Raw genomic sequence first — 72089 nt, 5'->3', positions numbered from 1 at the left:
CCTGGTCGAGAGGGTGGACCTCCTGCACGCCAACCCCCAGTACGACTATGTGGCATACACAGAAGGGCGGGAGGACACAGTCTCCTTACGAGACCTTGCACCCTCGGGCACCCCTGAGACACCACCATTACCCCCCACCACTCCCCCAGATCCAGCCCAGGTAGACGGCATGCCGGAACCCCACGAGCCTTCGCCGACCACGCAGACACCAGCATTAACGTCGGATACTGCATCACCGCCGCCGCTGCTGCGACGATCAGAAAGGCTTACGAGGCCTCCGGACAGACTGACATACCCGAACTGGTAGTACACTTCACCCCGCCGGACTCAAATCTAAACAAGGGGTGAATGTGGTAAACCACTTTTATCGTTCACTATCGTTACACTATGGTTATCACTGTTATATCGTTACACTATGGTTATCACTGTTTACACTGTTGTATCACTACACGAGGTCGCCTCTTGTCACGCTGTTATACCTGGGCTGACCACTGCTGACTCCGCCCATGGCTCCACCTACCTGCCCAGGTATAAAGGTGGTCGACTGGCTGGTATTCCTCCTTGTTGGATCCGATCACCCACGAGGGTGGGCTCTGTTATTTAGCCAATAAAAACCTATAGTTACTTTCTTAACTCGTCGCTTTTCATTGGATGAATTGATAGGTATATCAGTGGTCCAACTAAGTTTGCATAACTTCTCTACTTTTCAATTCAATCCCTCTAGAAATAAACCCTAGTGCTTTGTTTGCTTTTGTTATGGCCTCATTAGCCTGCGTCACAACTTTTAGTGATTTGTGTATTTGTACTGCCAGATTTCTTTGCTCCTCTATTTAGACTCATATTTTCCAATATGTGACCTCCTTATTTTTCTTACCAAAATGTAATAGCTCACACTTATCTATGTTTAAATTAATTTGCCAATTATACGCCTATTCTACAAGTTTATTAATGTCTTCTTGCAATTTATTGCAGTCCTCTTCAGTGTTGACTATCCCTCCCAATTTGGTGTCGTCCACAAATTTAGAAATTGTGTTTTTGATTCCAAAGTCTAAATCGTTAATATAAATTGTGAACAGCAGTGGTTCCAGCACTAATCCTGTGGAACCCCAATTCCCACCTTCTGCCACTCTGAATAGCTACCCTTTACCCCTAATCTCTGCTGTCTTGCAGCCAGCTAGCTATGCATTCTGCTACTTGTCCCCTGACTCCGCATGCTCTGACCTTATTCATTAGTCTATTATCTGGATGAGGGGACCAAATATAATATATCCAAGTTTGCTGATGATACAAAGCTAGGTGGGAATGTAAGTTGTGCGGAGGATGCAAAAAGACTTCAAGGGGATATAGACAGGCTAAGTGAGTGGGCAAGAACATGGCAAATGGAATATAATGTGGAGAAATGTGAAGTTATCCACTTTGGTAGGAAAAATAGAAAAGCAGAGTACTTTTTAAATGGTGAGAGATTGGGAAATGTTGGTGTTCAGAGGGACCTGGGTGTCCTTGTATATGAATCACTGAAAGGTAACAGGCAGGTACAGCAAGCAATTAAGAAAGCAAATGGTATGTTGGCCTTTATTACAAGAGGATTTGAGTATAAGAGTAAAGATGTCTTACTGAAATTATATAGGACCCTGGTGAGACCACACCTGGAGTATAGTGTAGTTTTAGTCTCCTTACCTAAGGAAGGATATAATTGCCATAGAGGGAGTGCAACAAAGGTTCACCAGACTGATTCCTGGGATGGGGGGATTGTCCTATGAGGAAAGATTGAGTAGGCAAGGCCTATATTCTCTAGAGTTTAGAAGAATGATAGGTGATCCCATCTCAATATAAACATACAAAATTCTTGTAGGACTTGACAGGGTAGATGCAGGGAGCATGTTTCCCCTGGTTGGGGAGTCTAGAACCAGGGGTCATAGTCTCAGAAAAAGGGGTCGGCCATTTAGGACTGAGATGAGAAATTTCTTCACTCAGAGGGTGTTGAATCTTTGGAATTCTCTACCCCAGAGGACTGTGGAAGCTCAGTCGTTGAGTATATTCAAGACAAAGATCGATAGATTTTTGGATATTAAGGGAATCAAGGGATCTGGGGATCGGGCAGGAAGGTGGAGTTGAGGTAGAAGATCAGCCATAATCTTATTGAATGGCGGAACAGGCTCGAGGGACCAAATGGCCTACTCCTGCTCCTATTTCTTATGTTCTTATGTACCTTATCAAAGGCCTTTAGGAAACCTAGATATATTCCATCTATTTCATTACCATTTTCTACTCTCTGCGTTACTTCTTCAAAGAATTCAATGAGGTTGGTCATACGAGACTTTGCCTTTTGAAATCCATGTTGACTACTCATTATTATTATTTTTGGTTTCTAGATTTTTTAAATGTTATCCTTTGGTAGAGATTCTATTATTTTTCCTACTACTGATGTTAAGCTGACTGGTCTATAGTTCCCTGGACATGTTCTATCTCCCTTCTTAAATATAGGTATAATGTTAACTATCTGCCAGTCCTCTGGCACTACACCTTTTTCTAACGAATTATGACGTCTATGTAATCATGCCTCTGCTATCTCTTCCCTAGATTCTTTTAAAATGCATGGATGCAATCTGTCCAGACCAGGGGTTTTATCCACTTTGAATTTGATTAGTTTATTTAATATTTCTCCTCTTTTTATTTTGCATGCAGTTATATAATTTCTAACCTCATCTTCCGATGTCATGTCCACCTGATCCATCTCCCTGGCAAATACTGAAGCAAAATAATTATTTAATATTTCTGCTATTTTGCTATTGCTGCCTGTGATTTTATCCTGACTGTCTCTTCGTGGCCCTTATTGAATGGCGGGGCAGGCTCAAGAGGCCGAATGGCCTACTTCTGCTCCTATTTCTTATGTTCTTATATTATCCTCTAACAAAAAGCTTGAAGTTCATGTTCTGCTTCCCGACTTTCCTTTTTTGATTTATGCGCCTGTAGAAGATTTTACTATTTTGTTTTATGTTCCTTGATTAACTAAGGCTTTTTGATCTAAAGTGTAATGGTTACCTATAGAATTTTGCAACAGTAGGTTCAATGTTTTAATCTATGATTAAAAAAATAAATAAAAACACCCCTTTGGGAGGAGCAGCATACATTTCACAACTTTACTTGCTGTATAGCCAGGCTGCTTAAACTTCACCTCTCCAGAAAAATACCAGTGATCCTGATTCTGAAAGATGGGAAATGCAGGGCCTGAAAGTGACTTCTGTTCGGGTTACACGTATAAAATTGTGCTTTGCACAGCAAGAACAGCCTAAAAAGTGCATGTAAGCAAGGAGAAGAAATAATTTCTCACAGCAGAGAAGCCGCAGATCTTTGTTCTTTAAGCTGAATGGGAGCTTTGAGTTGTTGATTTAATATGTATTGAACTTGATACACCAGAACTGTGTACAATTTTAGCAGCAGTCGGGAAATACAGTATCCCCTTTCAGGCGCTGCATTTCTTTCCATTCAGGAAGCAGAACATGAACTTCAAGCTTTTTGTTAGAGGATAATATAAGAACATAAGAAATAGGAGCAGAAGTAGGCCATTCAGCCCCTTGAGCCTGCCCCGCCATTCAATAAGATCATGGCTGATTTGATCTTGGCCTTAACTCCACTCCCCATAACCCTTGACTCCCCTGTAGCTCAAATATATGTCTATCTCCACCTTGAATACATTCAATGACTCCGCCTCCACAGCTCTCTGGGGTAGAGAATTCCAAAGATTCACGACCCTCAGAGAAGAAATTCCTCCTCATCTATATTTTAAATAGGCGACCACTTATCCTGAAGCTGTGCCCCCTTGTTCTAGATTCCCCCACGAGGGGAAACATCCTCCCTGCATCTACCCGGTCAAGCCCTCTCAGAATCTTATGTTTCAATAAGATCACCTCTCATTCTTCTAAACTCCAATGAGTATAGGCTCAACCTTTCTTCATAAGACAACCCCTTCATCTCAGGAATTAACCTAGTGAACCTTCTCTGATCTGCCTCCAATGCAAGTATATCCCTCCTTAAATAAGGAGACCAAAACTGCACGCAGTACTCCAGAGGTGTGGTCTCACCAGCACCCTGTACAGTTGTAGCAAGACTTCCCTACTTTTATACTCCATCCCCCTTGCAATAAAGGCCAACATTCCATTTGCCTTCCTAGTTACTTGCTGCACCTGCATGCTAACTTTTTGTGTTTCATGTACGAGGACCCCCGATCCCTTTGTACCGCAGCATTATGCAGTCTCTCTCCATTTAATAATAAATTTGCTTCTTTATTTTTCCTGCCAAAGTGGATAACCTTACATTTTCCCACATTATACTCCATCTGCCAAATTTTTGCCCATTCACTTAACCTACCTATATCCTTTTGCAGACTCTTTGGGCTGGATTTTAACTCGGGTGCGGGCTGGTGTCGTGTTATCCGAATTTCATGTTTCCCACACGAATCTAAATGGATGTGGGAGATTGATGCAATTTTAATTTAATTGGCCAATTGATTTCCAACGTGTGGGAAGCCTTTGCAAATGGGTTTTTCATGACTGAAAGTCCCCTCCGATGATGTCATCATTGCTGCTGCATTTAAGGTCCACAGCAAGCCTTGCTTCTTCTGCAGATTGCCAAGCTTCTTGACTGTGCAGTGTGAGGGGGCTGCAGCAAAAATGACAAGCGGGAGGGCAAGATCAGCTCCTCGCTTTGATGAGGTGGCACTGCAGGCATTAGTTGATGGGGCTAGGGCCAACAGGGAGGTGCTCTTCCCTTCATCAGGGAGGAAGAGGCCTCCCACTCAGACCAAGGCAGTGTGGATGCAGGCGGCTGAGGAGGTCAACTCCTTGGGAGTCACCCGCAGAACCTGGGTACAGTGCAGGAAAAGATTTCATGACCTTCAGCGCACTGGAAAAGGTGAGTATGAATTTCCCATCACCCTCAATCTGATCACCATTGCCTTTCCTCACCAGCACTCAGCTTTAGCAATCTCTTCCTCCACATCCCACTTGACACTGACATCCATGCACCCTTACCCATTCCCTCTCTCTCTATGCTCACATTCACATAACTATTCCACCATGCAGCCCTCACACTCCCTATCACTCTGTTGCTTTGAGCACAACTGACAACACACAGGGAGGGCCCTTGGTCTTGCCACCTCACTCCACCTTTGTCTCCTTCTAAGTATCTATGCTATACAATCTCTACACTCACTCCTTCATTCTCACTCAACCTCCACTTGTCTCCCTCATTGCAGGAAAAGAGAGCTCACAACAAAAGAGAGCGAGCCAGGACAGGAGGAGGGACAGCCTCAATAGCCCACCTGACCCCCTGGGAGGAGGCCGTCCTGGAAATTATGGGCATCGAGGATGATTCGCACGTGGGGGATGGACAGACGGGTGCAACACAGCAAGCTGGTGACAGAAAAGTTTCCCATCTCTCTCTTTGACATTGCATGAGTCGCTGATAATGACTGTGAAGCTGTAACAGATGCACTTATGAGCATCTGCAAAAAGCTATGTGCATGTAGCCTTTGCATCACATCTCTGACTCTTTCCTTTACTCCCCCACAGGACCATCGCAAGCACCCGTTCCCACTAGCCAGGAGGAACAGCATGAGCCTCAAGACTCCTCAGAGGAAGCTGCAACCTCTGAGGGCGCAGCGTCAGCAGAATTCAGCACACCCAGCACCAGCGCAGACACTCACACCTCAGTGGGACTTTCGGGACATAGAGTAGTGTTGTGACCTGGTGTATCACAGCTCACAAGTGAGCATCAGCAGATTGTGGAGACAGGGACAGCTGTGGAGAGTCCTAGTCGGAGGGCGCAGGACTCTGCCAGCTCGGCTCAGCAGCATGTCAACCGTCTGCCTCTGGGTCCATCCATAAGATCAGAGGTGATGGAACTCCCGGCACAGATGCAGGAGTCTCTGGCAGGTTTTGTCTCTAGGGTCGCTGCGAGTATGGAGCGAATGGAGGAGTCCATAGCGAACATGAGCAGAGCCTTTGTGGAGTCATTGGCGCATGAACGCATCACCACGAAAAGGATGGCAACCTCCGTGGTAAGGCTGGCTACCGTAGAGGAGAGGATTGCTACGGTAGAGGAGAGGAGGGCTACGGCCATGGAGGAGCTTAATCGCCAGGGTATGGAAAACATGGTCATTGTTCAGAATAGAATGACATCTCGAGGAGCGATGGGCATCTATTGAACAGAGAAACCTGACCTTCATGAAGTCCTTCTGAGTAGGACTGCCATTGCAGATACGGTCCCCATGGCCCCCCTGATGTGCAGCAAGGTGCTCTCCAGCCACTTGCAGGCGCTGAGGGGGACCTGACCCATGAGAGGGAGTTTGGTGGCAGACCTCAAGGAAGTGGGGACTCCTCTCCAAGCACTCACACTTCCATGCCACTGCAGAGCCCTCAGTCAGAGCCCCACCAGAGTCCACACCCAAGTGAGATATGCGTCTCAACCCCTGCATAGCCGCAGGAGCAGTAGACTGTTGACGAGCCCTCACAGGTTCACAACCCCAGCCCACCAAAGGTGTCGCGAGAGGAGCAGCAGGAAAGTGAGCAAGGGGCCTCCACATCTGCTGAAGCCACAGGGGAAGCACTACGTAGGAGCATGCGTAAGAGGAAGATAAAGCACAAGCAGTCACAAGGGTAGTCACTTGGGTGGAATTTTGTGTTTAGTGTAAAAATGCCATCACGTCGTAACTTTACATAAAAATTCTGATGGCAAATGTTGCAGTTGTGGCACCTGTCATTTCGTTATTGGGACTTCCACATTGAGGCCTTAGGAAAAGTTGCAACTGTCAGTATGGTGGTCAGAGTGCTAGGAATCCTCTGGTTCTTGGCCATTGTCAATGCTCTGGTAAGAAGATGCGAGGCAAAAGTGTTTGATTGACTAGGCTAAGCAAATCTGGCCAGGATGAGTGCGTGCCTTGCATCCCGGGCAGCAGCAGCAGCCGTCCTCCTCGTCCTCATCCTCGTTATCATCATCTGAGGAGGATATGTGAGGAGCCACTTGGTCCTCAGGAATCTGCAAGCCACAAACGCTGTGCCATGTTGTGAAGTGCACAGCAAACCACGACAATTCTGGAGACCCTAGCTGCTAAGTACTGCAGGGCTCCACCTGATCTATCCAGGCATCTGAAGCACATCTTCAGCAAACCGATGGTTTGCTCGATTATGGCTCTGGTGGACATGTGGCTGGAGTTGTAGCTCTCCTCAGCTTTGTTGGCTGGTCTCCTCAACGGCGTCATTAGCCACGTCCTTGGGGGATAGCCCTTGTCTCCAAGTAGCCATCCGTTAAGTTGGTCTGACGGACTGAATAGCGGAGGCACACTAGACTGGCGCAGTATGAAGGAGTCATGGCAACTGCCAGGGCACATGGCACAAAATGCAAAATTTCCTTCTTGTGGTCACACACCAGCTGAATGTTAAGGGAGTGGAAGCCCTTGCGGTTGACAAAAATACCTGGATTGCGATGGGGTGCCTTAAGGGCCACATGTGTGCAATCAACGACGCCCTGCACCCTTGGAAAGCCTGCCAGGTGAGCTAATCCAACCGCTCGTGCCGTGACACTTGCTCGATCCTTGATGAAATGGATGTGATTGTGCACGATGGCAAAGAGGGCATCGGTTACCTGCATGATGCAAGTGTGTGCGGCCGCCTGGGAGATACCGCTGATGTCTGCTGCTGATCCCTGGAATGAGCCTGAGGCAAAAAAGTTGAGTGCGGTGGTGACTTTGACGGCCACTGGTAATGCTTGTCCACCTGGTCCTCTGGGCAGCAGGTCTTGCTGTAGCATTGCGCAGATGTCAGTCACTACCTCTCGCGAAAGTCGGAGCCGCCTTTGGCACTGCTGCTCAGACATGTTGAGATAGTTGACCCTGCGTCTGTAGACCCTGTTTGGGGGGTATTTCCTGCGCCGACGGGCTTCCAGGCGCTGGCCCCTTCTGGCCTGTGCAGCCTCAGGTAGGTGAGCAGCAGCCTGGCGCTCCTGCTGCTGCTGTTGTTCCTGGTTCTGCTGGTGCCATGGCTGGTGCTCGAGCTCCTCTAATGCCCAGATGGGAAGGAAATAAATAGCTGCCATGCTTCTGGTATATGCCTCCATTGAGGAAGCACTGAGTGAAGGTGGCGAGAGGGCTTTCCCAGCAGGGCACACTGGAGATGGTTGTGAGGCTCCAACCTTCCACAGGTGTGGTTAAGCCTTCTAAAAGTTGCCCCAGACCTGAGACCACTAAGTCCTGCCTCCTGCAAATGATGGCTGATCAAATCTCCTCTTTAATGGTTGACCTGCAGTTGACAGTCAGCAATCCAAAAGTGCTCCCGCCAGGTTTCACATTCGTGTTTCCCACCAGGCATGTTTCATGTGGGAAAAGGGTTAAATTAGCAAAGGCCTTTTAAAATATGATTATAGAGGCCATTTAGTGGTTATTAAGGGCCTTAAAGACCAGTCCCGCCTGTTGGATGCGGGACGGAGTCGGGACCATCAGACACGCCTGAGTTAAAATTGCTCGGATTCGGGAATCAGGCAGGGGGGGTCCTGCCTGCCATGTTTTGCGATTTTAACCCCCCGCACGCCTCCAAGCCCGCCTCCACGGCTCAATGACAATCCTGCCCTTTGTGTCCTCCTCACAATTTGCTTTCCTACCTATATTTGTATCATCAGCAAATTTGGCTACATTACACATGTTCCCTTCATCCAAGTCATTAATACAGATTGTAAATAGTTGAGGCCCCAGCACTGATCCCTTTTGCACCCCACTAGTTACTGATTGCCAACCGGAAAATTACCCATTTATCCTGACTCTCTGTTTTCTGTTAGTTAGCCAATCATTAAGATGATACCAACCTGATTCCTCCCTGTAAGCTCAAATTGAAAAAGGCAAAGCAGCCAACTTTTTCAATGGTCTCTCCATGTTATTTAATTATTTTTACACTATGATTCAGATGAATAGATTTTGAACACAAATCTATGATTTCCGCAGGCGTTCCCCCAGATTCCAAAAAGAGATCAGAAAAACCCTCTAAGGATTTTATTGCCGATGGTTTAAAACAGCATTGCAAATTGTAAACTTAACCTTTTCACAAATTACAGCATATAGCTTTTGTTATACATTTTTTAGAAAGGTACAAAAATAACTTCTTATTTAATTTATTAGTAGATCTTCTATGGTATTACTCAGGCAGAGTTAGAGGATAAGTTGTTTTATCAAAGCCAGTGATTGAATAAGTCAAATTACATTACTATTGTAAGAGTGTTAATGATATTTTTGGTCCTGAATTTTATGATTATGTGCATATTGCATGAAAACTAAATGAGTGGCCTTGATTATTAACAAATGGGGACTAAATTAAGTCAGCATTCCCTGGGCCAATTTTCCCCACCTTCTAACCCCGAATAACCTGAAGACTATACTTGGTCTTCACTTCACATGTGATACTCCACAGAAGATCGATTAGTATCCATTAAAAGCCTTGCGCATAGCATGCATGTATTGTATTATGCCTCTCAAAGACATTGGTCTAGAAATTGGTTTGTGCCGGCCTGCTGGTATTAACTGGGCACAGGGAACTATCCCTGCGCCACAATGGGTAGGTTCAAGGCACACCCAATATTGGGCCTCGGGCCTCAGTTACAGCTCAGAGACAGGCGAGTTGCGGACACCTGCTGGACATCTCCAGGCAGCTCGCCAGTGAATTGGATTTATATTTCGGGCCTGGACCTCAGGTAGGTCCTGGGATGAGGGGAGGCGATCAGGAGGGGGCCGAGCCGGAGCCGGCAACAGTCTTCGGCACTGCTGTGGAGCTGAAAGGAACACTCCTGTTCAGGTAAGTATTTTGTTTAAAATTTACCTTTATGGCAGCAGCCTCCAGTAGTCTCTTTAAGGACGGTTGGTTAGGCCACATGGTTTTCCTGAACACAACCAGTCCAGAGTCTGTTTTCAGCTACTGGTGCTTTTTTCCCTTCTGATTGGCTAAAAGTGAACCAGAAGTTAACTTTTCTGATGAAAACATATTCATGGCCATCTCTTCAAGCACTCTTCAGACAATAAAAATACTCTGCTGCTCTGCTTTTCATGCAGCTAAAGTATTACCATGCATTGTAATCTATTGTAAGATATTTTAACATTGCCACATCTACTGCATTTGCACCATCCCATTTTCTGTGATAGCTCTATTACACCCTGCTCTTGAAATTTATTCCCTGACACTTGTCATTTTAAATTGATATACAGGATTTTTCATACAAAACTAAATGCAAGATAATTCAGTGTTTCAACCCTTTCTCCAGCTATCTTAGATTTCTCAGGAATTGTCAGAGCCAGCTCTAAAAAATAATAAAACAGGCTCGGATTTATGAAATATAAAAATTCACTAGAGTGCAGAATACATTGATCCTGTATGAAGGCACAGAAGGCACATTGTCAAATTCCACCACTGCTCATAAGCCTAATAGCCACATAAATCTCAAATAAGATTAAATAGCATGGACTTCAGTTGAGGTTATCCTTTTTTAAAAATCATCAGTAAAAATATTATGGTACATTTCCATACCCATTCAGGAAGGAACAGGTGCATAAATAAGAAATTTACATCATGTCATTTGCAGTCTCATTCTGTATTGGCCACTGCCTAAAGGCTGCATTCAAACTATTTACACACATACTTCGGTTTCGGATTTCTTACTGGCTACCCAGAGATATCTAAGTTCGAAGAGTGCAGACTAATAGGAAAGTGAACAACTTACAGGGGGAATTATGGCTCAATAATCTGCATTAGTTATGTAATAACCACTGGAAATGTTATGTACGCTAAGTATGGTTATCAATCTTGAACTTAGACACTGTATTATCATTGTTATAAATCCCTGGGTTAAAGTTGCCCATGTGAAGGTACGGCAAGAACTTTTAAGGACACAATGTGACTAAGAGCATACTTTCCATAATTCTGCACCAGTATCAACTGTTGCAGACAGTGAGGCTGCGCAGTCTCCAGGCAGAAACCCCAGGAGGAAGGGGTGGAGTCGGGTTTTTCGAGCGGGAAAAGCTGCAGAGAGCGACTGGAAGAGAAGAGGGCAGGAGCTCTGAAAAGAGGGCTCAGGAGGCAAATGGCTGCCGCATCCCGTCCCGGGCTTCCAAAATCAGCCGCCGCCCTTCACATTAGTAGCACTGCATCCTGAACTGGCTGGCTGCAAGTCACCAGTACCGGGGGATCGTCGTCTGAACCCAGATCTGCAAGGCAGAGGTCTGGGGAGAGCTGCTTGCCTCGTGCTGATGGGGATCTACTTGGAAAAGCTGCAGAGAGAGAGAGAGAGAGAGAGTCACCAACTCCAGCTGCTGCTGTGTGCTCTGCATCCAAAACTCAAAGTGGGATTCAGTGATCGTGAAGAGAATTCAACGAAGGGGTTCGGAGTCGTAAGTCTTGCAGACATTATACATACCATGAGCTCCAACTTAAGCGCGCCAACGAAAGAGTGCACTCGAATTTGGACACAGGGACAGATTCTCCTTTGAATCCATGTAAATGGAGAATGTATGTTTATTATGTCTAGATTCATTCTAAATGCATGCAAATGTCTAATTTAGTTCATTGACCTGTAATCTTCTTATACTGTCTGATGTTAAAACTATAAAGTAAGATAATTAGAATTAAGCCATTGTAGTAGTGATCTCCTTACTGGACTATAGAATACTGTCTACAACAGAGACCACATCTCACATATATCTAGGGAACCGTGAAAGGGGTAACATTTTGGGGGCTCGTCCGGGATCGTGGTCTATTTATGTCAGTAAACTAACAGTATTGAATGCTCATTGCTAAGAGAGTGGTTTGTGGTTTCTTCTGGGCTGTTTGAGCATAAAAGATGGATGTTATTGAGGTTGAAGCTTGGTGCAAACGGAAGCAGATAGCTGCTACCCATGCCATTGTGCTGAATGGTGTTGCTAACGATGACCCTGATGATATCTTGCTAAGGGCTCTGAATTGTGTCAAAGCCTTTGGAAAGGTTAGGATAGTTGAGCGCTGCTTGGATACAGCTACCAAGAAGCAGTTTGTGTTGATCCAGACATCAGAGAACCTGAGAGGTCATGGTTTACCTGAGGCAGTTGGGCTTTCTGAAGAGGCTGGTCCCTGGCCAGTTCAGTTTGTCCCTATTACTACTAAGGAAGAAGAAGGGTTTCAGACCAAGTTGTTGTCATTCTTGAGACAAGAAGGAAAGACTGTTGCTGATGTCAAAGGTCTGATAGGTCCTTCGGCCCTGGATATGAACACTCAGTTGGTCAGTGCCATTAGTTCTCTGGTGGATAAATGCACCAATCTGCCCTTCGAGGCTCAGGGATACCGTAAGCTCCGTATGTTCTCAGGAGTGAGACCAACTCCCAGTGGGGAAGAGGAGTACGACGCCTGGGCTGAGCAGACCCTGCCTCTGCTAGAGGAATGGCAGTGCAGTGACAATGTGAAGAGGCAGAGAATAGTAGAAAGCCTTAAGGGTCCTGCTGCTGACATTGTAAGATTTTTAAAGGCGCAGAACACCTCTGCTATTTCCTTTGACTACATGCAGGCTCTAGAAACTGCCTTTGGAACTACTGAAACCATTTCAGATTTGATGGTCAGATTCAGAAGCACATTCTAGTATGAGGGAGAGAAGCTGTCCAGTTATCTGCTGAGAATAGACAAACTGCTGCATTGTATGTTACGGAAAAGAGGGATTGAGTTGCCTGAAATGAATTGGTTCCGCATTGAACAGGTTGTGCGAGGTGCATTGCTCGAAGACGTGACTGCTCTTCACATACGCATGACCCATAAGTTGCGAGATCCACCTACCTTCACTGAGCTGCTAAGGGAAGTCAGAGAGGAGGAGGATATGCTTCAGGCCCGGAATGTAGCAAAGAGTGCTGTGATGTCCAAGCTTGTGACTCCTGTTACAGTTCCTACTCCTAAGGGTGATGTCAACCCTGAGATGGAACAGCTGAAGAAGGAAATAAATGTCATGAGAGCCGAGATGGCATATTTTCGGTCTAAGCCCAACACAGAAAGGGATGACGCACGGGTGCAAAAGGTTGAACACCCTGCGAAGTCTAACAGCAAAATGAATGATTCCTCTAAAGGATATCCCCATGAAGGAGATAGACCTGGAGTCTTTTGTTATAACTGTGGAAAGGATGGACATTTCAAGCGAGAATGTAGAGGTGAGGAAAATTAAAAAAAAGTAAATGACCGTCTCATAAAACTTACCAAGAAGTCGGGAAACTACAAAGGGGCACAGTAATGGAACGGCCTGCTGTCGAGGGGATATGTAAGACATCATACCTGAAGGTTTAGTAGGGCCGAGTTCTGCTGTATCAATACAGATTGAAGGCATTTACACTAAAGCTATCCTCGACACGGGTTCTCAGGTTACCATACTGTACAGATCCTTCTATGACCGATACCTGACGCATTTGCCGTTAACCCCAATCAGTCTTCTGCAGATCTGGGGCCTTAGTCCTGCTGATTACCCATATGATGGCTATTTGTCGCTGAGGTTGGAGTTCTTGGAAGCTGATGTAGGGACCACTGAGACCATTGATGCACTTGTGTTGGTTTGCCCTGACCCCATGGTGAAAGTTGAGGTTTCCATACTGGTTGGCAGTAATACGCCCATAGTGAGACGACTCCTGACAAGCTGCAAAGAGCAGGGAGGTGAAAACTTCTTGAGCACCAGACACATTCACCCGGTTTTCAAAAAGGCTTTTGAGAAACCGCCTGAACTTTCTTCCGACGTAGATGATAGCAAAAGAGGAACTGTGTGGTACGTTCGAGCCAAACCTATCACCCTGCGTCCTGGAGGAGTGGCTAGAATCCCTGGGATACCAAAATTCCCTGGAACGCCAGGTACTGAAGCCATTCTGATAGAGTCACCTGATGATCCTGCAGAAGAGTCACGGTTTCCAAATGAGCTTCTGGTGAGACCAGAGTTGCAGACCCCGACAGCTGTGATGTCAAGGAGAGTTACAGTGACCGTGAGGAATATGTCAGGCAAAGGAATCATATTGAGGAAAGGAATGCCGATTGCGCATCTGTTTCCTGTAAATGTACTGTCGTCACATGTGAAGGAAGAGTCCAAAGTTAACTCAACCGGAGATCTGACACCCTCCTCCTTCAACTTTGGAGATTCATTCGTTCCTAAAGAATGGAAGGACCGATTAGTCAGGAAGATGATGGAGCGGAGAGGAGTTTTCTCTACTCATGAGTTTGATGTTGGTTGTAGTAAGAGTACTCGCCATTCTATCAGAATTACCGAGGATAAACCCTTTCGGGAGAGGTCTCGATGGCCGGCACCAGCTGACATCGAAGCAGTGAGACAGCACCTGTCGCAGTTAAAAGAAGCTGAGATCATTACCGAGTCCAGGAGTCCTTATGCATCTCCTATAGTGGTGGTGAGGAAAAAGAACGGAAAGATCCGGATGTGTGTGGACTTTAGGACGCTTAACAGACGTACTATTCCTGACCAATACACCGTTTCAAGAATTGAGGATGCACTGGCTGAATGGAAGCAAGTGGTTCAGTGTGTTGGATCTCAGAAGTGGATACTACCAAATACCGATGAGTGAATCGGACAAAGAAAAGACAGCCTTTATATGTCCAGTTGGGTTCTACCAATTTGAAAGGATGCCACAGGGAGTTTCAGGCGCTCCAGCAACTTTTCAAAGAATAATGGAACAAACAGTTGGGGACATGAACTTGCTCGAAGTATTGGTGTACTTGGATGATATCATTGTGTTTGGGGCAACCCTTGAAGAACACGAAGCTCGGTTGCTGAAAGTGCTTGGTCGCCTGGAGGATGAAGGTCTCAAGCGATCATTGGACAAGTGTCAGTTTTGCCAAACATCCGTGTCCTATGTGGGGCATATTGTATCACAGGATGGAGTAGCCACAGATCCATCCAAGATCAAAGCTGTTACCACATGGCCCAAACCGAACACGGTGACTGCCTTGCGGTCATTTCTTGGGTTCTGCGGATATTACAGGCGCTTTGTGCAGGATTACTCCAAAGTGGCCCATCCTCTGAATCAGCTGCTGGCTGGTTACCTCCCACCAGCCGAGAGGAAGAAAAAGGCTAAAGGTAAAGAGAACAAGGACTACTTCAAACCCTCTGAGCCTTTTGATGTTAGATGGGATGAGAAATGCGAAGAGGCCTTCCACACCTTAAAGCAAAGTCTTACTCAAGCCCCCGTGTTGGCTTTTGCAAACCCACAGCTGCCATATGTGCTACACGTGGATGCCAGTCAAGAAGGGTTGGGTGGTGTGTTGTATCAGGACCAAGGAGCAGGGCTGAGACCTGTAGCGTTCATCAGTCGCAGTCTTACACCATCAGAGCGTAACTACCCAGCTCATAAGCTAGAATTCTTGGCGTTGAAGTGGGGGGTGGTGGATAAGCTGCAGGATTATCTGTATGGAGCGAAGTTTGAAGTGAGGACAGACAATAATCCATTAACCTATGTGTTGACTTCGGCAAAACTTGATGCCACCGGCCACCGCTGGCTTGCTGCACTATCTGCTTACGACTTTAGTCTCAGGTACAGACCTGGGAACCAGAACATTGACGCAGATGCTCTGTCTCGTCGCCCACACTACCAGAAACCAGAGTGGAAAGATGTTGCTTCAGCAGATGTGAAAGTAATGTGTCAGATGTCCGTGGTATCTGGACCAAAGAATTCATTTCATGCCCGAGAGATTGACCACTTGGGAGCGTCAATGCATGCTGTTCCCCAGGCATTTTGCAACCTTTCCAGTTTGGATGTACAAAACTTACCCATGTTGTGTTCATCTGAAATATCCAAAGCACAACAGGAGGATCCCTGTATTCATGAGGTGTTTTCAGCTCTCCGTCTGGGTGATATTACACAGATCGACAAATCAAAACATCCTGACTGTCGTCTGCTCCTAAGAGAATGGGACCACTTGGAAATTAAAGAGGGAGTGTTGTGTAGAATCACTCACCCACCCACTAAACCATGTCATTCACAGTTGGTCCTGCCTGAAAAGTACAGGGAAAGTGTGATGAAGTCTTTGCATGATGACGCAGGTCATCTGGGAGTAGATAAGACCTATGGGTTGGTCAAGGACAGATTCTATTGGCCGCGTATGAAGTCTGCGGTTGAGGAGTTCTGCAAGTCCTGTGCACGCTGTGTCCAGAGAAAGACTTTACCTAAAAGAGTTGCTCCTCTGTTTCACATGCAAAGTGATGGACCTCTAGACCTTGTCTGTATGGATTTTCTGTCCATCGAACCCGATTCCAGCAATACCACAAATGTCTTGGTCATTACAGATCATTATACTCGCTACGCCCAAGCTTTTCCCACAAAGGATCAGAAAGCATCCACCGTTGCCAAAGTGTTGTGGGAGAAATACTTCATCCACTATGGACTGCCAAAGCGAATACAGTGATCAAGGTAGAGACTTTGAAAGTAGACTTATACATGAGTTGTTGTCCATGCTCGGGATTGAGAAGTCAAGAACAACTCCATACCATCCTCAGGGAGATCCTCAACCTGAGCGGTTTAACCGTACTTTGTTAGACATGCTTGGAACGCTGGATTCAAAGCGAAAGAACAAGTGGAGTCGGCACATTGGACATCTTGTTCATTCTTATAATTGTACCCGAAATGACGCTACTGGTTTTTCACCGTACTACCTCATGTTTGGACGTGAAGCAAGGATGCCGGTGGATTTGTGTTTCGGAGTATCCAGTGATGGCACATCACAGAGAACTTACCTCAAGTATGTATCTGACATGAGAAAGGAATTGCAAGCTGCTTATGAACTTGCCGAGTCTGTTTCTGCCAAACAGAATAAAGGAAATAAGCAGAGGTATGACCAGAAGATCCGTTTTTCCCAACTCATGCCTGGTGACCGAGTTCTCATACGGAACCTAGGACTTCAAGGGAAACAAGTTAGCAGACCGCTGGGCTTCTACACCTTACATTGTTGAAAGTCAAATGTCACAACTACCTGTGTTTCGGCTAAAACCTGCAGGTGGGAATGGACCCATAAAAATACTGCACTGGAATCATATCCTGCCATTGGGACAGCAAGTGTGTCTGGATCCGCCAGCGGATAATGAGCCGACACCTGGTAGGAGAACCCTGCAGAGAAGGAGGAGGAAAAAAATGAGAAACCAGGAAAACTTTGTCCCAGAAGACAGAAAACCCATGACACAGTGTGTGGATCATGAGGAACCTGATGAGTCGGAAGATGAAGAATGGGGTCTATGGTACGACCTCCCAGAGGGACGCATAAGACAGAATCTGGATGAATTGTCTGAACCATTTGGCTCAGACTTGGACATGGTCTGGGAAGAACCAGATGCTTCCGAGAAGGAGATAAAAGAGACTGAAAGGCATGATAACAAAGGAACCAACGCCTCCAACGTAGTTGAAGGAACTGAAGACCAGGTATCCGAAATAAGGAGCTCACAGCGAGTTAAGAAGATTCCTGAAAGATTGACATACAGTGCACTAGGAGTGCCAAGTGTAATGATAGCCCCTATGGTTCGATATGTTACCTCCCTTTATACATGTGCAACCACTTATGTGTAAAGTTCATTAGTCATGGGGACATGCCTATATTTGGTAGGGGGGGGGAGTGTAATACCCACTGGAAATGTTATGTACGCTAAGTATGGTTATCAATCTTGAACTTAGACACTGTATTATCATTGTTATAAATCCCTGGGTTAAAGTTGCCCATGTGAAGGTACGGCAAGAACTTTTAAGGACACAATGTGACTAAGAGCATACTTTCCATAATTCTGCACCAGTATCAACTGTTGCAGACAGTGAGGCTGCGCAGTCTCCAGGCAGAAACCCCAGGAGGAAGGGGTGGAGTTGGGTTTTTCGAGCGGGCAAAGCTGCAGAGAGCAACTGGAAAAGAGGGCAGGAGCTCTGAAAAGAGGGCTCAGGAGGCAAATGGCTGCCGCATCCCGTCCCGGGCTTCCAAAATCGTCCGCCGCCCTTCGTATTAGTAGCACTGCATCCTGAACTGGCTGGCTGCAAGTCACCAGTACCAGGGGATCGTCGTCTGAACCCAGATCTGCAAGGCAGAGGTCTGGGCAGAGCTGCTTGCCTCGTGCTGATGGGGATCTGCTTGGAAAAGCTGCAGAGAGAGAGAGAGAGAGAGAGAGTCACCAACTCCAGCTGCTGCTGTGTGCTCTGCATCCAGAACTCAAAGTGGGATTCAGTGATCGTGAAGAGAATTCAACGAAGGGGTTCGGAGTCGTAAGTCTTGCAGACATTATACATACCATGAGCTCCAACTTAAGCGTGCCAACGAAAGAGTGCACTCGAATTTGGACATGGACAGATTCTCCTTTGAATCCATGTAAATGGAGAATGTATGTTTATTTTGTCTAGATTCATTCTAATGCATGCAAATGTCTAATTTAGTTCATTGACCTGTAATCTTCTTATACTGTCTGATGTTAAAACTATAAAGTAAGATAATTAGAATTAAACCATTGTAGTAGTGATCTCCTTACTGGACTATAGAATACTGTCTACAACAGAGACCACATCTCACATATATCTAGAGAACTGTGAAAGGGGTTACAGTTACAAATAAACTGTAGATAACCTTGGAGTAGTCATACAAGTTTTTTTTAATGAAATTGTGCATTGTGGACCAGTAGCTACAGTACCAGATCCAAAGATTCTCACTAGTGTAACAGATCAAAGTTCAAATCCCAGTATCAATTGACATTTATATTTGTTCCTTCTGCAGTGCACATTTCCCAGTGACAACTTAATCACCTCGAAAGGGGTGGGGTGGGCTAGGGCAGAAAGGAGTTTGTTTTTCTTCTTTTTCCCCACACTGAGAAATCTCTCCTACGTTCCGCACTTATCTCCCATTGGAATGGCTTTGACTAATTCCATGAGTGGTTTTGAGGAAATGGGGAATATTATTCGAGGCTTTAGACTTTGGAATCAGAAACTGTTCAGTTGAAATATTGCAGAATAAGCATATCTAGTCCGCTTGTTACATACAAATCCATTATCATAAAGGGGAGGGATGGCGGAGGCAGGGGTTCACTTGCCGCAGAGAAGGGCATGGAGGAGAGTGATTCAGCTGCAGGAAGATAAGAGGTTGTGAGCACTGAGTTTGTGTAATCTGAAAGAAGTTGATGGATGTAGGGAAAATAGTGGACAGACTGAATGATATGAGGAGGAGAATAAACAATGAAAAAATCCTGGGGAACTTGAGTTAATGGTAAAATAATCCACAGGGTCATTTACTTTGTAGTTGCACTTATGAGGCAGGACTTCCACCTACTTGATGTTGCAGGGTGGAGGCTACCATTAAACACAGGGCATGCCAGGAGCTGAACTTCCTTTTAGCACAGGAGAACTGTGCTGTGAGGTGGGGGGGGGGGGGGGGGGGAAGGTTTATCAGCCTTTAAAATGTTCGAGCTACTGAGGAGAGCAGAAAGTAAATACAAATTACTGTAGCAGAGACTAAGGCCTAGAAATTCAGTATAGCCACGTTTGGGGCGCTACAGCCGGGCGGCTGCTAAAGTTTGCGCCCGGCGCAACTTAGCGCCACCTTCGCCGATATTCAGTGGCATCGCCCCAAGAGGTTGCTGCTGCGCTAAAACAGGCGATGCATGACTATCATTAGGCGCTAAGCCGGCGGCCCGGGGCGATACCCCCGAGGGCGGGCGCAGCGCAGGTGCAGCGAGTTGCTGATTGAAGGCAGACACTCTGGCGCCGCTGAGCTCTTAAAAGGGGGAGGGTGGATTTGTTTGGCTGCCACGCCCTGCACACTGCAGCCCTGAAGCAAGGCCTGACCACTGCTGCTTGATCTGTACAACGCCCAGGACAATGGAGAAGGCCAGGGAGAGAGCGCAGCGCTTCAGCGAGGGTGACCTGAGGGTGCTGGTTGGCGCAGTGGAGCGCAGGCGCCATGTTCTGTTCCCTGAAGGTGGCAGGAGGCCGCTGCCCAGCGCCTATTGGAAAGCCTGGAGGGAGGTGTCAAACAGGGTGACCTCCAACAGCGTGGTTGCCAGGACTCCTGTACAATGCTGAAAAAAGTTCAACGACCTCACTCGGGTTGTCAGGGTGAGTACCCTTTCCAGTGTCCTCCTCATCACTGCATGTGCACCTCAGTTTATGGGCAAAGGGACCTGAAAGCCCTAATGCCCAGCCCTCATCCAGCAGCTATGGGACTGTCATGAAAATCACTTGCACATTCAGGAGTTTATACACTGTCAGGGCTAGTCCACCATGGGAGGCAGTGCAGACAAGATCAGGGCTTCACACTGTACTTAGAGGCCGTCCTTTCTCTTGCAGGGAAAGGTGGCGCACAACCGAAGGCAGCAGCGTGAGACCGGGGGAGGCCATCCTGACCTCAAACAGCTCTCCGACCTGGAGCAGCGTGTGGAGCGCATTATGTCAGGCCGGCTGATTGGCCCCGTCGCCAGTGGAGATGCCGACCCTGTTGTGGGCCCCAATGGTAAGGGCATCACCTTTTTGACCTCTCTCTTTCCACTTGCGCCTCAGAACAGCATCCTTTGCCACTGTCGGACCAATGCAGTGCATAGCAGCACTCATGCCTCCCTCGCTGCCGCCCTGTCCTCACTCTAAAGCAACTCTTGTGCCTCCCTGCTTTCAGATGCTGAATCGACAGGTGAGGAGGCGGGCCCTCAAGCTGGCACTGTGAGTGAATTGGAGGGCGAGGAGGAGGAAGAGGAAGCCGGACCATCAGTGCCACCCTCAGCCGAGGCAGCCCATGGCGATGATGGGGACACGTCTTCCCTGGAGGGGAGCAGGGGGGAAGGGTCGGAGGAGAGTGAAGCTCCGGGGCCCAGCGGGCTGCAGCAACGCGGGAGGGGTGGGGAAGCTCGGCGGCCTTCTCCCTGGAGGGTGAGTGCGGCCTCCAGTCCTGCTATGGTGAGCGCAGAGGAGGTGCGGCTCCTAGCGGAAATGGCCGCCCAGGCTGAGCACAGGCACACTGAGCTCATGGCTGCAGTGGCAAGGATGCCTGACTCCATAGAGTCACTGTCAAGGAGTGTGCAGGAATTCGGGGCAGCACAGGCCAGGAGTCTGCAACAATTCAGTGCAGCACAGGCCAGGAGTCTGCAGGACTTCGCGGCAGCACAGGCGGCTTCTAGCCAAGTGCTCAGTCGTGCCATGCATTCACTGGCTGGTGTCATGCGGACACAGACCAGGGCCACACGGGCACTAACTGCTGCCACCCTCACTGGATTGGCCAGGCATCGCCAGGGCACTCGCCGTGCCGCAGCAGCCCAGCAGTCTGTGCTTCAGCAGATTGCTGCGCATGCTGCAGTGCTGGCCCGTGCGAGTGCCAATGTATCAGGCGACCAGGGAGTACCTGTGATCTGTCAGGTTGGCAGCATTCCTGCAGCTGAAACTGTCACTCCTCCATTGCAGCTGCCACCAGCCGCTGGACAGACTGCTGCCGCCCAAGCAGAGTTGGAGCAGTCAGCAGCCGGCCCCTCCAGGCCCAGAGCTGGTCCAGGCCGACCCCCAAGGGCATCTGCCGTCTCGCCATCTGACCCTCAGCAGCCTTCCCCCAGCCTTGCTGCAGCCACTGGGGTCCCATTGAGGAGGAGCTGCAGGGCGGGCAGGGGCCAGTCACGGATGCGAAACGCATCACCCTCGCGGGGGAAAAAGTAGAAGGTGTGGCCAAATGTTTTCTTTCACTTGTAAAGGCCGAGACTGGTCTATTTGTTTTTTTGGAAAGGCCGAGACTGGTCTATTTGTTTTTTTGGGGGGGGCTTCTCTCCATTAGTTTGTTATGTGGGAAGGGCACAGAGGTATCAAAGTAATAAATTTTCTGAAATCGCACTGTCCATGCTTTCTTTTGGAAGTCCTGGTTGCACTGCTCGGCTGAGGGCTTGTGGACCGGCGACATTCATCTTGTGCCATTGGCACAAGCCATTCCCTGAGAGGGGGCCTAGAACCGACGTGCAATAAGCCGCCGACGGGCGGCCCTTGCACTTTCTGCCTCCCTCCTGTGCTGGTCCTCCTCCTCCTCCTCCTCTGGTGGTCCTCCAATGTCTGGTGGCAGTGGCTGAGTCCTGCGGATAGCCAGGTTGTGCAGCATGCAGCACACGACAACGAAATGGGAGACTCGCTCAGGCGAGTACTGTAGGGCTCCTCCGGAATGATCCAGACAGCGGAACCGTTGCTTCAGGATGCCGATTGTTTGCTCAATTATGTTCCTGGTTGCTTGATGGCTGTCATTGTATCCCTCTTCAGCAGGGGTGCGGGGCGCACGGAGCGGGGTCATCAGCCAGGTGCACAAAGGATAGCCTTTGTCACCGAGAAGCCATCCTCGTGGGTGAGGCTGGGCCTGGAACATATCTGCCACAGAAGTCTGGCGCAGGATGAAGGCATCGTGGCTGCTGCCTGGAAAGCGGGCATTGACAGCTAGGATGAGCTGCCTGTGGTCACACACCAACTGCACGTTGAGCGAATGGTAGCCCTTCCGGTTGCGGTAATCTTCGGCATTCTCTAGAGGTGCCCGCAAAGCCACATGCGTGCAGTCAATGGCGCCCTGCACCATGGGGAAGCCCACTAATGCTGCAAAGCCCATTGTACGCTGTTGCTGCTTGTCAACGGTCATGGAGAAGGAGATGAACTGACGCCTCCTTCTGAAAAGGGCATTGGTCACCTGGCGGATGCAGCAATGTACCGTAAACTGGGAGATGTTGGAAATGTCCCCAGTAGCGGATTGGAAGGAGCCGGTGGCATAGAAGTTGAGAGACACCGTCACCTTCACTGCCACCGACAGAGACGTCCTGCTCCTCAGCTGTGGCTGCAGATCTCCGCGAAGCAGGTGGCAGATCTCAGTGACCACCGCCCTTCTGAATCGCAGCCTCCGAACACACTGCTCCTCAGACATGTTCAGATATGAGAACTACTGGCGGTATACCCTGGGTGGGCAAGGCCTCCTTTGCCGACGCCTGTTGCCCCTTCTCCGTCTGGCCATGACTGGCACTCTCTCACGGCGTCTCTGAGCCTTTGAATGCAATGGAGAAGCCCAACGTTTCCACCCATTGCAGCCCCCATTATATGTTTCCAATCAATGCTATGGCTCTGAAGTTAAAGACAAGTGCAAAGCTGTGGCCTGAAGCCACAAGTACCTGTGCGAGTGTTGAGCCAAACCAGAAAGCTCTCTACCTTTGTCTCTCTCCAAAGATCCGTCTCTCACAAAGAAGGAGTGTTGCAAAATGGCTGCCATTTCTACTGCAGGAGGAGTGCCCTTTAATTAGCGCCCCCTGCGCCCCGCAGCGACTGGGAACCGTTCCCCTCTACCAGTCGCTAGGGGCGCCAGGTGCACAATAGGCCGGCGCCACTGAATTTCCGGTTTGGGGCGCACAAAGGGCGTTGCACCATGAAATTACGTCAGGATCTGCGCGCGCAGCTGAGCGCGCGCAAAGGCTTGGCGCCGCCGCTAAATCTTAACTGAAGTTGGCGAGAGGCGCAGATCGCGCTGCGCCCGGGTGCTAGCCGCTTAGCACCCCACATCTCCTCCTCCTAAGGCGCTAGCGGCTGGCGCAAACAACTGAATTTCTAGGCCTAAAGGTGTAAACAGAGTGACCCAATAAAGGGAAGAGTCCACTGCAAGGAAGCAGAAAAAAGAGCAGAACATTTCAGTGAGTCTGACATTCAGAATCTTACCGATGAAATGCAGCAAAGGATAGAAAGACTGCTGGGTATCCATGTGGGAAGTAATCCCAAAAATTGAGTTTCGCAAGCTATGTGGAAGGAGATGGCAGTGACACTGAATGCCACTGTCCCTTTTCTCTTTGGGACACAAACACAGTGATCACATTATTATTACTTGGAGCACAAGTTCTCTTTCACATTGCATCATGGTTCAAGGGCTCCCTGACATATACCTAGATTCTCCTCTTCTCCAGCTTCTCTGTTCTCTTAACTTCATCAATCTTATCCTTCAGACAATCTCCAGCATCCATATTCATGACCACCCCTTAACTTCACTAGATGTCGTGGCCTCTCTGCAGTCAATCTCAATCACTGGTATGCCAACTTTTGAGCGCTTCATCTCCCTTACCACGCATATTCCCCTACCCTCACCAATCACCCATGGAAAAGCTCACCCCTACCTCACTTAAAAATTCTCTTACACCTTCTTCCCCACTTGTTACAACATCTCTGTTCATGTCAACCTAATACAGTGTTTCTTCGGTGCCCTTGTTTCCAGCAAATGAATTGCTGTCACCCACCCCTGTTGCTCCCCCAGCATAACCCCTATTTGGCTCTCTTGTATTAAAGGGGCATAAACTCAAGCACTTCTGACCTGGTCATCAATCACCATATTTAGCTTGACCATATCAAGCTTTACAGTGCCTCCCTCTCCTCAGCTTACTTTTTCTAAATCATACTTGAGGACAAGGACAACACTAGACTCCTCTTCTCCACAATTAACTGCCTCTTCAAACTCCTTTGTCCCACCCCTTCCTCCTTCTCCAATATCAAATGTGAGGAGCACATGGACAATTTTATCTCTATGATTAAGACCACCTGTGCAGCTGCTTTCTCCCGTTCCTCTTCTCCTCTGACCTCAGTCTCCCAACTACTCCAGCCCTGATTACTCATCATATTGATGTTCTGACTCTGGCTTGCTGCGTGTGTGTCCCCTCCCTTCACCCACTATCGGTGGCAGAACTTTCAGCCACCTCGGTCTTACTCTCTGAACCCTCTCCCAAAACCTGCCTCTCTACTCCTTTAAAATCCTCTCAAAACCCATCTTCTCGCCCAAGCCTTTGGTCACCCATTCTAAACTCTCTCCTAGCTCAATATTTCACTTCTCTTGCTATTGCTCGGTAAAGTGCCTTGGGACAACAGGGCTGCCATCAGGGCCAGAGGTCTTGTTAGAATCCAGAGAGCAGAGGTTTGACAGAGCTTGTTGGAGATGATCCTTACCTGGTACTTAAGTGGTGTGAATGTTGATGTAAGAAAACTACTAGGCACTTGGTCAGAGTATTAAACAAGGCTTTAATCGACTGTTTCACAACATGGAAGTTTAGTTATCCTTCACTAGTTCCTGTTTACAAAATGTACCTGAGCAAGCTGGGCCCGTGCCCAAGTATTTATACTCTCCTGGACAGCGCCACCAGCAGGCCGCCCAGTATATTTCATAAGACCTTTCTACATAAATGGCACGATTTATGTCATTCTTCCCGCCTAAAAGATTGGACGTCTGGCGGTTTCTTTCAACTGAATTAGGCGGACTAAGAATAGACGCAGCCGTTTGGATCTCCATCGGTGGCCAGAAGGCACGTCTCCTCGGACCATGTTTTGGTCCCTGGGTCGCTTACATAGAAACATAGAAGATAGGAGCAGGAGTAGGCCATTCGGCCCCTCTAGCCTGCTCCGCCATTCAATGCGATCATGGCTGATCATCCAAGTTCAGTACCCTGTCCCTGCTTTCTCCCCATACCCCTTGATCCCTTTAGCCTTAAGAAATATATCCAACTCCTTCTTGAATATATTTAATGAATTGGCCTCTACTGCCTTCTGTGGTAGAGAATTCCACAGGTTCACCACTCTCTGGGTGAAGAAATTCCTCCTAATTTCTGTCCTAAAAGGCCCTTATCCTTAGACTGTGACCCCTGGTTCTGGATTCCCCGACCATCGGGAACATCCTCCCTGCATCTAGTCTGTCCAGTCCTGCCAGAATTTTATAGTTCGTACCAGTGGGCTGGCAGAGTCCGTGTTGCCTTGATCAACCCGAGGGGGACTGGGGAGATCGTGGCTCTGGGTGCGGGCCCCCACAGGCGCAGAGCTGGCTTCACCCTGCCCAGTCGGTGACTGACCGGCGACCTGGCTTTGGGTGGCCATCCCGCGGGGAGCGCTCTGTTACCCGGGTTGATCCGGCGGAATAGCTGGCAGATCCCTTGATGACCCGGGTAGGGCGTCATCCTCAGAGGAGCGCAGGGTATCGGCGTCATTGATACGAGTCCCACCCTCGATTGGGTCCGTGGGACCGGTTGGGTAGGGAGCCAGATCCCGGAGTGACACTGTGGATTCCTGGCCATCAGGATACCGCACGTATGCGTACGTGGGATTGACATCCATCAGTTCCACTTCATCGACGAGGGGATCATTCTTAGAGGATCGGACAAATCTTCGGAGCAGCACGGGGTCAGGAGCTGCCAACCATGATGGTAGGGACGTCCCATGAGTGGAGCGACGCTGGAACCCGAAAAATCGTTCGTGAGGAGTAGCGTTGGTGGATGTAGAAAGAAGAGACCTGATGGAATGCAATGTGTTAGGGAGCATAGTTTCCCACTGCTGGTCTGATAGGTTGTATGACCTCAGTGCAAGACGAACACCGTTCCAAATGATGGCATTGTATCTCTCAACCTGTCCGTTTCCAATAGGATGATACGGTGTCGTTCTACTTGTGGCGATTCCCCGTTGGGAAAGATAACTTTTGAATTCGTTTGACATGAAGGAGGGACCCCGATCAGAGTGGATGAAATTGGCCGTACCGCAAAGTGAAAAAACCTGATAGAGGCATTTGATCACTGTGGAAGTAAGCATATTGGGACAGGGGAAAGCGTGAATATTCGTCCACCATAGTAAGCAAGTAGGTGTTTCACGTTGAGGAAGGCAGTGGCCCTTTAAAGTCAATGCTGAGTCATTGCATAGGCTGTGTAGCGTGTATGAGCGAGCCGTCTGACGGATGGAAGAATTGCGGTTTTAATTCCACGCAAATTCTACAAGTGGAGCATGTTTTTCTCACGTCTTCCGTAGAAAATGGGAGATTTTTAGATTGCACAAAGTGTAACATACGGGTAACGCCAGGATGGCATAAGTCAGTATGAAAATCCGCAAGAGTCGAAGTTGACATGGAAGAGCAGAATGCACGTGTGCGGGTATCCGGGGCCACATTCTCTTTGCCGGGTCAATAATGTATGGTGTAGCCAAAGGCGGCAATTCCATCCTCCAGAGCTGTATTTTGTTATTCTTGATCTTAGTGCGTTTCCGGTTATCCAGCATAAAGGCCACGGAGCGCTGAGCGGTTATAAGCGTGCAATGGAGACGAGCGAGAAAATGACTCCATTTACGTACTGCTTCGATGATAGCCGTAGCCTCCTTCTCGACAGGAGGATAATGGAGCTCGCTACCCTGCAAAGTTCTGGACAGAAATGCAACGGGTTGACCACCTTGATTCAAGGTAGCCGAGATTGCCACATTCGATGCATCGCACAGGAACACGAAAGGGAGATTTTGAACGATGGAATGAAGCGTGGCTTTTTCCAGTTGTTGCTTGAGGTCGAAAGCTGAAATAGCCGTTGCCTTCAACGGAAATTACTTTGCATGAAGCAGGGGCTGGATCTTGTCGGAAAAGTGGGGCATCCACTTCGCATAATAGGCGAACATGCCAAGGGCCCAACGAAGGGAGCCGAGATTCGTAGGATGAGGGAGCTCCTGAAGCGGACGAAGTCGCTCCGGATCCGGTTTGATGACACCATTGCCCACCCAGTAGCCAAGGATGTTGACTGATGGTACTGATTTCACAGATTTGGACTCATTTAAGGTTAAGTTGCGACAATGGAGAATGTCAAGAAATTTCTGGAGGTTGGCATCATGCTCCTTCTGGTCATGACCAGCAATGGTGATATTATCCAGATATGGAAAAGTGTCCGTTAAGTTCTCCTGTTTGACTAGGCTATCCATTGCCCGTTGGAAGATGGTCACCCCATTGGTGACCCCAAATGGAAGGCGACAAAACTGGTAAGGCCGACCATTAGCCTCAAAGGCCGTATATTTTTTGTAAGAGTCCTTTAATGGTACTTGAGGTACGAGCTCTTTAAGGCAAAAGTTGAAAATACCTTGTAGTTGGCAAGGTTATTGACCATGTTATCGATGCGTGGTAGTGGGTAGGCATCCAGGTCGGTATACTGGTTAACAGTTTGCGAGTAATCGATGCAAAGACGTTTCTTGTGTTGCTTCAGAGGCTTTTTAACAACGACGACTTGAACCCGCCAGGAAGATGAACATGGCTCAATGATACCGTCAGCTAGAAGGTGAGAGATCTCTGCCTCAATAAAAGGATAGATCATCTTGGCTGAAAGGTCGTGATTTAGTGACTATGGGCTTACATCAGTGGGAAAGATTGGCAAACAAGGAGGGCTCATCGAGTGAAGCCGCCGAAAGTGCACAACATGGTACTTTGGAAATAGTAAGCTCCGGCTTTGACCCTCCAAACTCAAAAGTGAGTCTTTTGTGTTGTTTCTGGAAATCCTGTCCCAGGAGCACATCACTGCATAGGTTTTTGAGCACCCCGAGCCGGGTGGAGGAATACGTGCAGCCATTGAGAATAAGGTCGACAAGACAAAAGGCGGAAGAGTTGGTGGTCACTGTTGTCAGAGCCATTGCAATTTCCCTGTCCGCGGGGTAAATACGCAGTTTTAACTTACTGACAGCCTGCTCACTGATGAAGCTGTCAGAGCTGCATGAGTCATTTATTGCACTCAAAATGTGTCCATTTACCAAAACCTTCGTGGCCGCATGGGACAGGCTTTGGGGAAAAACAGCTGTGATGGGAGGAGGAGCAGTTTTACCCTTGACAGTTGTAACCTTAGTAGTGGCTCTCGGGGGAGGAGCAGTTTTATAGATAGCAGCTGTAACCTTAGTAGTGGCTCTTGGGGGAGGAGCAGTTTTATAGATAGCAGCTGCAAAACTATCAGGGGCTTTTGACCGGTATACCTTAGAAGATTGACCTTTCTTACTAACAGAGGCTCTTGACTGACATACCTTAGAAAAGTGACCTTTCTTACTGCAATGACTGCAGGTTGCGTTACGAGCAGGAGAAAATTTCCTGCAGTGGAATGCACCTCCACAGAAGAAACACTTCCTTTCAGATTGCCAAGATGCCACTAGGGCAGGGTCGTCATCAGTGAAGGCTTCTAGGGTAGGGTTGTCATCAGCTAGGTTAGAGTCATCATCAGTGAGGGCTTCCGCCTGAGGCCTATCGAAGGAGTCACTAAAAGTGATAGCAGCAGCCCGTGCACGTAGTAAAAGATAGGTATCTGCATTCCTCTTTGCTAAGTCCAGAGAACATGCCTGGTCATAGGCAGCCTGTAACTCGAGGGTTTTATTCTCCAACAGACGCTGGCGTATGAAGGGAGATGCAATCCCATTAATAAAGCAATCACGAATTAACTCCTCCTGGTACTGCTCAGCTGTGACATCTTTAAGATTACAATCCTCGCTGAGTCTGCAAAGCTTTTGAAGGAATTTGTCAAGTGATTCCCCGGGTTGTTGTCGAGTTGTGGCCAGTAGATGCCGAGCAAAAATTTTGTTTGGGGCATTAACATATAGTCGCTGTAATATTAGGATAGCGGAGTCATAGTCTACAGTCTTCGATATAGTCGAACACACGAGGAGATACATAATTGGTAAGTCTGTAATTTATCAGGGACATTTTTACCACACACCCTGAGGAAGTTGCTGAAGGTACAATACCAGTGTTTCCATACCTTAGCAGTTGTAGGTGAATTCGGGTCCAGGTCAAGACGGGTGGGTCTGAGTAGTTTGTCCATGATGGATTGATTACTACGTCGGAGTTCCCTTCTACAGTTGAAGTCGTAGCTGGCTGTTCCCAAAATCACTCAGAACGTGGAGCCGATACACAGTTGATTAAATTGACACAAGGAAACTACTAGGCACTTGGTCAGAGTATTAAACAAGGCTTTAATCGACTGTTTCAGAACATGGAAATCTAGTTATCCTTCACTAGTTCCTGTTTACAAAATGTCCCTGAGCAAGCTTGGCCCATGCCAGAGTATTTATACTCTCCCTGGACAGCGCCACCAGCAGGCCGCCCAGTATATTTCATAAGTCCTTTCTACATAAATGGCACGATTTATGTCACATGTTACCTGTCACTTGTCAGCCCAAGTCTGGATGTTGCACAGAACCTACTGTAGATTGGCATGGGTACTTCATTATTGGAGGATTTGTGAATGGAGCTGAACACTGAAGAATCCCTTTACATTTCAGCTAAGGTATGATTTTAGACTTCCCTCATTTGGCTAGCTCCATGCATAAGACTAAGGTGTACAGGCATCTATGAATAATTGTGGAAATGAGCTGATCCCACAAAATTGCACACTGGCAGCTCATTGAGCTGTTGACTAGTTTTGTGCCAGCAGCCAGGCATTCAGGCCATCACTTTGTCTGGATTGCTAAATTGGCCCTGATAGACCAATTAGCTTAAAGTAATGGGGAAAATGCTCACGAGAATTTTACAGGCTGTACTCAATGATCTTCTAAAGAGTTCAAAGGCCACAAGAAATAATCAGCATGAAATCAGTACAGGCAGGGAGCTTTCTCATAAATCTATTGAAATTCTATATAACAACTTATATTTATATTGCGCCTTTAACGTAGTAAAATGTCCCAAAGCGCTTCACAGGAGTATTATAAAACAAAATTTGACACAGAGTCACATAAGAAGATATTAGGGCAGGTGACCAAAAGCTTCATCAAAGAGGTATGTTTTAAGGAGCATCTTAAAGGAGGAGAGAGGTGGAGGGGTTTAGGAAGGGAATTCCAAAGCTTAGGACGTAGGCAGCTGAAGGCACGGCCACCAATGGTGGAGCGATTAAAATCAGGAATGCTCAAGAAGCCGGAATTAGAGGAGCACAAATATCTCGGGGGGTTGTTGGGACTGGAAGAGATTAGAGAGATAGGGAGGGAAGAGGCCATGGAGGGATTTGAAAACAAGGATGAGAATTTTAAAATTCTATCAGGACAAAACTAAGTTGGTTGATAAGTGAAATCCAAAAGTTTGCATTTTATAGCACTCTTTACTTCAAGAACACCCAAGGTACTTGAAATGAAGTCCCTGTCGTTATGTAGTTTAACAATTTGGACACAGCAAAGTAACATAAACTGCAATGAAACATAGAAGATAGGAGCAGGAGTAGGCTATTCGGCCCCTCGAGCCTGCTCCACCATTCAATGCGATCATGGCTGATCATCCAAATTCAGTACCCTGTCCCTGCTTTCTCCCCATATCCCTTGATCCCCTTAGCCTTAAGAAATATATCTAACTCCTTGAATATATTTAATGAACTGGCCTCAACTGTCTTCTGTGGTAGAGAATTCCACAGGTTCACCACTCTGGGTGACGAAATTCCTCATCAGTCCTAAATGGCTTACCCTTTATCCTTAGACTGTGACCCCTGTTCTGGACTCCCCCGCCATCGGAAACAGCCTTCCTGCACCTAGTCTGTCTAGTCCTGTCAGAATTTTCTAAGTTTCAATGAGATCCCCTCTCATTCTTCTAAACTCTAGCTAATATAAGCCTAATCGACCCAATCTCTCTTCTTACATCATTCCTGCCATCCCAGGTATCAGTCTGGTGAATCTTCGCTGCACTCCCTCCATGGCAAGAACATCCTTCCTCAGATAAGGTGACCAAAATTGCACACAATACTCAAGGTGTGGTCTCACCAAGGCCCTGTACAACTGCAGCAAGACATCCTTGCTCCTGGACTCAAATCCTCTCGCTATGAAGACCAACATACCATTTGACTTCTTAACCGCCTGCTGCACCTGCATGCTTACCTTCAGCGACTGGTGCACAAGGACACCCAGGTCTCATTGCACTTCCCCTTTTCCCAATCTATTGCCATTCAGATAATAATCTGCCTTCCTGTTTTTGCCACCAAAGTGGATAACCTCGCATTTATCCACATTATACTGCATCTGCCATGCATCTGCTCAATCGCCCAACCTGTCCAAATCGCACTGGAGTTTCTTTGCATCCTCCTCACAGCACACACACCCACCCAGCTTTGTGTCATCTGCAAACTTGGAGATATTACATCCAGTTCCCTCATCTAGATCATTAATATATATTGTGAATAACTGGAGTCCTAGCACCGATCCCTGCGGTACCCCACTAGTCACTGCCTTCCACTCGGAAAAAGACCTGTTTATTCCAACTCTTTGCTTCCTGTCTGCCAACCAGTTCTCTATCCAAGTCAGTACCTTACCCCCCAATCCCATGTGCTTTAACTTTGCATGCTAATCTCTTATGCGGGGAATGAGGCGAAACACCAGTTAATCAGTTTGGGTGGTGGTTGAGAGATGAATATTGGCCAGGACACTGGGAGAACTTCCTGCTCTTCTTCAAATAGTGCCTAGGATTCTTGTATGAACATGTTTAATGACTCGTCTGAAGAAAATGGCTCCTCCAACAATCCCTCAGACATGGACTCAACTGTCAACCTTGATTATGACGTTCATAAAGAAAGGATCTGTACTGGGTTCCCCATTTTTATTATTTGTGCTTCATCTTCCTCTCCACCGAAAGCTAGTCAATTAGTTTCTAGTCATTTGTTCATGTTCCTTGGGGAAAGAAAATATTTGAAGGGAAAAAAAATCAGTCCCTGCTACATAATTGAAAGGAAATCAGAACTTTAAAGTTAAATTCCCGAGAGTACGGTTTAGCAACAGATCTAGTAACACTTTTAACAAACAAACTTTCTACTCAATAAAGTCAACAGTGTACAATTTGTATAGTAAACGTAAAGTTTTCAAGAAATAAAAGATTTCATATGACTTATTACCAGTGGTGTAGCTAGGAATGGAAATTTGGGTGGCCTAACTTATGGTACAACGACCAAAAGTCTGACATCCCAGCAAATCATTACAATGCAAATGTTTTCAAACAAATAAAACCCGAATATAATAAATATTATCCATGTACATCCATTTAACATTTTTTAAATAGGCAAAAAATAGATTCTACATAAATTTGCAGTAAATATTCTTAAAGAAGCCAAGCAAGAAGTGTCAACAAACAACAACATAGTAAATTTAAATTTTAACCAATTAATAAATTTAAGCCGGTAAATTATTTACATTTGCCTCAGGTCTTTTTAAGAAATTGAAAAGACTCCTTTGTTTTGCCACGTTGACCACAGCACTCCAGTTAGACTGTAAGTTTACTTACATTATGTACATTTAAAATATGGTTGGAATATAGAAACGGTTGGGATTTCCAACACATTCAGGCAACATGCCTCACAACCTGTCAATCAAACACTGCTTGCACATAGATCGCTGTGTGAGAGGAAGATGCCACCCAAATGTTGATTGGCCAAAGTCTGCTACATAGCCTATTTGCCCAATAACTGAGCTTCTGCTTTCAGGGTGCATGGTTCAAAAAAAACTATTAATAAATTTGCATAAGTTTGGCATTCACACAGGATCAAATTTGGGTGGGCCCAGGTACTAATTGAGTGGGCCATGGCCCACCCGTGGCTATGCCCCTACTTAACATATTATTTAAGGGGAGCAGTAGCTTTTTATTTCATGCATATGTAGGAAGGTGAATACATAGTGTAAGCAACCACCACCTAGACCGAAGGGTGTGTTGATGCAGGATGGAGGACACAAGCACAGTCACAAGATTGGTAAATGAAATACAGCAGTTAGCTGTGTTTTATTTTTAGAAAACGGGGAAAAAGGTTCACGTCTGTCAAAATCCCAAAACATACGATGTTCAAAAAACAAAATGAAGAACAAAACCATCACCTGCCCCGGGTGGTTAGGAAGGCAGTCCTTAAATCAATTTCCTCCAAAAAACAATAAGCCAGGGTTACTTTACCACTGGATCTTTCTCAGCCAGTCCAGGGATCACATCAGGCTCCCAGAACTAAACAATATTCCACTCGGGTTCAATAGTAGACTTCTCCGTGGCAGCTGCAAGCCGGTCCTCAACAGCAGCCTTGGCCTTGTCCTGGCTTTCTCCTCAGGTACTGGTCCTGTCCTGGCCCTCTCCTCAGGCACAGGCACTGGCCCTCTCCACTTCCACTGCCACTGGCACTGGCACTGGCACTGGCACTGGCACTCTCCTCAGGCACTGGCCCTGAAGGGATGCACTAGTTTGCCTTTTGAACTCCTGAGCTAATGGGTAGATTTGCCTCAGGTGTGTTGGAGGTGGGTGTGGCCTTCACCTGAATTGGAGTGAGAGGGGGACTTTGTCTCCATCTGGTGGCCACATACCATCCATCCACCACAAACCGCCCCCATAGCTCACAATAGATATAGAGGACTCATATTTGTTCTGAAATCAAATTGTGGTAGTTTAGTAGCAACAGAAAGTATTATTGTAATTTGGAAAAATATTGTAGGCTGCACCTACATGTTGCAAGATGTACATATCAATCAAACTAAATATAAATTTTATTTTTTGTACAGAGAATTAGTTACACAATAACAAGTCTATTCTAGCTCATAATGTTTGATCAGGGATCAAAATTAAATTATAGACCACAATATTGTGCAAATGATTAACCAGAAATACTTGGGCCTTTGCACAGACAAGAGTTCAACTATTCTGTAACAATACCACAGCATTATTAGGTTCAAGCATTTGTAAAATAATCCATAAATATTTGGAATTACCACAGCACAAACAGCTTCAAAATAATAACCTTTTTTTCTTTGTTTTCTGTTATCTCCCCTTTGTGTCTAGAAGGTGGTGACTTACTGATGCTGTCTTGCTCAAACTGATTCATCTTGTGTGAAGCTGCATCCTGGGTATCAACAGGCTATTCAATTATCGGGATGCAGGGAGATGCATTAGAGCTACATATATAATGTAGGCTGATATTAGTGTAGTATGAAGGGAGTGCTGCATTGTCACAAACACAGATTTGTCTTGTGACTATCTGTACCAAAGGCTTCCTCGCTGTATTGGTTACTTTCACTCTGCATTTTTTTCCCTTTGTTGAACTTGTAAAGTCTGTGGGTTGTGCAGTTAATTACGACACAGACTTCAGGAGTAACATACAACAGGACTTTACTATTCGAAGGTCAGGGCGAATCTGCCCTATAAATCATGCCACAGCACTTATATACCAGCGTGGTCACCGTCAGTATTACCGTATACAGAAGCCAAACAAGCAGGGCCACACCTAAAATAGTTCTCTTAAAGGTGAACGGTTACATACAATAGTCTCTTAAAGGTAGACGGTTACATACACTACAATCCTCCCTTTTTAGCTTACAACATACTATTTCTCATTAACATACATATATTCAACTTCAGGTAAACAATTTACAGATATAGTCTCTGTGGGAAACAGTTCACAGGTTCAGTCTCTGTGGGAACAGTGTATAGATTCAGTCTCTAGTCTTGACTCGGTCCGAACAACATCGCTGTGGTGTAGCCGGTTCACATTGCTAGCGTGACTCCTCCACTAGTCTTCCCCTTGACGTAACAGCTTGAACTCCCGTCCTGCTGAACCAGCAATGCTGACTTTTACAAACAGCTGTATTGCCTTGGTAATTTTCCTTACTTTCCAACTGATTTATCTCCCTTTGTAGGGCCCACGTGCATGATCTGGTAGGAGTGATAATGATTTTGATGGTTATCATCTTCTGCTTCTTCTTTTTCTTTTCTGCTTCTTGGAGACTCTCGGGGCTCCCTTATCAGCTGCCAGCTGTAGTGCCACCATCTCTCTATGTTCCTTAGACTTTAAGTGCTTCATCCTGATTTCTGCACTTTGGGAGTTTTCATCACAAGCTGGGCAGACCAGATCCTCGTAATATTCAGTGTCACTCAACAGGTCATGGTAATATTCGGTGTCGTCCTGAGCTAGTCTAGCGAGAGGGCCTGCTACTTCTTCCGTACCCAACTGGACGTTAGCCGACTGTTGTTCCCTCCCTAGACATCTTTCCTGAAGAGACTTCTTCATGCGTTCATATTCATCCCGCTCTTCCTGGGTTTCCTGCCAATCCTTCACTAATGACCTCGTTTGTGATTTCAATACTTCCCCTTCCCTCGGGGATTGATTGATCAGGCTATTCAATCCTTCTACTGGAGCAGCTGTTTCAACATTCTGCTGTTCACATTGACGTGATTCAGCGTACTTTTGGCATCCCTGTAAAATCTGTGTTGCAACCTCAGCTATTTCCATAACTTTTGAGAGCTCCGAACTCCTTCCCTTTGAAGATTGAAGCTCGTGTTCAGATTGTTCCCATTGTAGAGTCTTGTCCTTCAGCATATGAAGGAGTTGGCTGACCATTAACTCTTCCACGGGAACACTGTGGGTCAGAGTCTTCTCCATTTCATCCACCTTTTCCTCCAATGCTTTCACCTTCTTTTCCTCTTGTACTTTGGCTTCCAGCACTCAGAGAAGTTGCGCCTTGATGCTCTCTAGCTCATGTTCAGAGGCCATTCTTACAGTCTCTGTGTTTCTTACAGTTCCCTTTTCTTCCACTGAACGGATTCCCAGTTGAATCTGTTCTTCAAGTTGTTGAATCTCGGTCATTGCCGCCCCATATTTGTCTTGAGTTTCCTTTAATATTTTTACGAGTTCTTGTACATCTTGTCTTTCAGGTTCTGCCATGTCTTTCACCTCTAATTTCTCATCTATGGATGGAACTTCTACCGATGAGTCTGTCTTGGCCTTGAACTCATCAAGAATTTCCTGCAGCCTTTGGACTTCTTGCTCATGTTCAACCTTCAGTTGCTCATATGCTTCCACTGAAACTAGCTTTTCGGAGGTTGCCGAGTTAACCCCTTCCAGAATTGTAGCCTGGGCCTGTTCATACTGTTCTTTCAAATTCTCACACTCTGCTTGTAAGGAGTCGTCGAGAAGAACTGGAATAAAATCCTGGCTTCCTGCAGATTCCTCTTCATTTGCTTCTTCCTGCAAATATTCTAACTCCTGAACAGCATAAGGGAGATGTGATCGGTAATTGGTCACGATGACTCTATGGTCGCTCTCTGCTTGAGCTAGCTGCTTCTGTTGTCTTTCCAGATTCTCCCATTCGGTGTCATAGAACTTTTTCATTGTTTTCATCTCTTGTACGAGACGGTAACTCAATTGTTCTAATTGTTGTCGTAATTTGAAATAAGTTTGAGTCCGAGCTCGGTGTTCTTCCGTCATGGATATGTCCATAACTTGAACAGGCTCAGAATTTTCTGTCGAACTAGGTTGTCGTTGTTCGGTGGAGTTCTGTTCTGAAACTTTGTTCTTCTCTGGAGCATAAGCCTTTATGCATGCCTTCGTTTTTCCAACCTTCGTCGGCAAGTCCATTTCAGCCTTGTCTTTCATATTTGGGTTGGTCTTATCGTCATCCGTTTCAGAATCTGAGCTGATTGTCTGCACCGAGTCCTCACTCGTTATGGCTTTTAGATAGTGCCATTCCATGTCTATTTTCTTGATCCACTCCCATCCTAGAAGTGGTGGTCCTCCCTCATGTAGTACGTATAAGTTCATTCTTGGGTGTTCTTTACCCCTATCTCTCACTTTGACTCTTATCTTTCCCATGGGGTATACTTTATGCCCCGTGTATGTCTGCAATATGAACTTGGTATCTCTTAAGAGTATATGTGAGAATAGCCGGTGGTAATCCCTTCGATTTATGACTGATAGAGCTGATCCAGTGTCCAACTCCATTTTCACTTGGATTCCAGCTATTTTTAGCATGACCCAGATAGTTTGTAGGTCAGCTTCCTTACTCACATTGTGAATTCTCAGACTACCCAGCTCCTGGCCGTTTGGGTCTGAGTCTGAATTCTGTTCGTCTGAACTCTTCTCAGCCACCTTGTGTACCTTGTTGTACTTTTCCTGTGATGGCTTCCTTTGGTTGTTGGTCCTTTGGTTGTTGGTCTTCTTCCCTGACCGGCATACCTTAGCAATGTGACCCAGTTTGCCACATTTCCTACATTCCTGGTTCTTAAACCAGCATTGGTTCTGGTCGTGTGTTGTCTTCCCACAACGATAGCCTTTTGTTGTTGTCGAGGTAATTTGATCCACACTTAGTGCTGCTGTCTTTAGCTGCATTTCCGCAGTTCCCTTCGCTGCGGCTTCGTGCGATGCTGCAATAAGGACAGCCCTGTCAAGTGTAAGGTCGTTCTCTTCGAGTAGTCGCTTTTGCATTCCTTCCTTTGCCAACCCGCACACGAACTTGCCTCGCAATGCCTCTGTCGGATTCCCTCCAAACTGGCAGTATTTCGCTAGTCTACGCAGTTCGACCAAGTATTCTGCGTTGCTTTCGTCTTTCCGTTGCGTTCTCGCATAGAATTTGAATCGTTCCGCCAACATCAACGGTGTAGGGTTCAAGTGGTCCTTCAGGACAGCCACAATATCATCGAAAGTCTGATCCGCCGGTTTATCTGGTGCTAGTAGATGCTTCAAGAGCCCGTATGTCTTTGCGCCCATCGAGTTCAGCAAGGTTATAGCTTTGTCATCTTCTTCTATTTTATTGGCCTCACAATAGATCTCAATGCGTTCCACGTACGTGGCCCAGTCTTCTACTTCGGAATTAAAATCGTTGATGTTACCACGCTTAGGCATCTTCCTCTCTTTGGGAACAACACAAGTATTTCTTTAAATTATTATTTCTTTTTTCTTTCTAAGATGGCGGTTTTCCCGCGAAAATGGCGGTTTCCCACTCTTATCTTCTCTCCCCGCCCACTTCAATGGCGGTTTCCCACTTCTGTCTTCTTCCCCGCCTAATGGCGGCTTCCCGCGTTTCTTCCCTGGCGGGAGGGGTACACTTTCCCCACGGGCGACGGCCGCTGGCTTTCAGGTTCACAGCCTGCGCGTCGGCTTCAAGGCTTTCCCTTTTTAAAATTTTTTTTATTTTATGGCAGGGCGACCGGCTCTGGGTACCCCATTGATGGAGGACAGTTCAGCCGCTGAACTGGCTCTCGCACAGTTCCCCTTGCTCGGCTCTGCCTCTCTCCCGCTCGCTCGGCTCTACCGGCGCTGGTTACACCCCGTTGACGGAGGACAGTTCAGCCGCTGGACTGGCTCTCGCGCAGTCTCTCTTGGTCGGCTCTGCCTCTCCCGCTCGCTCGGACCCCAATCGCGCCTCCCAGCCCTCTCGCAGTCCGGTGCTTCTCTCCCCGGCTGCGGCTGAGTTTCTCTCTTCCCGCGCCTACGCTCCCGGTCGCAGCGCTTCGTGGCTTCGGTCACCGCCCGGCTTTTCCCGCCGGTCGCGGTCTCTCACGACGCCGTTGGACCCGACTTTTTGTCCGGCTCCTTTTCCCCCTCGACCGTGGTCGAGTGCCCAGCCCTTATCCTCTGGCTATTCTTTTCACTTTCCCTTACTCACAGTCACCGTGGCAGCAGGGACAGTCAGTGCCTGTTGCTGATGGAAGTTTTTGTCGCTAAAGTCTTCCTCCTTTCTATTGCTGCAGCCTTGAGTTTTCTCCCAGCCGAATGACGAGGGCGGTTGCCTCTTTTCGACGCTCTTTCGTTGCTTTGAAATTATTGTTGCCGCAGGGTACGATCGGACTCATCGCCACTGTAAAGTCTGTGGGTTGTGCAGTTAATTACGACACAGACTTCAGGAGTAACATACAACAGGACTTTACTATTCGAAGGTCAGGGCGAATCTGCCCTATAAATCATGCCACAGCACTTATATACCGGTGTGGTCACCGTCGGTATTACCGTATACAGAAGCCAAACAAGTAGGGCCACACCTAAAATAGTTCTCTTAAAGGTGAACGGTTACATACAATAGTCTCTTAAAGGTAGACGGTTACATACACTACAGAACTGAAAATACTTCTTTCTTTCCTGCCAAATAGCAACTGCTACTCTCCAATATTCTTCCCATATTTGGCTGCAGTGTAAGAAACTTCCCATGTAATGACCTTCTACATTGAAATAATTTATTACAGCATCAAATTGTAGGAACAGAATGGACGAGGCCTCCTTGATTTTTAGACAGCTCCGCCCAATGGCAAAGATGCTGTATTGCAGCACATCAATTTTATTATACTAACTTGAATTTAAGTTACATTTTATTTAAAACAAAACAATCAGTTTGAAGTGCAGCATATATGTAAGCTAGTTCTTTCCTGGGGAGGCCTCTAGTTTGGGCACACCCTGTGTGTAGATGTGGTGTATCACATCAAAATGGTGACTTGTACATTCTCAAAGTTTTGTGATTCAGACTAGTCACATTTTTGGTCAGTAGTCAAAATACTAGTGATATTATTCTCCATCTAGGCATCAATTTGCTAATTTGTTTCTCTTATAAGATTTTTTTTAGTATGCCTTAAAGCTACCAAACTCCCACAATAGCAGATCTATTTGGTTACTTTCATTAAAAGACTATCAAAGAGTGGATGGTATAGAGTGCCAAAACACATTCCTTTAAGAAATGCAAGTCATTCTTGCTTGACAGGGCCTTCTTGACTGAGAAGTGAGTGAAAAATCATGGGCCTAGAAATTGTATATGGCCCAAAAACGGGCAGTGTCATGGCCCAGCACTATATAGCTGTACCGGGTCAAAGTGGTCTGGGTAGCAAAATTTGTGCTGAGTGCGCATGATTATAATGCTGAGCTCAGCGTTAAAAACGCTGCTTACCGCTCAACATGTGGGCCAATATCAGGTGCAATCTAATTGCAAGTCATGTTTCACCTAGGCTTTCTCCACTACTTAAAGAGGAGGTTCTTTGATGCAACAGCACCTCACTGTCATTCCATTTGGAGCTCCACTTGGAAGCAGACTTGAATTAACAAGAGCTGGCTGAGCAGCAGCAGAGGGAGAGAGCTAGATGTTTCTCAGATGCAGCTCTGGAGACACTGGTGGTGGCCGTGGAGAGGAGGTGGGCTGTCCTCTTCCCGCAGACCGGTAGGAAGCCATCTGCCCATAATGACATGGCAGGTCAAGTTAAGTGAAGGCTTCAGCAAATGCCATATCTCACCATCTGCACCACAAACCTCACACACTGCTCAATGCATCACACTCCCATCACTCACCTACCAACAATCTCTACCAGACACCACTTATACCTCACAATCATAGCTTCACTTCACCCTCACAACCTTACCACTGCTGCAACACTCACACCCACATCTCATACCTTGCACACACTGACAGCTATTCAACTAATGCAGGCACATCACCCAAACACATCGCACGCTTTCCTTTCCCTTGCAGGCTAAGGTCGCTCACAATTGCCGGGAGCAGTGGCAGAAGGTGGGGGCAAGCAGCAATACAGGCCTTGAGCCAACTGGAGGAGTCGGTGTTCGACATCATTGGATGGGAAGTCACTGAGGTCATAGCAACGGGCAAAGTTGAAGCCCTTGGGGGCAACAACAGTAGGCTCATTACTATTCCTTCTTCTCAAATCCCACTTCCCCCTCATCCCACAATCTCTTCTCACGTGCAAGCTGCTGATGCTGTATGCATAGATATCTTGATTCCCCCCACTCCCCTCACCACAATCCGACTCTTTTGCCTTTGTGCTTCCAGATAACCAAGAATTGCCAGCAGCCCAGCCTGTCCGAGGCGATGTAGGAGAGCAAAGAAGAAGGCGGCAGCATACCATCACTGCGTCTGACATTCGCAGACACCAGCTCAGAAACTGGCACTGTGCGGAATTTAGAGGGTGGTGCAGATGCAAGATCTGCACAGGGTGAGGCACCGGGCACAAGTGGGCTGCAGCAAGGCCAGGGGGAAAGGGTAGCTCGGGGGCCAGCTCCCCGGAGGGCGAGTTCAGGATTCAGATAAGGATCTCGATGGGGCAGCCTTCAGAAGAAGGGTGATGGACATGCACACAGAAATGTTTGGTGCAATGACACGCCTGTCAGAGAGCCACTTGGCAATGTCAAGTGGCGTGGAGGAGTCCGGCTCCAACGTTGGCTGGGGCTTGGTGCAGAGATTGCAGCCCATGATTTCCAGGCTGGAAATGATGTACAACTCCAGAAGAGACCACGTCGACCCAGCCATGACGTTGCGTGTGATGGGCAATGGACATTGCAGCATAGGCGGAAGTGGCCCAACGTCTTAGTGCTGCAGCAAAAGCGCAGACCACTCTCCTGCAGACTCAGCTTGCTGCCACCCAAGCTCATAGTGCTGCCATCGTGGCTGGGTTTACCAGTGTCGAATGGGACTCGCAGGGTGTCGCAGCAGCCCAGCAATCTGGCCTCCAACAGATTACTAAGAATGCTGAGGCGCCACCCTGGGGGGAGTGGCAGTGGGTCTGTGGAGCACGAATCTGCTGTCCTCTCTCAGGATGACAGCATTCCTATTCCCACTCCGTTACTGACCTTGCCGCTGCCCGTCAGCCCAGGCTGCTGCCGCCCATGCCGAGGTGGTGCAGTTTACAGCTGGGCCTTCTAGATCCAGAGCTGCTCGGGGTCGTCCTTCAGGGCCAACTGCAGTCTCCCCCATGGAAACTCAGCGGCCTTCCACCTGCCATGCTGCAGCCACTGGGGGAGGACTGCGTAGGAGCACGAGAGCAGAAAAGGGCACCCGACCAACAGGCACTATGGGATTGCACAAGGGTGATTAGTTGATATTGTATTTGTGAATTGATCAGTGATAAATTTATTAATTTTGTTTGGAATCTTGGGCCGAGAAATTCACAGACTTACCGCTCTCCATTAAGGCCAGTTCCTGTGGCGCGGAACTCGGTGGCTGCCATTTTGGTGAGGGCCATAGCGCAGCTGTTAGCAGCGCTGTCCCTAGAAATGTAAATCAGCAGAGTCTGCAAACTTTGACCTTTTCACTGACTTTAACATGGCTTGGTGCAATAGATGTTAAAAGTTTTTAAAGTGTGCTGGAAGTGCATCTAGACACTTACAAGGCCACAGATGGTAAAGGAGGGCCTCTGAGAAGACAGAAAATGAGAGAAACAGAGTTCACATCTCAGGTCGAGATGTTGCCTGACCTGCTTAGTATTTCCAGCATTTTTCAGATTTACAGCATCCGCTCGCAGAGGGAAGAGGAAGACGTAGAGAGGAGGAAGCGGAAGGAAGTATGCAACCCAGACAGCCCCTTTCTGGCCAGGATATCCGGGATGAAATCATCCACCCGTGGTACCAGTGACCACAACCCCACTTCCCCTTTCATCATTTGTCCCACACTTTAACTCTATTACTGACCATCACAGGGTCCTCTTGGCCACAATGCTGAAATAAAAGTGACCACAAAGCAAACTTTCCAATCCAACTTTATACATCTATCCATCCAATATGACAACAAGAAATCAACTAACCCTTGTGCATTCTCTTAGTGAGTGTCTTGTGTGGTGTATGTGCCTTTAAGTGCAATTGTGGTGTATGTGCCTTTAAGAGCCCCAGGTGTGCGTAATGCCGGTAATTGCCACTTGGGCTATATAAGCCTGTGTATTGTGTATATCCTTTAGAACCCCCCCCAGACTTGCTTAGTAAATACCTATGAACCAACTCCTGTCTTCAGTGTCTTTATCTACACACGGACACTAGAGTGGCGACGAAGTGGAAACGGACTTACCTGCAATTCGGCAGCACCTCAAGGACATCGATTCCTCCAGCGTCCAGAAGACTCAAGGAAGTAATAGAAACTGTGGTTTCACCAGCTGGCCAAGCTGGTGGCAGGTACTGCGCTAATCCTTCCTGGGCGTCAGGCTGGGGCTCCAGCGGCGGGCTCTACAGCTGAGACAGGCAGCGAAATCGGAGGCAAGCAATAACGGACTGGGAGGGTGCAGTCGGGAGACGGCCGGCGCGGCAAGCAGGTCAGCGTTTAGACCTCCGTCGGGAACGAGTCTCCAACAGTGAATAAACGGAAACCACAGTAAAACAGCGTTGTTATCGGTAGCAGCGGCGGGAAAGCGCAGGAAGCGCCATATCGTTGCTACAGAGAGAAAAAAAAAAAGCGCGGGAAGCGCCATATCTTTTTTGAAATGCCTAAGTCTGGCAATATTGATGCTTTTGATAACGAAACAGAGCCTAACTTTGGCAATATTGATGTTTTTGATAACAAGATAGAGGATTGGACCACATATGTAGAAAGAGTGGAGGTGTTTTGCACCGCAAATGGAATAGAAGGTGAAAAAAAAGCTTCAGTGCTTCTGGATCTAATGGGCGCAGAAACATACAAGCTGTTACGCAACTTAATCACTCCAGCCGAACCGATGGACAAGAATTTTGAGGAGATTGTTGATACCCTACACTGCCAATTCGAGGCAGGACTGGCAGATTCTCTGCAAGACAAATTCATCTGCGATCCCCTAAGTGTAGAAACACAAAAAAAGGTATCTTCTGGAAAAGATTTAACACTGGACAAGGCTTTCAGTGCAATAGGAGCGGCAAAGATACAGCAAAGGCCACAGGACTTCGGCACCCATGAAATGACACGGGGTTTCGAGAGATGTTATCGCTGCGGCAGATCCAACCATGACCAGAGGGATTGTTGGTTCAAAGAAAAAGCATGCAGGCGATGCGGAAAGATGGGACACATTCCACGTGTATGCCGATCTGAAAATAAAAAATCCACTAACGGGAAAAGAATCAATAAGGAAAAGCACAGAAAGGTACAAATGATGACGGACAGTAGCTCCAAAGACCAGAAGAGCGATAGCGACTCCGGAAACAAGAGACTAAGCTCTCTCAAATTACATAATGTAATTGCCAATGAAGATTACCAGACCATTTGGGTTACCCTCATAATAGCAGGGTCCCCAGTTAAAATGGAGCTAGATACAGGATCAGCTCTAACCGTAATAAATCGACGAGATTACGAGAGGCTATTTTCGCATATACCTCTAAAAGACACATCCATTATCTTAAAAACATATACGGGGCAGAAAGTATACCCCAAAGGAAAAATAAAGGTGCCTGTGGTATACAACGGCAAAGAAATACAAAAGTTGTATTTATACATTCTACAAGATGGTGGTCCACCGTTGTTGGGACGTGAATGGATAAGGAAGATACGTTTAGACTGGCACTCCATTCAGGCACTGACGGTGACCAGTAAGGAAAAAAACAATGATGACATCATACCTGAACGATTAAAAGACATCTTGGCCAACGCCAAAGAAGTGTTTCAAGAGAAACTAGGAACCTTGAAAGGCATCACCGCCTCAATAAAAGTGGAAGATGCAGCAATTCCAAAATTTTTTAAGGCAAGACCGGTGCCATACGCAATACGTCCGGCAGTCGAGGCAGAGCTGGAGAATTTGGAAAAGGCAGGCGTATTATCCAAAATAGATTGGCGCGAATGGGCAACACCCATCGTTCCAGTCATGAAAAAAGCATTGAAAAATAACCCTGAGGAACAGAGAAAAATTCGCATCTGTGGGGACTTAAAGGTGACTGTAAACCCGGTCCTTCACACGGTACAGTATCCTCTTCCGAGGATAGAAGATATTTTCGCCTCACTATCCGGAGGAAAACGTTTCACAAAAATTGACTTGGCACAGGCATATCTACAGATGGAGGTTGAGGAGACCTCTAAAAAGTATCTCACAATAAACACACACAAAGGCCTGTACCAGTACAATCGACTGGTTTTTGGAGTAGCATCAGCTCCAGCTATCTGGCAAAGAGCTATGGAGCAAGTCCTGCAAGGGATTCCGGGGACTCAATGCTACCTAGACGACATCCTTGTAACAGGAGAAAATGACAACGAGCACCTTGCCAATTTGGAGCAGGTGCTCACTAGGCTGAAAGAACGGGGCCTACGAGCAAATCGCCCCAAGTGCGAATTTTTCCAAAATCAGATATCATATTGTGGCCACATAATTAATAAGGAAGGGTTGCATAAGTCACCTGAAAAAATTGAAGCAGTTATAAAAGCCCCAGCACCTGAAAATGTTTCACAATTGAGGTCATTCCTGGGATTAATAAATTACTATCATAAATTTTTACCGAACTTATCAACTATTCTACACCCTCTTAATGATCTTCTACACACAGGAGTGATTTGGAAATGGAATGAAGACTGTAAACGTGCCTTCCATAAATGTAAAGACTTAATCACATCCGAGAAAGTTTTGGCTCATTACAACCCATCACTACCAATCAGACTGGCATGCGATGCATCCCCTTACGGCATAGGAGCGGTATTGTCCCATAGATTCCCTGATGGCTCGGAACGGCCGATAGCTTTTGCGTCACGCTCATTGAACTCAGCTGAGCGTAACTATTCCCAGATAGACAGGGAAGCACTCAGCCTGGTATGGGGAGTGAAGAAATTCAACCATTACCTACACGGACAAAAATTTACCTTGCTGACTGACCATCAACCCCTCATCTCCATATTCAACCCTAAGAAAGGTGTCCCCATTATGACGGCACAAAGACTACAGAGGTGGTCCCTTTTTCTAGGGGCACACCAATACAACATTGAATACAAAGGGTCAAAACAGCATGGGAATGCTGACGGTTTATTGCGCCTGCCGTTGCCAACGATAGTAGAGGCACCTACAGTAGACCCAGTAGAGATATTCCACTCTACCATAGTGGAATGTCTACCGGTGACAAATTCTGCCATTGAAAGGGAGACCAGAAATGACCCTACTCTCTCACGGGTCTACGATTTAACAATGAAGGGATGGCCAGCACATGGCGAACCACTGTTGCCAGCATTCTCACAAAGAAGAGAACAGCTGTCGGTGTGCCGAGGAACCTTGATGTGTGGATCCAGAGTGGTGATTCCACCCAAACTCCAGGATAAAGTGCTAAAGGAGCTTCACGAGGGGCATCTGGGTGGAGTGAAAATGAAGAACCTAGCTAGGGCGTTTGTATGGTGGCCAGGTATCGATGGAGACATCGAAGACATGACCAAGAGCTGCCTAGGATGCCAGAAGGTCCAAAATGCTCCGCCACAGGCCCCTCTACATCCATGGGAGTGGCCCTCATCTCCCTGGCAAAGGGTGCACATCGACTTTGCTGGTCCATTTATGGATTCAATGTTCTTAATCGCAGTTGATGCACACTCCAAGTGGCTGGAGTTAATAAAGATGTCCTCCACCACCACGGAAAAAACCATCACAGTATTAAGGACCATATTTGCCAGGAATGGGCTGCCGGAACAGATATGTTCTGATAATGGACCGCAATTTGTGTCCGAAGAATTCAGAAAGTTCTTAAAGAACAATGGGGTAAAGCACTACACGTCCGCCCCATACCATCCCGCCACCAATGGATTGGCTGAAAGGTTTGTCCAGACCTTCAAGAAGGCCATCAAGGCCATGGGTAATGAAGACATAAAACTTCAGCACAAGGTGGATAACTTCTTATTTGCATATAGGAATGCAACGCATATGGTTACTAACCAAACTCCCGCCATGATGTTCTACAATAGAAACCTAAGATGCCGGCTGGATTTGGTCAAGCCCAACATCCGAAGGGATGTGGAGAACCGGCAGTTTCAGGGCATGAATGAAAGGCCAACTAGGGCCTTCCAGATAGGCCAACCGGTTTTGGCCCGGGACTACCGTACCGAGAAATGGCAGCCTGGAACTATCTGCACATGACTAGGACCACTGATGTATACCGTGGACATCGGAGAAAGCATAATAAGGCGCCATGCTGACCAAATCATCAAGTCATCCGAAAAGGGACAACCTACACCACCACGCTATACATCTAACGATGAAGTAGAGATACCCATATCTACCTCCAATCCGGTGATACTGGAACCCGATGAACCCGACACTGGCCTTCAAGCCGAATCAGCCTTGCCAGAAGAACCTACTACACCACCAGAAACTACTACACCCCTGAGGCATTATCCGGACCGAGTCAGGAAGCCTCCTGAGAGACTAACTTATCATTAATTAATACAGCAATGTATATTATTTTGCATATAACATGTAATTAATAATTACTTAAAATATGATGTACTAGTTAGCTAGAAGGGGAGGAATTGTGGTGTATGTGCCTTTAAGAGCCCCAGGTGTGCGTAATGCTGGTAATTGCCACTTGGGCTATATAAGCCTGTGTATTGTGTATATCCTTTAGAACCCCCCCCCAGACTTGCTTAGTAAATACCTATGAACCAACTCCTGTCTTCAGTGTCTTTATCTACACACGGACACTACATCTTGTGTGTGCCTTTGTCTATCCTACTGAGGTTACACAGTACTTCCCCAGTGGCTGCAGCCTGGCTGGTGGAAGGCTGTTGACTTTCAATGGGGGGCACTGCAGATGGCCTTGCAGGAAGACCTCGAGGAGCTGGTGGCAGGGAGTGTCAAATCGAGTGATGGTGTTTCTTCTTCTTCTTCACTCTTCTTGGTCAAACATTGGCTGGGCAGGCTGCATTTCGTGGGCGTGTGAAATGAGGAAGGCACAAGGGTAGAGTTGTGGTGAGGGGAGGGTGGGAAAGCAAGAGGTGCATATGAGAAGGAGGATAATGTATGAGGATACCAGCATATTGTATCTTTTCAGCCCTGCTGCTGGCCAAGGGCTCAGCCATGCTCCTGCCAAGAATCACTGGTATCATCTCCTCCAAGGGGGTGAGGTGAAACTAGGAATGGGAGGTGTGCCTCGTGTTTGGTACAGATTGTTGGTAGGTGACTGATGGTGGGAGGGGGGGGCGGTTTGTGCAATGAGCAGTGTGCAAGGCTAGTGGTGCAGTTGGTCGGAGACGGTTTTTGAAGATGCATTCACTGATCTTGAACACTGGTCTGAGGACATGAAGCTTCTTTGGGCACTGGAGCCAGGTTGTGGGGAGTGACACTGCTGGCCTCGGTGATCTGGTTCCCACATCCTTCCTCCTGGCCCCTGTGGGTAGAGGACCTCTCTTGCAGTGTTGACTCACTGCACAAAGCTGGAGTCCTGCATGCGACACCCTGAGTGCCCCTTCCCCAGCTTGTTGAGCCATTTGTGTTAGTGCTGACGCACATTTTAACCATTTTTTTTAGGTGCAGAAAGCAATTCAGCTTTAAGAGCTGAAGACAGTCATTTGGGAATTATTTTTAATGTTTATTTTTTTTCAGAAGTCAGTACAGCTCTAAGGGCTAAAAACTGCCTTTTTTATTTTTATCATTTTAGTAGGCAGTTCCCCTTTAAGGGGCCAACACTGCTTTCTAAAATGACAGCCTTGCTTTAAGACAATGCTGTTCTTGCTTCAGGGACGCTATGGCCATGCTACATTGGGCCTCCTGCTGGGAGTACCGCCGGAAAATAAGGGTTGCTTGGTAAGTTTACCGCTGCACTAATTTAAATTAGCAGGCAGCACCATATTACCGGCGATGCCTCCACTATGAATTCGGGCAGCCATAAACTGCGGCCCATGGTGGCACCGGTAGGTTTTCGGCACACTGGAATTTCTAGGCCTTGGTTTTGTGGTGGCTCTCATTTCAGCTTTGTACCCAGGATGACGCTGTGATATTCCGTGACAGAGGGTTAGTATGATGGTGATCTAGTTGATGAGGATGTGGTGAGCATGTGGGATCTGGGATTTAATTCACTCAAATCATAGTCTGATGAGGTGTTCAAGGACAGTCCGTGCTGAAAGGGGATTTGCTGCCTGCCTCCTCCCTTCCTCCTCCTCCCCCTCTTCCTGAAGTGGTCCCGCAATTCCTGCTGGTAAAGGATGCGTCCTCATGATGGCTAAGTTGCAGCAGACCACAATGAAATGGGACACCTGCTCCAGCGAGTACTGGGGGAATCCTCCTGAATGGTCAAGGCAGCAGAACCTTTGCTTCAGCAGCTCAATGGTCTGCTCAATGATGTTCCTGGTGGCAACATGGCTCTCATTATAAGAGTGCTGGGCACAATTGTTGGGGTTGTGGAGGGGAGTCAGCAGCCAGGTGCAGAGCAGATACCCCTCATCTCCGAGCAGCTAGTGGGGTGGTGGCTGGAAGATTGCTGGCACACCGGACTGATGCAGGATGAAGGCATCATGACTACAGCCAGGATAGTGAGCACTGATCATCAGGATGCACTGGGTGTGATTACACAACAACTGCACATTATATGAGTGGCAGCCTTTGCGGTTATGGAAGATCTCAGGTTTGTTATGCGGCACTCGCAAAGCCACGTCGGTGCATTCCATGTCACCCTGTACCATGGGGAAGCCCGCTATCCTGGCAAAGCCACATGTGTGATCTTCCCGCTTCTCTCTGCTCAGAAAGAAGAAAATGTAATCCCTTCTCTTGATGTAGAGAGCCTCTGTGACCTCCCGGATCCAGTGATGGATGGTGAACTGAGAGATGTTAGCTTGTCCCCCGCTGCTGATTGGAAGGATCTGCTGGCAAATAAATTGAGGGCCACGGCGACCTTGAGGGCCACTGGGAGAGCCATGGTTTCCCTGCTCTGAGGCTGCAGGTCTGGTGGCAGGAGGTGGCAGAGTTCTGTGACCACCTCCTTGCTGAAGCAGAGCCTCCTAATGCACTGCTCCTCGCTTAAGTGGATGTAAGAGAAGTGCTCTCAGAAGACCCTAGGTGGGTAAGGCCTTCAGTTGCGGGCCCTCCTGGTACTCCTCTTCCACCCTTTGTGTGCAGCTTCTCCTCTTCCTCACTGCCTCCTCTCCCTCTCCCGAAGATACTCAAGCATGAGGGGGACTGCCAGTACAGCCCTTGTGACTGTGAGCAAATGCTGTGAGCAGAAGCCTTTAAATAAGAATGAAGGCATTCTCCACTTATCCCAACACTCCCTGTCACCTTAGCAGTCATTCAATCTGAAGAAACATGTCAGCTGCAAGTTGTTGCTGATTATCCCTTTAAATAACACTCCTTTGGAGCCTCCTTCCTGCTCGTCAATGCTTGCTCAGCTGGTCGCAATTAACACAGGCCATTAAGCTGAGTGGTGCACTCCAAAATGGCATTAAGTGAGCGTTGCACACTCACTGATGTCACGATCTGCATAATCTCCATAATGATAGCGAGCGCAGACATTGGCAATGCTGCTGCCCAGCTGAAAATAGTGGCCATCGCGGGTCCCGCCGGCAGCAGGTGGAAGTGCAGCAGCTGGCATTTCTTTTTCCAGAATTGGGCCTTCATGGCCAGCAGTAAGACTATGAATTTCTAGGCCTTAGTTTCCAAAGAGTACACTAGAGGACACTGCTCTATCAATGTATGAACAGACCACTAAGGGAAAAGCATCTAAGACTGCTGTTCACATATAACTTGCTCATTTTCAATGGTATTGTTGGATAGATTTATTTCATGGCAGTAGTAATAACCTAACCCTACAGAAAGGAATTCTAGGAGTTGCTGATCACGGGTTGATTCTGTTCTAAAAGGTATTTGAATACTGGCACATTGAAAAGCAGAACCATTCTAGCATTAAACTAAGGTTTACCTTGGAATCTTGCGAGCCAAAATTACCTCAATGTTTGCCTTTTGAAGCCCCATCCGCCCCTTCTTCAAGACCATATCAGTCAGGTCGGGTCAGGTCAGGGAAAAACTCCTGGAAAAATATTCATAGATAAAATAGCCCTATAGATTTTGGTGCACATGACGAAGACAGTCTGCATAACATATTGTCTAAACTCTTTAAGAACTTAATAAAATGGAATTGAATCACTGCACTATGTTCAGGGAGAATCCCTGATAGGTCTGGGCACAGCACTGTTCTCCTTTTTAAAGAAACCAACCACTGTCAAAGTCTCTATTACTATTGCAGACAAGGAGGAAAAGTTGACCTTCTTGCATGTGGACTAAATATCCAAAACCCAATGCATTCATTTGAGAAGCCCTATTCACCTGTAGCTAGGGTAAGGACTGATTTAAAAACCACCTTGTCCCATTCCTGTTGTGCCACTAATTCACTTAATTAGTATGGAAACCTCAACAGAGGTTTCTGCAAATTGAGATACCAAAGGACAAACTTTGACCAAGCTCAAGAATTTTGACCACAACATCAAACTAGCTGATTTTTGTCCATGCTGGTTATTGGTCAACTTTCCCTTCAGTAAATAGGAAAACAATAAACTGAGTTAGTTTAAGATACCAACAGCCTTGACCATGCTTCAATATTCCAAACATTCTTGATTTTATGGGAGTGAAATTGGATAGTGCGAACGATCCCTGCACCGGAAGGATAGGCCTGAGACACACCCAATATTGGGCCACAGACCCCATTTAAATGAGACAGCTCAGCTGCAGGTGCCTGCTGCGCATTCCCACGCAGCTCGCCAGCAAAGCGCATATAAATTTCGGGCCACTGTGTGTCCAGCATCGGTCCTCAGTCCAGGGAGGGGTGAGGACAATCAGGGGAGGGGGAGGCAATGGGGGGGAGGCAATGGGGAGAGGGGGGAGGCAATGGGGAGAGGGGGGAAGCGATTGGGAGTGGGGGGCGATTGGGAAGGGGTCAAGTGGGGGCTGAGACTGTTCTTTGGGACTTCTCTGGAGCCGGGAGGAGCAGGAGTACTCTACCCGACTCTACATTCAGATAAGCATTTTTTTTTAAACTTACCTTTTTGGTGGCGGTTTCCAGCAATCCCTTTAAGGACCGCCAGTTAGGTAGCATGTTGACTTAGTTATCCCGAATGCAGAAGTTTCAATGCCAGCTGCATACGGAGCAGCCCAATTTCAGGAAGGGGTTCCTGAAACAGGCATTAGGTAATTTGCATATGCAAATAGTGTGTACGCGCACATTCCGCACCATAAGTGCGCCACCCGCCATAATGATAAAGACCGAAGTATAGGTGTTCAGAGCCTGTGCCTGCAACAGGTGTTAGGTCATTCGCATATGCAAATAGGAGGGGTGAGGACAATCAGGGGAGGGGGAGTTGCAGGCACGGTCTCTGAACACCTATAATTCGTCCTTTATCATTACGGCAGGTGGTGCACTTCCAGCACGGAATGTGCACGTACACACCATATTGAACACTTGGGTGCCATTTTACACCTGAAAAACGGCCGCAGTTTCAACAAATCTCTAGGCATTATATAGGCCTAGAAATTGGGTTGGGGCGCCAAAGTGGCGCAAATGTCGGCGGAGCGCAGGATTTAGCGCAGCGATCGGAGTGATACCGATCGTCAGATATTCAGTTTCATTGCCCCTCGAGGGACACGGGGCGAGGCTCGAGGCGCTCCGCGTCCCTCTTAGGGCGCTGAAACTGATTATCGCAGCGCAACGTGCCAGAGGTGCCTGCAACAGCGCGAGCCCCGATCGCGAGTGCCGGCAAATGAGCCCGGCACCGAGGAGAAGTGCCGGGCTCTTGGGAAACAGCTGGCAATGCCGCGGGGGGGGGGGGGTTAGGAGGCCGGGGACGGAGGTGCTGGCAGGCGGCCTCCGGAAAAGCTGCCGCCCCGCACCTCCACCTTAACTTGTGCCACTGCCGGCACAGTAAGGCCCCGTGAACCGGGCGCGGGTAGCGAGCGGCGCAACTGCGGCATTCGCTACCAAATATCGCGAACGGCGCATGAATGGGGCGCTGTGCACACCGATGACATCATCGGTGGCGGCGCAGCGCAAATGCCTAACGCCACCATTAGCGCCCCTACTGAATATCGCCGGAGACGCAGCCAGTGACGCTACAGCCACTGACTGCCTCTTTAGGCGCTACTCACCCAATTTCTCCCCCTATGTCTCAAAGTTCTATCTCAGATAACTCTTGGCACTTCCAGCGCCATTCCAACAATGAAAAATCATAATCCACCTAAAGGCAAAGGTCATAATCATCATTTACAGCAAAGGCCTTCCTGCAACTGGCTCAAATTTCAAAGCTAAAATATGTAAAACAGGACTCTGAAATTATGCTGTGGGATATTAGCCTACGTACAGTTAACAGGTTCAACTGAAATTACTCTCTCAGCTATTTTAGCTGAAGATTTAACCCACTTATTTTAAATAGATTGACACCTTCCGTAAAATAGAAGAGTGTTCTTGCAAACAAACCATTAAGCACTCTGGTACATCCAGGCCTAATTTCAGGGCTTTTGAAGTTTTTAAAAAACAGAAAGCAGTTGAAGCCCACAGGCTACAAACTGGATTCAGTATATGAAATTACTAGCTGGGGGGAGCCCGGCTTTGCCAGGGCTGTTTTGGGGCGGGCGGTTTAAATCGAGTGCCAGGCTTTGGGGCCCTGTCTGTGTCCCTTTGTGAATCTGGTGCCGGGCAACATTTAAAATCGAGTCCCAGGCTTTAGGGCCCTGTCTGTGTCCCTTTGTGAATCTGCTGCCGGGCAACATTTCTACCTTTTAATACCTTGAAAGATGAAAGCGAAAGTACTTATAAAACGTTTTTGGTAAATCTTATGTTATTTTTAAAAGAGATACTAACTTTTTCAAAGCTGGATAAGGAGAGTAGTTTGAGCTGCAAGCAGTGAAACAATGGCTGGCAGATCCCCGAGATGAAAACGATTAGTCCCGCCCACACACCGATTGGCCAACCATCAGGGGACCATACTGTAGGATTGGTCAATCGTGACGGCACAGGATTGGTCGAACCTTGACGTCAGTCAATCAATGCTAGCAGATAATGAGTTTAATTTTGAAGGTTTTTTGCATAAGGTGCGAACAATTTTCGTCCGACCGAAAAGTAAATACGCTTACCAGCGTCCCGGAAGCGTAAGCTTTCTTCGGAGGTAACGCGCGCGTAGGTACGCCGTATAACTTTCGAGCGCATAGCCGGACAGACGCACACCCGAGGACAGACAGACAGACAGAAGGAGAGACAGATGGACAGACAGATAGACAGACAGACAGAACAATTCCTTTATATAGCTGGAGTGCCCGGCAGTGCCGAGGCTTTTTCGAGGGCATGTTGTTGTTGGAAGAGAGAGAGAGAGAGTGGCTGGGGGGAAGTGAGAGAGCGACTGGGGGGGGAAGAGAGCGAGCGACTGGGGTGAAGAGAGAGAGCGACTGGGGGGAAGAGAGAGAGCGACTGGGGGGAAGAGAGGGCAGGGAGGGAGAGGAGGGGGAGAGGGCGGGGGAGGGAGGGGAGGGCAAGGGGGGAGGGCGGGGCAAGGGGGGGAGGGCGGGGCAAGGGCGGGAGGGCGGGGGGGAGGAGGAGGGCGGGAGGGAGGGCGGGGGGGGAGAGGAGGGCGGGGAGGAGGGGGGGCGGAGGGGGGGTGAGAGAGACAGAGGGAAGGAGAGAGAGAGGGCGAGTGGCCCACGGCCACAAATGGAGCCAAGCCCCGAGAACAGGCGTGAGCCGGCTTGAGGCTGAGAGATGGCCACGCCCGGTTGCCGGGGTAACCCTTCCCCCCCTTCCGAGACCCCGTCCTCCCGAGCACCGGCCGCGTCGCCCCGCCCCGCACTCCACTCCCGAGAGCCCCGCTCTCCGAGCCCCGCAGTCCCGAGAGCCACGCTCTCCAAGCCCCACCCCGCCCCGCACTCCCGAGAGCCCCGCCTGCCCCGCATTCCCGAGAGCCCCGCCCCCCCGGCCGAGCCGGCTTGAAGTCCGCCGATTGCGGCTGTGCGAGACGGCCGGCGGGCCCGGTTGCCGGGGTAACCCAAGCCGCGGCCGAGATCCGCACTCTCGAGAGCCCCGTCCCCCCCGCCCGAGCCGAGCGCGGAACAGAGAGAGAGGCCGCGTCTCAGCTGCTCCTGCTGCGCGCGCACCCTGACCCTCGTGGCTGACGCCGTTGCCCCGGGTAACGTGACACGGGGGGGGGGGGGGTGGTGAGGAGCTTAGCAGAAGCCGTGGGAGAATTACCTAGGTCGGGCCTGGCTGGGCAAGAAACACCCAGGCTTTCAGGCCTAACAAAAACGGGGAAAGGTAGGAAAAAGAATCTTCAGGTTAGAGAAAATATTTACAAATGAATGAAGTTTTTTTTAAAACAATTTAATAAATTCAATTTTATTTTGCTGGAAATGTATATTTGAAAAGAAAGACGCAGAAAGCAGGAAAAAGAATGGAAGCAAGATGGCGGCTACTCACCTCGGTTCAGAACGATAAGGCCCGCCCACACATGCACCGATTGGTCGACCGTCAGGTGACCAAAGCGTAGGATTGGTCAATCGTCCCGTCACTCGACCGTAGGAGGGCCCGGCCGCATGCGGCAGCAACCCGGCGTACGATTGGTCGACCTCGAGGTCACTCTGTCGCTAATGAGCGGATAATGAGATGCTAATGAGCGGAATGTTGAAGGTTTTTCGGATACCGCGGGCGCGATTTTAGCCCGGCCGAAACGTAAATACGCTTAAGACCGTTTTGGAATGGTAAGCTTTCTTTCGACGTAACGCACGCGTAGGTACGCTCTGTAACTTTCGAGCGCATAGCCTGACAGACGCACACGTGAGGACAGACAGAAGGGCAGACAGAAGGGCAGACAGAAGGACAGACAGAAGGACAGACAGACAGATCGACCGATTTATTTATATATATAGATAGATACTTGCAGCAGTGGTGTGAATATGACAGATGCCAACAACTGGAGGGAAAAAGCTACAAATGAGCCACATGTGGAGAAAGAAATGAAAGCCTTTTAGTGTAGGACTAAAATTTCTTAAATGAATATATATCTTTAGGGATTTTCTACAGAGGGGGTTAATTGCCTGGAATATTTGGAGAACAAATGAAGGAGTAATACGCTTTTTCCAAAAGTAAAATTTTACTAGTTAGCAATAAAAGCATCCCTGAAATCTGGAAATATTCTGCAGACAGATTTCAAGCACAGCAATAAATAAACAGAACGACTTATTTTCTCAGGTACAATTTTAAACAATATCAAATTATAAACAGATACTTTATAATGTATTAGTCATCCTCTGCTGCTAATCTTCTGCTGTATATAACTTGGTGTGTCCCATTAAAGCCACAAGGTAAAATTGATATGATTTTGGGTGATTATTTATTTTAAAAGATGCAAGTTTCCCCACTGCTGGAGAAACCCTTTGAATAATTCTCCCTCGTGTGCTGCAAAATGACCAAGATCCAACTCTCTGGAGTTTTAAAAGTCATTATCCTGACAATTGCTAAGAATTAGCTTCCAAGTTATTTAGCACTTTGCAAATTAATATTGATTGTAAAAGCACTGAATAACTTGGAAACCGAGAAAAATGTGGGCTTTTTACCACCTGGTGGGGGAGCCCTTTGAAGTCAAATCAAGTTTTGTGGTAGGAAGTGATTGCAGCAGGAGTAAGGAAATGTGGTATGGTGGGAGAGGTGGTAGAAAGGCTGCGGCAGGGAGGTGAGGGCAGCATTAAGCCAATGGCACAATTTTCAGAGCTTTGAAATGGATGGTCCTGTGGCGAGCAGTACCACCTATCTTGGAGATGCAGCTGGGAAGACTCAGAAATAAGTCATCATAACTGCACCTACCTTGGGAGGACTCAACCTGTGGTAAGTAAAATGAACAGGTAAGTACAATGAACAGGTAAGTTTAATTGTTCAACCAGCAAACTTTAGTCAGCAATTTTTGCATCTCTTGGAAAGTGGGTGGGAGAGATTGGGGCTTGCAACCAATCAATGTGTAAATGGCTGACCTTCCTATCGGTCATAAACACTTCTGGGAATTATCTCAGAAAACATTATCTATCTGAGATAAGGGTCCCAGTTTTGGAATAAAAACCTAAGATAACAAAATGGTTTACATTATCAGGTTTATATATGTACAAAAAAACCTTACATGTTCTGGAATTTTCCTCTCCGTAAATAATTGGTGTTTCACTCACCAACAGCAGGTTTGGAAACAGTGATTTTGTTTTAAAACTTTAAATGTAAACAACAGGACAGTATATTTCACAGCTTGACACACTTTCCGAAGTAAAAATTGAAATAAATAACTTCTATTTACAACTTTAGTACACTAATTCATCATTCACTTTGCATTCAAATCATTTTCACAAACACAAAAATTGAATCCTGTAATGTGCCTGGATATTCTTTTCAATGATTGCTCAATTTTGTGCGTCTTTTGGGCACTAGAATACAGTGGCACAGACAGGGGAGTGTTCAGGATGTTCATACACCCCCGCAATTTAGATGATTCTTTTTTTATCCAACCACTCCTTCTTTTGAAAGAAGCCCAATTCGACCAGGAGAACAGTATTGTCTGTAATAGTCAAAGTCACTACTACCTTGAATATCTGTGCAACTGGATCCTTCCAGGCAGGATCTGATAGCTTTTGCCACATTAGCCAGGCAGCAGCTCACTGCTGCAGAAAGGTCACTGATGCTTTCTTCAGGTGGGCTACAGATTTCATTTCCTTCTCAATGGAACCAGATAAACAATGAGAGCGAGTTATCTAATGCTACAGACAGGCAGGGTTCCCACAGGTACAAGGAGCAATTGATGGAAAGCATATGGCACTGAGAACCCTATATGAGAACCCCTTCAATTTCATGAACAGGAAACGCTTTCATTCAGTTGGTATGTGATACTGATCACCTTAGCCTGTATGTTGATACCCAGAAGCTGTCAAGTTGCTTTCATCAGGCGCCAATCCACCACACCAACACTAATGACTCAAAACCAACACAATGTTAAAGGAAAGTGAGTGACATGAACACTTATCACCCATATGAGCGCATACATCCCATGATGATGAGACCTGCAGATGCACTAGCCTCAATGTATCAGCAAATCAGGAAGCTCTTCCTGGTCTGACTGCCTCCCCCGCCCCAAGGCTGTTGCTCTCAGACATTGGGCTGGATATTTACTGGGGCGACTTACATAGGCAAGGGGGCGGTGGCGTTTCGGATGGGAAAACCGGAAATCTGGGTTTCCCCGCATGCTGTGAAGTTTTAACCTGGAAGTCAGCCTGATTGACAGTTTTGGCTTCTAGTCAGTGGGGTGGGGGGGACACTCCGGAGGATGCCGCAGATCCAGGTAGAGCTGATCCCCGACCCCTGGGGGAGGGGGGGGGGTGAGGTGGGGGTTGGTCCAATCTCAAAGGGGGGTCTTATCCCCTACTCCATAGGTGGGGGTTCCGATTGCAGGTGATGTCTGATCCCTGACCTTGGGGGGACTGATCCCCGACCTGGAGGGGGCCGATTACAAGGGGGATCTGATCCCTGACCCTGGGGAGCATTTGTATGGGGGGGGGGGTGGGCGTCTGATAGTGGGTGAGCTTGGGGCACTGGGAGAAAGCACTCCTGCTCCTCCTGGCCCACAAGGAGTGCTGTGAAGGACCTTACCTTCTCCCCAAGGCTGTTCTCGCCTCGCTGCAGCTGCTGGGTTTCCCGAGGATCCAGAAACCTGGCCGGCCACAGTAAAACCTGAAAAGCAGGTTAAATCCGAGGCTTCCAGCCTCATTAACATATTTAAAATGCCAACCTGCCTGCTGGGAGTGAGTTGATTGCCCACCCCTTGTCCCACCTCAGTAAAACCCGGAAGTTGGCAGGTTGGAACTGGCTTCCCGATGTGCTCAGAATTTTTGCCCATTTAACCCCTGACCAGCACCCAATCCTCCACCGCTCACCCATGTTAAAATTCTCCCCACTGTGACTCCAGCACCTCTATATTTACCTCCCTCCCACAGGTGGTAGCCCAATTAGGAGCAGTATTACCACTCCTAACCCACCCGCATACCTGGGGAAAAACCAGTGGATTATCAGGGTAGTCATGTGGGTGGGTGGAAGTCCCACTCCACCACTAATCCATCAATTAGAGGAAAATTCAGGCCTGAATGTCGAAGAAAATAACAGCAGGTGATACATTTAAAACATACTCAGCCCAAACTAGCTTTTAAATAACTGCATATAGTGACACCACTATTCCTGGCCAGAATGAAGATGATTGGGTAATTCCCCGTCAATCACGCCTGCTGTAAGTGACTGGGATTGATTTTACGCACTTAATTTGTATTAAGTAATTATCCTCCACTCACTGCAATTTGCTTGAGAAATCACCGTGCTTTTATCAAGAGAAGTTGCTGCAATTTCGGTCATGAGTTCGGTTTCCTACTTTTAAAACAGACTCTGTAGACTGTTTGCTGTAGTGTGCTGTTTAAATGGACTCTATTTGCTGAGTAAAAAGACTTTGTTTGCTGTAAAATAGATTGTCTGTAACTCCTGCCCTACCTCCAACCCATTGGCTGACACAGTGGTGTCAATAGACACTCTGCTTTTAAATTGTGTTTCGAAGTAAACCAACAGTCTTTTGCCTGAGGCAATGTAGTAAGCTGGGAACAAAGGATATTCCTCACCTTTGACGACAAAAGGCAACTCCTTTCTCATTTGAAATCTCTGTAGTCTTCATTAAATCAGGCACAATACTGTTATCACTTTCAACATTTTAATACGAATGGTTTCATTTGCATTTAATCACACAAGGTGCACTAACTTCATGGAATAACATCACAGAAAACACACAAAGAAAAAAGGTGACACTATAAATTAGATTTAATTCAAATCAATGAGCACATCAAATGATAAAGAATAAACAAGTTGTGGCAGAACAGGAATTGGAAATCAGTATCATATTTACAGAACTACTGTTCTGAGATATGCTAGTTAACTGAAAATCAAGGCATTAATGCTTCACATTATATTCTGGTATATTCACAACCAAACTTTCTTACAAACTCGTGAAAACCAAAAAAGTAATTCTTCTCATAAAGGATTTGATTTACTAAGGTTTGAGCTCCACTAACCACGACAGTAATTTCCACTGGGACCCAGAAAAGGATTTGTTGATATGGTTGACTTGTTGAAACAGGGTTAGACAGTAGTGGTAGTGAAGTTATTAACTGCTACTGATGAACAGGAACCTCATTATCATGAGTTGTAATGACAAGTGCTTTCACCTTGCAGTCTAGTAACTGAATAACATACGTTGCTTATCACTGGTGAGCAATATATGTTGCAATCACCTTATAAATTAATAATTTACAACTACTGTATCTAAATGAAAGCATGAAACATACTGAGCTAGAAATTCAATTGCCCCCAAAAACGGGCACGTGGAGTGTGATGTGGGATCAACCCGTGCCCGTGCAAAGTACTGCAGGCAGCATGCCGACTTTGTGCTGCCTGCTGATTAACATGATTGTGGTATGTAGCCCAGCGCTGAATGTGCTGCTGAGTGGGACCTAAGTTCGCGTAAGGCTAACACCAATTAAAGCTAGCCTGCACTTCTTAAAGGCAGTCTGCACCTCTTAAAGGGGAGATGCATTCTAGCTGCAGCAGGTAATTCAACTGGCTGGGGAAAAGAGTGTGAGCAGGAAGAAGTAGTACTGATGGCACAACAGGGGAGAGAAAATGCTCCAAGGTTCTCGGATGCAGCACTGGAGGCCTTGATGCGAGAGGTGAACAGGAGGAGACAGGTCCTGTCTCCACAGGGGGCCAGGAGGCCTTCCAGGCCAATTCAGAAGGCAATGGGAGCAGATAGCTGTTATGGTCAATGTCAGCAGTGTAGCCCCAAGGACCTGGATGCAGTGCAGGAAGAAGTTTAATGACCTAACACAAGTGGTCAAGGTCATAAATTCATCTTCAAATGCCATACCCCACTGACTGCACAACTAGCCTCATACACTGCTCAATGCACCATACCCCCATCACTCACCTACCAAAAATCTCTACCAAACACAGCTCATGCCTCACATTCATAGCTTCACCTCACCCTCACACACTTACCACTGCTGCAAGCCTCACATTCACAGCTTGCACACACTATCTGCTATCCAACCATGACAAGCATATCACCCAAACACATTACACCATGTTCACTGACAAACTTCGCTTTCTCTTGCAGGACAAGGTGGCTCACAACTGGAGGCAGCAGGACCTAACTGGTGGGGGACAGGCACACCTGCATAGACTTACCCCAATGGAGGAGACAGTGCTGGCCATTATTGGGAGGGCCATTGCCGAGCCCATGGCCAGCGGCGGGGCTGAAACAATACAAAATGACAGTTACCTCATACCTAATCCTCCTTCTCACATCCCACTTCCCCCTCATTCCACAATCTCTTCTGATTTACAAGCTGCAGATGGTGTAAGCATGCAGCTCTTGCTTTCCCTTGCTCCCCTCACCTTGTGCCTTTCTCCTTTCAGATAGCCAAGAACTGCCAACTGGTAAGGCACTGGTGGAGGAGCAGGAAATGGAAGAGGAAGGCGGCAGTGATGCAGAAGACACAGCACCATTACTTGATTTCACACTCGCAGCCACCAGCTCAGATTTGACACTCCATGTACTTTAAAGGATATAGATGTGGGATCTGCACCTGGTGAGACACCGGGCATGAGTGGCCTGCAGCCAGGGTAGGGGGAAAGGGTAGCGCAGGTGCCAGCTCTCCAGAGAGCGAGGTCGCACACAAGTTCTGCTGCAGAGGACTCAGATGAGAACTTCGATGGGACAGCCTACAGAAAAAGGCTAATGGGTATACACAATGAAATGCTTGGTGTGTTGGCAGGCCTGGCAGAAAGCCTGAGTACAATGTCAAGGAGCATGGAGGAGTCCAGCACCAGCATTGCACAGGGCTTGGAGCACATGATTTCCAGCATGGAAGTGATGGGCAACTCCATTAGCACACTTGTGGACCCAACCAACATGCAGCGTCTGACGGCCGATGTCTCAGCTAAAATTGTAGCACAAGCAGAAGCCACCCAACGTCTGATTGCTGTCACGTAAGCTCAGACTACTGCCATCATGGCTGCGTTTACCAGTGTGGAAAGGGTAATGCAGGGTTTCACAGCAGTCCAGCAATCTGTCCTCCAACAGATTACTAGAAATGCTGAGGCGCCACCCCAGGGGGAGTGGCAGTGACTCCGTAGAGCATGACCCTACTGTCCTCTCTCAAGGTGACAGCATTCATCCTCCCATCACTGCTATTGCCAGTGACGTTGCTGTTGCCTGTCAGCCAGCCAGCCAAGACTGCTGCTGCCCATACCGAGATGGTGCAGTCTAAAGCCAGGCCTTTTAGGCCCAGAACTGCTAGATGTTATCCTGCAATGCAATCTGCAGTCTCCCCCACTGAAAGTCAGCAGCCTTCCACCAGCCATGCTGCAACCACTGGAGCAGCACTGCGTAGGAGCACTTGGACAGGCAAAGGCACATGGAAGACAGGCATTAAGGGAATGCACAAAGGTGATTAGTTGCCTTTGTTATATAATATTGGATAGATTGATGTATAAAGTTGATTTGGAATATTTCTTTTGTGGTGGCTTTTATTGCAGCATTGTGGCCAAGAGGAAGCTGTGATGGTCCGGAACAGATGGATGGTTAGGTGTGGAACTGTTGTACAATGGGGATTTGGGGTCATGTTCAGTGGAACCGTAGTCGCAAGAGGTGATCATGGACAGCCCAGCTGCAGACAGGATGTGTTGGTTGCTTCCTCCCTTCCTCCTGTGCCTCTTCTTCCACCTCTTCCTCCTCCCTCTGCGAGCAGCTTATCCTCTTCTTTGCTGCCTCTGCTCCATCTCACTGTCATGCTGCAGGCCAAGGAGGATGGCAACTACAGCACCCATGACTGGGAGCAAATGGTCTGACCAGAACCCTTGAAGTCAGAACCAAGGCCTTCTCCACTTGCAGCACCACTTCCTGTCCCCTCACCAACTTTAAACAACTCTGGAAATCACCAAACACTTCGACAAACATACACAGAGCCAGTATCATAGAAATTTATGGCACAGAAGGAGCCCATTCGGCCCATTGTGCCTGTGCCAGGCGAAAAAGAGCTATCCAGCCTAATCCCACTTTCCAGCTCTTGGTCCACAGCTTTGTAGGTCACGGCACTTCAAGTGCATATCTAAGTATGCATAGCTAAATATTTTTCAAATGCGATGAGAGTTTCTGCCTCTACCACCTTTTCATGCAGTGAGTTCCAGACCCCCAACACCCTCTGGGTGAATAATATTCTCCTCAACTCCCCTCTAATCCTTCTGCAAATTACTTCAAATCTATGCCCCCTGGTTATTGACCTCTCTGCTAAGGGAAATAGGTCCTTCCTACCAATCTATCTAGGCCCTTCATGATTTTATACACCTCAATTAAGTCTCCCCTCCGCCTCCTCTGTTGCAAAGAAAACAACCCCAGCCTATCCAATCTTTCTTCACAGCTAAAATTCTCCAGTCCTGGCAACATCCTCGTAAATCTCCTCGGTACCCTCTCTCATGCAATCACATCTTTCCTGTAATGTGGTGACCAGAAACATCTTTGGATTTTACTTGTCAATATTTTCTCATGCCCTCTCTTTGCTTTCCTAATTTCCTTTTTAATTTCACCCCTGCACTTTCTATACTCCTCTAGGCTTTCTGTAGTATTTAGCTCTCAGTAGCTGACATAAGCTTCCCTTTTTTGCCTTATCTTACCCTGTATGTCCCTTGACATTCAGGGGGCTCTAGATTTGGGAGTCCCACTCTTTTTCTTTGTGGGAACATATTTGCTCTGAACCCTCACTATCTCCTCCTTGAATGCCTCCCACTGCTTTGACACTGATTTATCTTCAAGTAGCTGTTTCCGATCTACTTTTGCTAAATCACATTAGCATAGCTTAGTAAAATTGGCCTTTCCCCAATTGAGAGCTTTTACTCCTGGGGTTTATCTTTGTCCTTTTCCATAACTACTCTAAATCTAACTGAATTATGATCACGGCCACCAAAATGCTCTCCCACTGATAGCACTTCTACCTGTCCAGTTTCATTGCCTAAAACTATGTCCAGAACCACCCCCTCTTTTGTTGGGCTTGCTATGTACTGTCTATAAAAATTCTCCTGAATGCATTTTAAGAATTCTGCGCCCTCTATTCCTTTTACACTGATTCGATCCCAGTTAATACTAGGGTGGTTGAAATCCCCAACTATTAATGCCCTATTGTTTTTGCACTTCTCAGAAATTTGCCTACATATTTGCTCTTCTATCTCCCTCTGACTGTTTGGGGGTCTATAGTACACTTCCAGCATTGTGATTGCCCCTTTTATGCTCTTCAGTTCAACCCATATAGCTTCATTTGATGATCCTTTTAACATATCATCCCTCCTCACAGCTGTAATTGTTACTTTAACCAATATTGTGATTCCCCTCTCCTTTTTTATCCCCCTCTCTATCTCGTCTGAAAGCCCTGTAACCAGGAATGTTGAGTTGCCATTCCTGCCCTTCTTTCAGCCATGTTTCAGTTATAGCTGATATCATACTTCCACGTGTCTATCTGTGTCCTCAGCTCATCTGCCTAATTCACTAGACTCCTTGCATTGAAGTATATACCATTATTAAGTATATATTACCAAACCCGCGATCTCTATTACCTAGAAGGACAGGGGCAGCAGGCGCATGGGAACACCTCCACCTCCAAGTCACACACCATCCTGACTTGGAAATATATCGCCGTTCCTTCATCGTCACTGGCTCAAAATCTTGGAACTCCCTCTCTAATAGCACTGTGAGAGTACCTTCACTACATGGCCTGCAGCAGTTCAAGAAGGTGGCTCAACACCATCTTCTCAAGGGCAATTAGGGATGGGCAATAAATGCTGGCCTTGCCAGTGATGCCCACACCCCATGAACGAATAAAAAAAAGCACTACCAAACTCCTTTGCTGTCTATTTTCTAGCCTTTGTTTCCTCTGCCTTTCAAACTCACTTAATGGCCCAGAAATTTGGGTCGGAGGCTTCCCGTGGGTGCAAGCCCTCGACCTGCACTTACTTAGCGCGCCGGCCGTTGAGCTGTGGGCCCGCGTGGGATTCCGATCCTGGGCCTCCTTCAACTGCCGGCGAGCAGTGCTTGCGTATCCCTGGGGCGCAGTTAGTTCGATGTGTCCCCTGGGATCACGTGGGCCATGGAGAGCCAATGGTAGCAGGGAATGCTTCATTCATAAGTTTGACAGGAAGAGTTGTCAAACCTATAAATACTATAAGCCCCAAAACATCATTAAAACTTCAAATAATTTTTTTTTTTTTTTTTTATAAAAACATCACATTTTTAAAATAACTATAAATTACATGAAATAACTATTTTAAACAATAATTTAAATTTTGGAAAAAATTAATTACATTTTCCAACAGGGCTAAAAATAAACTTACCTTTCTTTAAATTATTTAAAAATAATAAAACTGTGGAAAAAATGTTTTAATTTTAATTAATTCACCACTTACAGGAAACTTTGTGTTATCCGGAGGCTAAATATCCGGCAAGCTCGAGCCACCGGCAAAAATCAGGGGCTGTTTCGTTAGTTTTTTCTCAACAGTCAAGCTCTGCAAGGTCTCGCTGAAGCTGTTGCTAAGTTACAGAGACGCTACAGAGACGCTTGCAAGGTACGGCCGACTGTTTAGAAGCGCAACAGGGTTTGTTGCCAGATACGGAGCTCAAAATCTCCGTATGTTTCAACATTAGCGCTGGTTTGTCCGGCAGTTTTGATGGGACGGCAACAGCTCGGTCCCGTCAGTGCCGGATAGCACAAAGTTTCCTGTACCTTGTTAAAAGCAGGCCTTGTGCCTGCTTTTTAAAAGTGTAACTGCTGGAGACTTACCCTCCCGGAGAAACCTGCAAAAAAAACGTAAGTTCAATGCGCACGCGCTGCCTCTCCGACGCACGCGTTCGACCACTGAACCCCTTCTTTCAGGGGAACGGAAGTGCCGGTTTCCCGTGCATGCACGAAACTGGCACTTTCGTTCGGCCTACGCATGAGTACCCCGTGCGTACTCACGCGTTGGGACCCGATTTTCTGGGCCATTATTTTCTGCCTTCCATTTCCAGCTTTGCTTCTTTCTCTTCTGAATCTACGCTCAGGATCACATCCCCCTGCTAAGCTAGTTTAAATCATCCCCAACAGCACTAGCAATCCTCCACCCCCCACGAGGATATTAGTCCCAGCCCCGATGAAGTGCAACTCATCCGGCTTGTAAAGGTCCCACCTGTGGTGTATGTGCCTTTAAGAGCCCCAGGTGTGCTGTAATGCCGGTAATTGCCACTCGGGCTATATAAGCCTGTATATTGTGTATATCCGTTAGAACCCCCCCCAGACTTTGCTTAGTAAATACCTATGAACCAACTCTTGTCTTCAGTGTCTTTATCAACACACGGACACTACAGTGGCAACGAAGTGGAAACGGACTTACCTGCAATTCAGCAGCACCTCAAGGACATCGATTCCTCGGGCGTCCAGAAGACTCAAGGAAGTGAGAGAAGCTGTGGTTTCACCAGCTGGCCAAGCTGGTGGCAGGTACTGCGCTAATCCTTCCTGGGCGTCAGGCTGGGGCTCCAGCGGCTGGCTCTACAGCTGAGACAGGCAGCGAAATCGGAGGCAAGCAATAACGGACTGGGAGGGAGCACTCGGGAGACGGCCGGCGCGGCAAGCAGGTCAGCATTCAGACCTCCGGCGGGAACGAGTCTCCAACAGTAAATTAAAAAATTTTTTTAAAAAGAGAACGGAAACCGCAGTAAACAGCGTTGTTATCGGCAGCAGCGGCGGGAAAGCGCGGGAAGCGCCATATCTTTGCTACAGAAAAGAAAAAAAAGTGCGGGAAGCGCCATATCTTTTCTGAAATGCCTAAGTCTGGCAATATTGATGCTTTTGATAGCGAAATAGAGGATTGGACCACATACGTGGTAAGAGTAGAGGTATATTGCACTGCAAATGGAATAGAAGATGAAAAAAAAGCTTCAGTACTTCTGAACTTAATGGGCGCAAAGACATACGGGCTGTTACGAAATTTAATCACTCCAGCCAAACCAAAGGACAAGAATTTTAAAGAAATTGTTGATACCCTGCAGGAGCACTTAAACCCAACACCGCTGCTGATAGCGGAACGATTCAAGTTCTTCAAGAGAAATCAACACAAGAATGAAAGTAACGCTGATTACCTAACCGAATTAAGAAAGCTATCAAAGTACTGCCAATTTGGGGCAGGACTATCAGATTATCTTCGAGACAAATTCGTTTGCGGTCTCTTAAGTGAAGGAACACAAAAAAGGCTGCTTTCTGAAAAAGATTGGACATTGGACAAAGCTTTCAGTATGGCTGTATCATACGAAGCAGCAGCAAAAGGAGCTGCAGAGATACAACAAAAGACACAGGACTTCGGCACCCATGAAATGACACAGGGTTTCGAAAGATGTTATCGCTGCGGCAGATCCACCCATAACCAGAGGGACTGCTGGTTCAAGGACAAAGCATGCAGGCAATGCGGAAAGATTGGACACATTGCACGGGTATGCCGATCTGGACAAAATAAATACACTGACAGAAAAAAAAAAATCAATAAAGAAAAGTACAGGAAGGTACAAATGATGACGGACAATAGCTCCGAAGACCAGAAGAGCGATAGCGACTCTGAAAACAAGAGACTAAGCTGTCTCAAATTACATAATGTACTTGCCAAAGATGATTACCAAACCATTTGGGTTACCCTCACAATAGCAGGGTCCCCAGTTAAAATGAAGCTAGATACAGGATCAGCTCTAACCGTAATAAATCGACGGGATTACGAGAGGCTATTTTCACATATACCTCTAAAAGGCACATCCATTATCTTAAAAACATATACAGGGCAGAAAGTATACCCCAAAGGAAAAATAAGGGTGCCTGTTGTATACAACGGCAAAGAAATACAAAAGTTGTATTTATACATTCTACAAGATGGTGGTCCACCGTTGTTGGGACGTGAATGGATCAGGAAGATACGTTTAGACTGGCACTCCATTCAGGCACTGACGGTGACCAGTAAGGAAAAAAACAATGATGACATCATACCTGAACGATTAAAAGACATCTTGGCCAACGCCAAAGAAGTGTTTCAAGAGAAACTAGGAACCTTGAAAGGCATCACCGCCGCAATAAAAGTGGAAGATGCAGCAATTTCCAAATTTTTTAGGGCAAGACCGGTGCCATACGCAATACGTCCAGCAGTCGAGGCAGAGCTGGAGAATTTGGAAAAAGCAGGCGTATTATCCAAAATAGATTGGAGCGAATGGGCAACACCCATCATTCCAGTCATGAAAAAAGCATTGAATAAAGATAAATCTGAAGAACAGAGAAAAATTTGCATCTGTGGTGACTTCAAGGTGACTGTAAACCCGGTCCTTCACACAGTACAGTATCCTCTTCCGAGGATAGAAGATATTTTCGCCTCACTATCCGGAGGGAAACGTTTCACCAAAATTGACTTGGCACAGGCATATCTACAGATGGATGTTGAGGAGGCCTCTAAAAAGTATCTCACGATAAACACACACAAAGGCCTGTACCAGTACAATCGACTGGTTTTTGGAGTAGCATCAGCTCCAGCTATCTGGCAAAGAGCTATGGAGCAAGTCCTGCAAGGGATTCCGGGGACTCAATGCTACCTAGACGACATCCTTGTAACAGGAGAAAACGACAACGAGCACCTTGCCAATTTGGAGCAGGTGCTCACTAGGCTGAAAGAACGGGGCCTATGAGCGAATCGCCCCAAGTGCGAATTTTTCCAAAATCAGATATCACATTGAGGCCACATAATTAATAATGAAGGGTTGCATAAGTCACCTGAAAAAATTGAAGCGGTTATAAAAGCCCTAGCACCTGAAAATGTTTCACAATTAAGGTCGTTCCTGGGATTAATAAATTACTATCATAAATTTTTACCGAAGTTATCAACTCTTCTACACCCGCTTAATGAACTTCTACAAACAGGAGTGATTTGGAAATGGAACGAAGACTGTAAACGTGCCTTCCATAAATGCAAAGACTTAATCACATCCGAACAAGTTTTGGCTCATTACAACCCATCACCGCCAATCAGACTGGCGTGCGATGCATCCCCTTACGGCATAGGAGCAGTATTATCCGATAAATTCCCTGATGGCTCGGAATGGCCGATAGCTTTTGCGCCACGCTCATTAAACTCAGCTGAGCGTAACTATGCCCAAATCGACAGGGAAGCACTCAGCCTGGTATGGGGAGTGAAGAAATTCAACCATTACCTATACGGACAAAAATTTACCTTGTTGACTGACCATCAACCCCTCATCTCCATATTCAGCCCTAAAAAAGGTGTTCCCATTATGACAGCGCAAAGGCTACAGAGGTGGGCCCTTTTTCTAGGGGCACACCAATACAACATAGAATACAAAGGGTCAAAACAGCATGGGAATGCTGACGGTTTATCGCGCCTACCGTTGCCAACGGTAGAAGAGGCACCTACAGTAGACCCAGTAGAGATGTTCCACTCTACCATAGTCGAATGTCTACCAGTGACAAATTCTGCCATTGAAAGGGAGACGAGAAATGACTCGACTCTCTCACGGGTCTACGATTTAACAGTGAAGGGATGGCCAGCACATGGCGAACCACTGTTGCCAGCATTCTCGCAAAGAAGAGAACAGCTGCCAGTGTGCCGAGGAACCTTGATGTGTGGATCCAGAGTGGTGATTCCACCCAAACTCCAGGATAAAGTGCTAAAGGAGCTTCACGAGGGGCATCTGGGTGGAGTGAAAATGAAGAACCTAGCTAGGGCATTTGTATGGTGGCCAGGTATCGATGGAGACATCGAAGAAATAACCAAGAGCTGCCTAGGATGCCAGAAGGTCCAAAACGCTCCACCACAAGCCCCTCTACATCCATGGGAGTGGCCCTCATCTCCCTGGCAAAGGGTGCACATCGACTTTGCTGGTCCATTTATGGACTCAATGTTCTTAATCGCGGTTGATGCACACTCCAAGTGGCCGGAGGTAATAAAGATGTCCTCCACCACCACGGAAAAAACCACAGTATTAAGGACCATATTTGCCAGGAATGGGCTGCCGGAACAGATCTGTTCTGATAATGGACTGCAATTTGTGTCCGAAGAATTCAGAAAGTTCTTAAAAAACAATGGGGTTAAGCACTACACGTCCGCCCCATACCATCCCGCCACCAATGGATTGGCTGAAAGGTTTGTCCAGACCTTCAAGAAGGCCATAAAGGCCATGGGTAATGAAGACATAAAACTTCAGCACAAGGTGGATAACTTCTTATTCGTAAACAGGAATGCAACACATATGGTTACCAACCAAACTCCCGCCATGATGTTCTTCAATAGAAACCTAAGATGCCGGCTGGATTTGGTCAAGCCCAACATCAGAAGGGACGTGGAGAACTGGCAGTTTCAAGGCATGAATGAAAGGCCAACTAGAACCTTCCAGATAGGTCAACAAGTTTTGGCCTGGGACTACCGTACCGAGAAATGGCAGCCTGGAGCTATCTGCACACGACTAGGACCACTGATGTATACCGTGGACATCGGAGAAAGCATAATAAGGCGCCATGCTGACCAAATCATAAAGTGATCTGAAAAGGGACAACCTACACCACAACTCTATACATCTAACGATGAAGTAGAGATACCCATATCTACCTCCGATCCGGTGATACTGGAACCCGATGAACCTGACACTGGCATTCAAGCCGAATCAACCTTGCCAGAAGAACCTACTACACCACCAGAAACTACTACACCCCCGAGGCGTTATCCGGACCGAGTCAGGAAGCCTCCTGAGAGACTAACTTATAATTAATTAACTACAGCAATGTATATTATTTTGCTTATGACATGTAATTAATAATTACTTAAAATATGATGTACTGGTTAGCTAAAAGGGGAGGAATTGTGGTGTATGTGCCTTTAAGAGCCCCAGGTGTGCTGTAATGCCGGTAATTGCCACTCGGGCTATATAAGCCTGTATATTGTGTATATCCGTTCGAACCCCCCCCAAGACTTTACTTAGTAAATACCTACGAACCAACTCCTGTCTTCAGTGTCTTTATCAACACACGGACACTACACCACCTCCCCCAGAACTGGTCCCAAAGCCTCAGGAATCTAAAGCCCTCCTTCCTGCACCATCTCTCCAGCCACGCATTCATCTGCTCTATCCTTCTATTTCTGTACTCACTCACGCGTGGCACCGGAAGTAATCCGGAAATTACTTGCTTTGAGGTCCTGCTTATTAATCTCTTTCCTAGCTCCTTAAAATCTGCCTGCAGAACCACATCCCTCTTTCTAGCTCGGTCATTGGTACCGATATGGACCTTGAACTCTGCTGTTCACCCTCCCCCCTCAGAATAGCCTGCAGCTGCTCAGTGACATCTGTGACCCTGGCACCAGGGAGGCAACATGCCATCCTGGTGTCACATCTGCGGCTGCAGAAACGCCTGTCTGTTCCCCTAACTATTAAATCCCCTATCAGTATTGCTTTCCTCTCCCTGTACAGCTGAGCCACTCGTGATGCCATGGGCTTGGCTCTGGCTGTACTCTGCAGAGGAACCATCGTCTTCACCAATAGCCGTTAGAGAGCAAGATGCACTCAGGGAACTCCTGCACTACCTGCCTGATCCTCCTTGTCTGTCTATCGGTAACCCATTCCCCCTCTGCCTGAAAACTCTTAAGCTGCGGGGTGACCACCTCCTGAAAGCTGCTATCCACGTAGCTCTCAGCATCGCGGATGCACTGCAGTGATGCCAGCCGCTGCTCAAGCTCCGAAACCCTGAGCTCGACCTCCTCCAGCTGACGACAGTTCCTGCTCATGTGGTTGTCCAGGCCCCTAT

Source organism: Somniosus microcephalus, chromosome 7 (assembly GCF_052327205.1).
Source record: "Somniosus microcephalus isolate GS21.2 chromosome 7, FLI_Smic_1.0, whole genome shotgun sequence".
Classification (NCBI taxonomy): Eukaryota; Metazoa; Chordata; class Chondrichthyes; order Squaliformes; family Somniosidae; genus Somniosus; species Somniosus microcephalus.
This window is presented reverse-complemented; position numbering follows the sequence as displayed.